Source organism: Schistosoma mansoni, chromosome 3 (assembly GCF_000237925.1).
Source record: "Schistosoma mansoni strain Puerto Rico chromosome 3, complete genome".
NCBI lineage: Eukaryota > Metazoa > Platyhelminthes > Trematoda > Strigeidida > Schistosomatidae > Schistosoma > Schistosoma mansoni.
In genome coordinates, this window is record NC_031497.1 from 16,192,779 (window position 1) to 16,257,962 (window position 65,184).

Consider the following 65,184-nt stretch of genomic DNA (forward strand, 5'->3'; position numbering starts at 1 on the left):
TAATCGCAAATGCATACATGTCAGTATGCTGCATCCACACAAGTATGATGGGGGAAATCAAAAGAAATATTACTTGCAAGACTCTTCCGCATCCCCATACGGTCAGTTATCAACAAGGTTGAGAATGAAAATGTATTGATTTCCACTCACCTAACGGGTTTTGTGAGCAAATCACATCCAGGGTTATCAGGAAAATGACAAACAGATATTGGATCTGAAATGAAATGTGAATAGGGATAGGTTCTGTGAGAAATGTGGAAAGAAGATGAATTGTAATAGTGATGGATGGTGTAGTAATTTGTATATCTCCATAGTGAGATATTATTATGATGATGAAGTGACTTCGGGTGACAAGTGAATGAAATGGAAAATCTACAGACAGCATTTACAAGTATGAGAAGAAGAAGAAGAAGATTGTAAAGAAGTACATTCAAATCGTGTCAGTTATCAAGTTAGTTCCTCATTTCTACATACACATCACTATATGTGGACTTACATGCATTGTGTTTGTTGACTGGAATCGAGTTCTGTTACGACATGAAATTCTTTCTCCTTATATAGTTTGAGTGATCACATTGTTAACACTTTCTCCGTGTTTGTTGTTCAATGACATTGAAGTGTCACAAATTAGTTTACTGAAATCGAAATGCGTCACCTTACTGATCGCTTTCACTTCCGGTGGTCGTGTATTGACGAAAATCACTTATGTGTAATTCATCTGTTTTACTGTTCAATGTGTAGACATGTGTTTGCTCTAGTTTTGCTCCTAATAATCATGATTAAGTAATCTAAGGAATGAGATGATAACATATTGAACTAAACTTCCTATGGATTAGTTTCATGTGCTACTGTAATTGTGTCACAATTACTGAGTTGACATTAATGTTTGTGCATTTCAGAAGTGACCACAAGAAGGCATTAAATTGCTGTTGTAAACAATATTGTGGTGTTTCCTTGTGATACGTTTTATTCTATTTGCATTAATGTGTGAAATTTCAACCGTTAACTATTATGCAAGTTGTTGAACGTGATTTGCTTTTACCTTACTTTCTTTATATACAAATTATGTTACGTTCGTTTAGTATGGCAATTGTTTATATTTTCAACGAAAGTTTAAGATTTTCAGGGGTATATTATAATTGATATTTACAAATAGATAAATGATTCGGTTATCTCTGTTTTGACTTGATGATAGTTGCCAATGAATTCTTTTCCCTTATTCAAAATTAGGAATTTTAGTTTTAATTTGTAATGTGACACGCAGTCACTAGTACTTATCGTGAATCCGTATTTCTTAATGTTCTGCATCAAACTATAAATGCGTAGCACTGCATTTCTAATATCGACTCTAAATTCCTCACGATACACATAAACATTTCGATGACTTCGAAATATGTGTTTGAGTATTCATATTTATTCAAGAATGCATGTTAGCTTACCGACATGAACGAATTTATATGGTTATGCTTGTATCTTACAAAGTGAAAAACTTATAAAAGACGTCAACACTTTAATTTATGGACGAGCCAATCATATATAAGATAGCATGTTTTGAATTTCGGTGAGAAATTTATCCATTCATTTGGCTGAATAGCGTTTTGGCATTTTAGCTGATATTAGTTCTTGATGAAAACCCTAAATCTACGTTCTAACCGTAACCATCAACTTCAAGTCACAATTCTAATTCCCCGCACTGGCTTTTAACCCTCATTTAGTCCTAGTTAGTAGATGAACATTCTGAAGGTCACTTTAGCGTTGCTCAAAAGTGGTCCGTAAATTATAGTTTCATCTCTTCTTCTAGTTGATATTTATCGGATATTGATGTTTGGTTTCAACAGTTATTGTTTCACTGAGCCCATGCGATAACAGACAGACGACAAGATTCATTACATAAATATTACTGACAATCACATATCACACTGGTCGAATAAATAGTAAATTAGAACAACATAAATAAGTGAACAATATTGTTTTCGATTAGACCTTCATCAGGTTTTACTCTAATCGGAAACAATATTATTATGATGGAGTTTTGTTCTCTGAGCTGGAATAGGTGTTGCGCGAAACTTCGGAATATGTGTTTTGCACAAACAAACAAAATCCCTCCATTGAACCCTAGGCAAACCAAAGGATGAAATGACAAAAGAAGACAAACTAAACATCATCTACAAAATAAATTGTGCCAACTGAGAAAAACAATACATCGGACAAAGCGGACGCCCTCTTCATCTTCGCCTGCATGAACATCAATTAGCAGTCAAACGCCATGACATGTCTTCACTTATATCAATGCACGTGGACAACAGCGGACACACATTCGACTGAAAAAATGTGGAGATTTCGGATAGCGGCAATTCCAAAAACACCAGAAAATTTTTAGAAGCTTGGCACTCACGTCAATCAGCAAAAACAAGCACATTGAAATCAATCCAGCTTATCAACAAATCAGGAAAATTGTGCACAAACATAGGAACAAAGATCAAACCAGTGGGAGATACAACCAAAATAAAGAAATAAACAATGATAGATTTAAGGTCAACAAGAACCTATCAACATCAAGGTGTACAAGACAAGCTGTGAACCACATGTGGAAGAATTCGAACACTTCACTTCTACCCGGAGTTTACGCTGATGATGTCGTTCAGAAGAACGATGAAAACTCCACTACCAAACCATCCAGCACGGAAAATAAAACTCCATCGAAATCGTCCACCTGAATTACAAATCTTCACCATCTCAAAAACAATATCATTCGCTTACATATATGTTGTTCTAATTCACAATATGGGAATAGTTTTAGAATAAATAGTAGTTGCAGTTGCTCCAAGGCTAAGGTATTGAGCATAAAAATAAGTGTCAGTAGGATTAAACTGGAGGAGACAACTTTCATTCAATATTTTGTACGTAATCAATAAAGTTCTTCACACATTAACATAAATTAACGTGTTATTCATCTAAATGAAGTACGACTTTTCGTATAATTGAATAAACGAGCAAACAATTTCGTTATTAGCTTTAATTTGAAAATATTAAATAGGATCTAAGTGATTTTACTGATAGAATATCAGTATTTTATTGATCTTTCAACAGACATAAAAAAAAGTAGATTTTTGTTCTTTTCTAATCGTTCTAAAGTATAACTTTCTTTTTTATCTGAATGAAGTGACATAACTTCTGTTTTGGCCATTTGAAATTCGTGCGTACGTTTAACATTTGCCACTTCATTTCTATCATCTGACTGAAATAAACTTTCTACAAAATATTTTTTTATTTAAACAAGAAAAATAGATAAACTATATAGAATACTCATAAATGTTCATTAGTTTTCATGAAGATCATGGAAGATTTTCAAAGACTCGACGATTTATAGACTATTTTACTTGTTTCGAAATTATTAAACGAGAAGACTCTGAGTTGTTTAAGAAATCTTGGTTCGGTCAATAGTTTAGACGCAGATGATGGTGGAGATAGAGCTAGTGCATACCGTTCACTTCTCAGCAATTAGTGGGTGGTTGTTAAGATGTGTTGAAATTTTATTTGAAGTGTGAGAACGTAAAGATAAAATGTACCTAAGTAGATGTCAGCAACACAATTACATTTCGACAGCGGAGAAATGGATATGTGTTGCAATCCATGGTTCATTTATCTAGTTCATTTTTCTGTTCTCTATTGGTCTGAGACATTGAGTGTGATGATAGTAATTTATAATTAAGCTACCAACAAGACTCTTGTGTATTTTTATTTACTCCTCGATCACCAACGTTGATAATTAAATAACACTCGTTGTTACTCACCTAATGAGCTTTCTGAGTAAACCATATTCATCGATATTAGGAACAAGGCAGGCAGAAGTTTGATCTTAAATAAAATTTGTTTAACAATACGAATAATAATCAGATCATCGATATTTGATACAACAAATTGATAATTTCATTTATCGAACTGTATTATACTGGTAATGCGATTTTCACTAATCAGGGGTGAAATTCCTCGATAGATAAATAGCATGAAAAAGACTGGTAAATAGGGTTGAAGATTCCTATATAAACATCATCGGTTTTACCACATCAAAAGGCAGGGTGGCTGAGACCAATGTAAAAATGTGTTGTTTTTCTTAAAGTTGTAAAATATTTCCATCATGCGGTTATATGTATGATAAGTTATGAACTTATATTCATTTTAACTTTCAACGAAAACCTTATTCTGTTAATACTTGGAATTTATTCTGTTTATTTAATCGAGGAAATTGAGTTTCTAACATTTCTCTCTCGTTTGGTTATTCAGTGACATAATAGTCTTATAAGTAACTTTGTTGAAATAAAAAATAATGTTCTTAAATTTAAATCTTTCATTCCTACAGTCTATTTAATCAGGGCAATATTTTTAAAGAAATACATTTCATTTCCGTTTCATTTGCATTATACATAAATGTATAGATGATTGTTTACACTACTTTTTCTCCGTATTCTATGTTCATAAAAATGTTTACCAAAAACAAAGTCTATTTAAAGACTATACACTTTGTTCAATTACACCTATGTGAACTTCAATTACAAATACATGTAATCAATATCCATAAAAAACTGTCTCACTATCACCTTTAATTTAACTTTTTTTTAAAAAAATAATAAACTGCCAAACATGAAACCTTATCATATGGACGGCAATTCTTAATCAAAAGCCTTTAACAAATCAAATTTCAACTATTTCATGCAACCTAACTGGTTTCAAATTATCTGTGAAAATCGACAATTAGAGATCTTTGCTGTATACTCACATGTAAAGAGATTTGAAGTAATTAATTGTTTTTGATAACCTAATCTTCTTGTTCTATAGTTACAGATCAAACATTAAGTGTTGTGATATATAGTGTATAGATTGTACGTAGAAATTTTGATCAAATCTTCAAGATTCATTGATAAATATAAATGGATCTGAAGTTTCCAAGGAGTACAAATAGTAAATTTCATGTTGAACATGTTTTGAAATACCACGAAATAAGTCATTGTTCTATTTTCTGATTAACTCATAAAACACTGTAAACTTTTATTTTTAATTTACCGTGTTGTATTCAAAATAATTCATTCACGGGTATTAAGGGGCTGTTTATTCGGTTTCACTTTTCGGTTCATTTATAGTCACTAGAGTACACTTTGAACAGATCTAATAGCAACTATCACATTTATCCTGTTGGATCAGTGAAATGTCACTGAGCCCTAAACAAATCAACTAGCTGGCATTTTTCTAGATATCAAACGGTTTACCTGGCCTCACCAGGGTGATGAACAGCCAACGTGGATTAATCAATTGAACGCCATGAAATGGCACATGCTGCAGTTGTTCCGCCTTTTACATTCATTAGCTGGTAATGCTAATATATAGTGTTGCTTATTGATGGTATTTCTTCTAGCAAGTCCTCTGGTTTTCACGACAGCATAAATCAGGGTAAGTGTTAGCCACGAAGTGTGGTTTTGATGGGAGCTAGGACGTCACACCATTCATGTTCAACTCGAGTAGCCCCTCAATCATCGACACAGGTTGCCTACGTTGGTGGTATGCGATCCCATGTAATACATGCAGTCATTTTAGTAATCAGTTGAAATATAAGGTTATATACTTGAAAGCGTAAAGTTTGTGAATGCATATGCAAGCATATTTTTTATTGTCCGATGGCTTTCGTCATAATGGGTTGAGCTTATATTGGTCTCCACAGACGTGAAAATGATAATTAGAATTTTTTCACCTGTATCAAACTTTAAATGTTGAGGCTCATATGGTTAGCTGTCCGAAGCTTCCTAAAAAAGCACCTTTTAATATCCTATTATATACTGATTATGCAAAAAGTTTCAAAATTTATACAGTATTTTTAACTATTCGTACAGTTTTATTTACAATGGTTTTTCTTATAGAATAAATGACCATTTCTTCAGTTCCATTGACTACCAAAATATTTTTGCTGATATTAGACATTTATGCGTTGGTAGGATGAATTCAGTGCCGTCGAATTAACTTATATCACAGTTCCGTTGTTAAAATAATCGGTGTAACAATTAATAACACCATATTTCTAATCTGAACCTAATCGTGGGACAATTTAGTTCAAGTTTATTTGAGAGTATATGAACTAATATGTTTTCGTCGTATATTCGAAAGCATCAGCCTTGTATAGATAACCAAAGTTGATAGTTGAAATTATAAAGGAAATATAAGCAAAGATGGATAGTGGCTAGAAGTGGAATCCAGGCCGCGCATTTCGTCCCGATTAGGACGAAAGTAAGACGTGAACTAGGAGGTCACACCATGTCTATCCAATTGAAATAGACTTCATCATCTACATTAGTGATCTAAAGTTTTCTTTGTTAATGATGGGCGCACATACACTCAAATTAATTAGTCTAAAAAAGTCTTACTTCATCTAACAGTTAATCTAGGACCAATACTAGATATATTATATATATATATATATATATATATATATATATATATAGGTGCTTTCTAGCTATTACTTTCGGTTGTAATATCTCAAAACTATGTGGTATCTTGCAATAACTTTTTCATTCCCTTATTCAATAGAGCGAATTAAGCAGATAAATATCAATGGACGTAAGTGATATATATTAGATTAAGACCATCATGATCGGATCATAATGGATTCAGAAAATAGACATTAAAAATGGTTAGCCCACATTCAAAATCAACATAATCTGAGAAACTACACTGACAAAGAATCTTCAAAACTCCATGCATTAGATAAAAGAATGCAGCTCAGCTAACGCAGTTGATGATCATTGGAATCGACGCAGCCTTTCTAACCCCATACAAACAGTAAAGCCAGTGAAGCTAGAACAAATACATTCACAAACTGTGCCGTCCAAAGTATATTTTGCCTGTGTATCGACTGTTCTCATCCCTTTTTTCGTAGATTAACCAACTATGATTACTATTGCTGTTATGTTATCACTATAATAATGTGATCACATCACTCCCTTATGTTGCAGAATTATTATTATTTATACCGACATTATATTGTGACGTTTATGAATCAACATTACTCACTCATCCAATTACAGTATTATTTGCATCTTATTAATAATAAATTATCATTATAATGTTCATGTTAAAATAGTCACAACCAACTTAAGTTATTATTATTCAGTAACAAGAAATTTTACCATCGCATAGTGAGTTTTTCCGTTTTTTTGTATCATTTATTGTCAGATTATTGTACTCCCCCCATGCAGCCGACGCCATTTTTGTGTTACCAATACCATATACAAAGCATTTTTGTAGCACATATTTGTGCACGCCTCTACTTTCAATAAACCTACAGTTTTATTATGTTTTGAATCAGCTATCATCGCAATCGCTATGTGAGACTCTAACTATGCGTTATCATCCATTTTTTGACTATTGGTTTATCGTATATCAGATATTTTGAAGCAACCGTTTAATTTCCTTCAGTACATCCAAATCTTCATGTACAGACTTAGCCAAACAGGCGACTATGGGAACCTCAACCTGAGCTCATACACCAATAAAATTACCAACTGTCGTTAATAACTCAGTATCTATTAACTGTAAAGAGTAATGGATGAGTTTTGGAAAGGGAATCGGTAACAGGATAACTTTTGAAACGTTAAAAATCAGAGACAAGGACGTTATATAAAACTCTATGATTTTGTTTAAAGTTCCCGTGTCAGCGAGCAACATACTCAAAAGTAGGGCAGCATTTGATAAAAGAAAATTCTTCAGCCAAGCTATGACACCTGTATAAGGGCCAAAATATAACGAGAGTAACTTTAGATTCAGCACACATACAGAAGAGATCTCACTAATATCCCAGGGACAATCGGTTAAGCGATCTCTCCCAACCCCCATAGTAAGAATCCATAAGCGCCTTGCTACAGCCACTAAAAGTTTGGGAGCGACTGAACATTGGTGTGACGCCACGAGATGGGATAAGAATGAAAAACCCTCAAAATTAGGTCAGTTTCTGACGAATGACTAGCTTTTAGTTAAGGATGTCCATGTCCACTCACAAATTGAGGTAGCAACCATGGTACAGTCTTCAGATACTTTAGAGAGATAAGGGTTCTCCCTACCTTGAATACACCAACAGAGACTACACGACGATGAGGGAACATCTTCAACTCGCCCCTTCGCCACAAGAGTAGTGAAGACTAACAGTGGATGACTACCGGAAGATATCATTCAGACTGCCATACAATGTATACGTCTGGGAATAGAAGGTCCTGGGTTGAACAAGACAGAACGCTGGCTACAGACAAAAGGGAGAGCTTCAGATAAGTGAAAAGTCTCTGAAGGTTTCTAACCGTGACTCCTATTTGGCATCAAGAAATAGTTCCAACGCGAAAGTTTGAAGCGATAGATGTTTTCAGATCAACCAAGCAGCCGGAATGCAACTTAATTACTTACATCTGTTACTCCTCATGGAGGAGCATAGGCCACCCACTAGCATTCTCCATCCACCTTTGTCCTGGGCAATCCTTTCCAGTTGTTTCTGGTTACTATTCAACCTTTTCATGTTTGATCCCATTTCTCGGAGCATTGTGTTCTCTAGCCTTCCTCTTATTTGTCTCCCTTCATGATTTCAAGTTAGGGATCACCTGGTGATATGGTTTGATGACATCCTCAATATGTGTCCTATCCACTTCCAGCGTCTTTTCCTCATTTCCTCTTCAAATGGTAGCTGGTTTTTTCTCTCTTACAACAGGTTTTTACTGATGGTATCCGATCAACGCATGTTGAGAATCTTGTTTAGACAATTGTACCCTTTTCATGATGGTTGTGGTTGTTCTCGAAGTTTCAGATGCGTATAGTAGAGCTACCGTGACGTTCGTATTGAAGATCCTCACTTTGATATTGGTTGACATTTGTTTTGAGTTCCGTATGTTCTCCAAGTGTGGAGCGCTGTCCTCGATCTATCAATCCTTGTTTTTACGTCTGCATTGGATCCTTCTTGTTTATCGACGATGCTGCTACCAAGGTACGTGAAAGTTTTCACCTCTCCCAGAGTTTCTCCGTCGAGTGCGATTGACTTGGTCTTCTCTATATTGTATTTGTGTATGTTGAAGCCTACTCATGCAGAGGCTTTTGCTACGCTAGTTTTCTTGACCTGTATGTGTTCACGTGTATGGGATAGAAGGGCCAGGTCATCTGAAAAGTCCAAATCGTCCAGTTGCATCCAACCTATTCATTGTATTCTGTGCTTCCCCTCAGATGTCGAAGTCTTCATAATCCAGTCAATCACCAGAGGAAAGAGAAAGGGGGAGAGTAGACAGCCTTGTCTGACGCCGGTCCTTACTGTGAATGCATCTGTCAGCTGCCATCTATGCACCACTTTGCACTGTAGTCCGTCGTATGAGTTCCGGATAATGTTGACAATCTTCTGAGGGATTCCATAGTGTCGAAGAAGTTTCCATAATGTTCTCGGGTCCAAACTGTCAAACGCCTTCTCATCGTCGATGAAGTTGATGTATTGTGACGAATTCCACTCAACTGATTGTTCGACGACGGTGCATAGTGTGGCGATTTGGTCTGTGCACAAACTTTCTTTGCGGAATCCAGCCTGTTGATCTCGAGGTTGGGCGTCTAATGCGTCCTTCTTCCGATTTAACAGCACTCTGTTGAAAACGTTTCCTGCTACTGACAACAAACGGATGCCTATGTAATTCTCACACTTGCGCAGATCTCCTTTCTTTGGTATCTTGATGGGATATCCTGCTTTTCAGTCTGTCAGTACTTGTTCCTCTCAACAAATCTTTCTAAATAGAACGTGGAGTATGTTTGCAGTTATTTCTATGTATGACCTTCGTGCTTCAGCTGGTATATTTTCAAGTTCTGCTGCTTTTCCACTCTTGATGTGTCCGATGGCCATCTCTATATCCTCCGTTGTTGGTGGAGTGACATTGGTAGGAAGGCTTGTATGTGCTGCTTCGATATCCGATGCATTCAATAGAGCTGGTCCATTCAAGACTTCCTCGAAGTGTTCTACTCATCTGTTCCACGGTTATTGAATTTTAGTGATTTCATTGCCTTCTTTGTCCTTGACCGGTCTCTCGGATTTACTATATTTCCCTGTCACTTTCTTCGTCGTGTCATATAGTTGTTTCACATTATCTCCCCTTGCAGCTTTTTTTGCCGTCGTTGCTAGATCTTCGACCTACCTCTTCCTGTCGACTCAAAGCTCTATCTCACTTTCTTATTGCTTCTGTGTATTCATCTTGTGTCTTGACTTTCTCTGTTCGTGTTCGACTCATGTTAATTGCTGTCTTCTTTTGTTTCCTTTCTTCAATCTTGTCCAGGGTTCCCATAGAGATTCACTCCTTATGATGATGCTTCTTGCCACCCAGAACCTCCTGGCACGCTGAAGTCAGTGCCTCTTTGATCCCTTCCCAGTTGTCTTTCATTGTAGTTTCTTGTTCTTTCAGTAGATCCTGTAAAGCTTGGAACCTGTTGTTGAGAGTTTAGTTTAGTTTGTTAGTATCTCTAAGGAAGGCTGCATTGAACCTTTGTAATGCTGTTTGTCCAGTTGCCCAATGTTTCTTTAGCTTGAGTTTCATCTTGGCCGCAACCAGGTGATGATCTGAAGTTATGTCAGCTCCTCTCCTGGTTCTCCCGTCTTCCATTGTCCTTCTGAACTTTCTGGTGATACAATTAATTGTGACAATCATAGCATTATTCTTAATTGTAATTGCACACATGTTTATACTAATAGCCGGTTTCACTCTGTATGTTGTTACACAAATCTACACGTATTTATCCGAGTGCACTAAAGGATATTTTTTAAATTGTTGTTTTACTTCAGAGGTCTACATTCATCACACTATTATTATCATGGTTGGACCCTTTCACTAGATGTTCATTCCTTTTCTCTCTTTTTTCCTTCTAAATAAATATTATCCTTAAGATTAGGAAGTTTGTAATTAGGACAATAACTTGTGTTACGCTTAAATCAACTTATCAGACTCGTTTTATCTTCACTATGCATATACGACTCATATATATTGATTATCCTTTGCACTTAATTGAGACTTTCACAGCATCACACCAAACTATGACTGCACAAACACTTATTCTAATGTTATATCTTACCGCAATAATAAGTTGTTTACTTATTGGTTTATTTTGTTTTAATTTTATTACTCATTTAGCGATAAATACATAGTCGTTTATTCATGTTCTGTGTCCATAAACACGCTTATTAAACTATTTACGTATTTCGCGTCTTCCTTATTTCTATTTTCTTAGTTTCTTCCTTTCCTTCTTTAAAATTAATTCAGTATTCTTCTCAATTACACAGAACCTCATTTATTATTCGATTATCAGTATTTTCTTCCTTCTTTTCTCTTTTTCGAATATGGCAGAGACAATGCTAATATTATTAATACTTGTTTATTATTGTGTCTTTGAAGAGACCCGAAATGGTTTCTTCACAACACTTATGTACCCATAAGATGTTTGTGAATAATAATAATAATAAGTATGATCTATCTGGTTCTTTGTGGTGTAATCTGGTGAGATCCATGCAGCTTTGTGTATGCTTTTGTATGGAGATATTGTGCCACCTATAACCAGTTTGTTGAATGCACACAAAGTTACGGATCTCTCACCATTCTCGTTCTTTTCTCTCAGTCAGTCCATGTTGTACCATGATACTTATCATATCCGGTGATTTTCATCCCGACTTTGGCGTTTAGGTCTCACATCAGGATGGTCAGGTCGTTTCGTGAGCACTTTTCTACATCTACAGCAGCCTTTCATAAAACTGATTTTTGTCGTCTTCTTCGCTTTCATTAGTGGGTGCATAGCGGTGGATTCCATTTGTTATGATCCCCTGCTTCTTTGTCTTGAATGCTTCGATGATTCTGGATCTATGTGATTCTCCCTCAGTAATTCCGTTACGTACTTCTTTGGATAGCATCAGAGCAATTCCTCGAGTGTGTAGAACATTTTCCTCTTCGTGACCGGAGTACAGCAGCATCTCTCTCGAGTCTGTCTCGTTCTGTCCAGCTAGGGTACAATGGGTTTCACTTATTCCGAGCACTGCAAAGTTGTATGTCCTCATTTCCGTAGCTATATGATTGGTCCTCTCGGTCTCCCACATTGTCTTGACATCACATTTACCCAGAATAATCGTTGTTCTGGTTGTTAGAAGGCAAAGTGCAAGCTAACCCGAGATATCACTACAGATTGATGACTAAAAGAGAACGTGTGAACCAGGGAGTCTATGTTTTAAAGGACAAAATGGAAAAAGTCTAACCAACTTAGAAACGGTAGAGATCTTGGATGCCTGCTCCAATGACTGATTAAACTAGAGACCTACACATGCGAAATCCTTCATCAATGTAGCTCCAGTTGGTGGTATGGAAAATATCCATTTCCTGAGTTAGTTCTAGAAAAATTAAAATTCTTACGCTCACGAAAATCACCAGGGTGTGACAACAACGAAACTGTAGCAGCATACCGACATGTTACCTGTTCAAACAGTCACTAGATTCACACCAACTGTCCAGAGGACGGAAGCAGGCCATTTTCTCTCAAATCTTCAGACGAGAAGCTTTACTTCTAACTCTGTAGTAGACTATGGAAGAACAAGTAAATGAAAAAGATGGAATACACGGAACAATACACTCCGCGAAGCCTATCACGAGTCCAGGAAAGCCATGTCATGTGCATACAATCCTCTCATAACATTAGGAAGGTGAAAGGCTTGCTGTGACCATAGGATACTGGTTCATGTGTGATACCTTGATTTTGCACAAGCCTTTGACATAGTACTTCATGTATTTCTTATAGCAAAGGTTGCAACGGTGGATTTCACTGACCTACTTTTATCCTGAGTCCAAAACTACTCAGAGAATAAGATGTTTCGTACCAAGGTAAATAGAGTGCATGTTAGATGACGGGACTCAATATCAGGAGTTTCGCAAAGAGTTATCTTTGGTCCATCGCTGTTCCTGGCTTTTATTAATGGTTAGACAGAACTAATCTGTACAGACAGCTCAAAGATCTATATGTCCATAAAAGCTAAAAGGGCTCATTAGAGCTTTAAAAGGACCTTATAGCAATTGAGATGGGTACTAGACAAAGCTTTGAAACCTTACCTGTGGAAATCTCATTTCATGAGTGTTCTGCCTTACCATATATTATGCACTTACACCTTTCGTGAAAATTTCCCTATTAACTCCTTAGAGAGTCACGTCGAGCTAGTAACCATAGAGGGCAACACAAGTACACAACCAGTACATCACCACCATGCGCTTCGAAGCGACTGCCTAAAGATGGCACAGATAATGGCGAACATCCAGATACGCTCCCACTTCTCATCAGGATGTGCCTTCGTTGAGAGTACTCTCCTAACCAAAGTGACTGCAGCCCCATCACTGGATAGCTTTAAGTGAAGACTTGAAAAACACAAACTCATGGACTGATATCTTCCTTTTGGACCAGCTGTGTCTACTGAATATCTCATGATTTACCACGGTGATCATTACTGCATAACGGTAACTACTCCCCACCTCTCTTATTATTGTCTCCTTTTACCCTCCTATTCTCTCAATTATATCTCATACTGTGTGCAATACCAATTAATCACGTTTGAAACAACCATCTCCTATTGTGACTCAAATTACCACTCTCATTTTTCATATTGTAACCAATCAACGTTTTGCATGTCAATGTGACAGCTATTGCTATCCAGAAACCCTAACATTCTGAGACAAACGTACTCACTTAGATTCAAAAACATAGAAATCCACAACTAACCAACGAACTGTCTAGAGTTAGTGCAGTCAAGCGGCTAGAATAACATTCACCGGACATGACCAGATATTTTGCGCCATGCCGAACACCTTTATCAGCCTCCTGCAGATACTCCACCGAAAACAGATATGGCACGGGTGACTTCGTCCTACACCGTTATTAAAGCTTCCGATATTCTGGAGGGATATAAGTTCGAAAATTCTAAAAGCCCCCAACTTCGCATGTATCTATTCTCGAACATCAGTTGTATGTTGCAACGCTACCTCCATAAAGTGCGCCAAGTGTGATATTGGTATTGACATGTTTCTTATGAAATCCATTTACATTCATATCTTATGAAATATCAACCCAGCTGAGTAATTTTCAACAGTGAAAATTGTAACTTCTCTAACAATTTGATCTTGCCTGTAAACCGGCATGCCTCATGTAACAATCTGTTATTTGAGAATAAATTATTATTATTATTATTATTATTATTAACAAAAATGTCCATCGGTTTATACGGATTGGTAACTTGGATATGGAATATTGGATCCCGATCTTGTCATTTACGAGTAGAAGCACTGTCGGAAGACTCTAATATAGGCATCCTGATCATCTTAAAACGCACTCCACTTGAGACACTTCTCTTATTCACTGTAAACTTGAATTGTTGGGCTCACTCTTGACTACCTCTGACTTTGATCAAGACGGTTGTTCTCTTTGACCATCAACATATTCTTTCTTGTTCGCCATGCAGCAAAACGTTTTTATCTTTCTAATATAACAGTTCCAGATGCCTAACAGAAGGTAGTCATTTCTGACAATAACACTTATTGACTTGAGCATAGTCAAGTTAAGATAAAAAACCAAACGCCGACCGATAATTTCCATACCCTTTGTGTATAAAACAGACTAAATTTCTCACAAATGTTGGTGTTTGTTAGGTACTAACCCTTAAAGAGCTGCTAAAACGGGATTTATTGCAGAAAGCATAGAAATCGGAAGTATGGAATATAGCATAAGTTGGAGTCATGTTCCGGATACGTAACTTTGTTATTGTATTGCAATAAAGGTGTTTGAATATGCCCTTAAAATATAAAATACTTTTTGCTATACCCTTTTGATCCGTCTATATTCACTTGCTAAGCCTACCTTTCTGATATTATTAAATTAATAATCTACGTTACGTACTGTGCCTATGAGGATGGTTTACGTGCAAGTTGAGAGTTCATTTTTAGAACGGTCTTTCAAAGAGTTGACTAATGGCTCTGCTTTAATATGTTTGAGATCTTCGTAAGATTACTTTGCACATCGACTGCGCCAAGTAAATTTTTAGAAGCGCTCGAACTGGAGTATACTGTCATCCTATCTAGTGTCTTGGGGTCGTCTAGAACTTTACCTAATTCGTAAATAAAGTGGCCTGTGTGTCTGTTTCACGTAATCCAACTAAAATCCTATTCAAAAGGATAATATACTTTCTCGGCCTCAGAAACAAACTTTCCAAGCCCGTTGTTAATCGAAGAATAAAGATCAGAAATAGTCGCTCTTGTCCAAACTGCAAACGATAGCTGTGAGTTTCATTTCACGTCTTATGGAAACCTCATCTTATATAATTGTACGTGTTGCTGGTATGTAATGCTTATTCCCAGGAGGATACAGCGATCATACTGCACTGCACTTGAGGTTTCGAAAACAACTCACGATAAAACTGTTTCATCCAGTTAAGAGAAATGATATGGATATACCCTGGCGCTTTAGAGTCTTATACTGGCAGAGTACAAACCACTTGATTATCACACATTCAAATCCACATTGGTTGTTGTATTTTTCTAATTGGAGGAAAAAATAAATCCAGAAGTGACTAGATAGTAGGAAGTTATTTTGTTAATTGATCCTTACAGTCGATCGTAAAACACTCACATCCAAGTGCTGGGGCTTCATGAATAGATGTAAAATGATCATCTTAGGTTTCCATTTGGTAAAGATAATACAGTATAGTGATCGTGCCTAACCCAAAGAACAGTTTCCTAGTGTTAGGAGAAGTATTGGACGAAGTAGCTTGATTTCTCAGCTATTGTCAAGGTATGGCTTGGACCGAGCCAAACCAGGGAAACACGGACTATCATTATGAAATTATGAAGGGACCTATCAAATTTGGGATGTCATCGAAAACCTGGAAGAAATGGAGTGCCATCTCGTCTTCCTGTGAAACTCCTGAGTAGTGTAAATCGACAACTGATAATTGAACCTTAGGAGTTAGTCTCGCGAGAGAGCTTTTAACCTTTAAACCACCGAGTCGAGATCCATCGGTGTATAAATCTAGCATCGACAAGTCCACAATATTGAACAACCATCCCCCATTGTCTTCAATTGGTACCTTCTCTACACCCTACACGGCCGAGCCTCAGAGGACATGATTTCCAAATAGGAGTTCAGAGCTTTCAGCCCATTTACGAGGTCATGGATGGATACTGCTGAGGAGTCTCATGCTAAGACAAAATAGGTTTCCAGTGCTCCTAGGTTTTCTAAATTTGGTTCATGATTTAATAAGACTCAGATAACTGTGAAGACACTGCTTCCATGTCATACGGTCGTACTTATTGTATATCGTATGTGAATTTATTGTATTTCACAATGCGGTGTCTTTTGGTGAACTGACAACCCTAAGTACGGTTGGTTATCGGGACCTATCATGGAATGGTTTTGATTATTGACATCCCTCACTTATATCATTGCCGGAACACCCATATATCCCTTTTTTATACAAACCCAACCGTCCTTACTGTGTTAGTGGGTTTGTACTGTCTAGTACGATGTCGAGCTGACATGAATCATTCCAGCTTCTGATCAAACTAATCAATTTATTCTCGAGTCACATTTTGACCTTATCAGTCATTCACTTACGGCCTTAACTATTTTTATATGAGCGCATGTGTGTCCATCCCTTACCCTACTTATCATATGACTTCAGATTACTTTTGTCTGGTTATAAATATTTAGTCTTTCTATGTTAAATTGAGTTGGTACACCTATCTTCTTCACTTCCCTTCTATTAACCTCTTCCTATCTTTATTGCTTATTTGGGTAAACGAGTCCTTGGAATAAATTAGCTCAACATAACCGGTGATAAGTTTCTTACAACCACAGTCACGCAAGCGATGTCAGCCTGGGTAATATACTAAGTTATGTGGAAGATTAACGGCCAATAAAATGTTATGAAATTCCAAAGGCTGTTCACATAACACTCACTGACACTGACCCATTAGAGGCTCCTGTTGATCTAGTTGTAAGACGGCTTGAGAATTAATGTTGAGAATACAATTTCAACACAATTTAGTGATAGATAAAGATCCTGTCAAGATTTGGCTGGTACAAGTTTAGAAGCAAAAACAATTACAGGTGAACTGTAAGATTTGAACCGGCAGTGGAGGCGAACTATCAAGTGATAGCTGATGAAGTTACATGTAATAAACTAAGTCAGTAGATCTTTCATGAAGGACATTTTTTTCAGCTTTTTAATCCGCCTATATGAGACGTGGTTTAGAAAACTTAAACGAAGCATACATTTCATGTACCGTTGAAGACGGTCAGGATATCCAAGCTGTAGATACCATGTTAGTGTAAGGACAATCTAACAACACATCTATGGAGTTATAGAAACCCTCAAACCGACCTTCTTCATCGTTAAACAAAATTTTACAGCTTCCAGTTGTCCTTATTTTGAACAGTAAAATAAGTGTTAACATAGCTTGTCTCTTTGTTCGCTCTAGAGATAATCATATTCGAGTTCATGGCGAAAAACCTCAGGTTGTCTCCGTTTTTCCTTGTGGTCGACTACAAGAGCTCTTTTAGATCAATCTGAACTATTCAATATGGGTAAAAGTATTCTAAGAGGAACTTGATCCTTAGGGAAATGCTTACAGTGAGAATAAACATGGATTAACCGAGTCAGAATTATTATTGCTGAGGCTACTAAAGGAGTAGTGCATGTAAACAAAACACTACCAGTAGAATGAAACCTAGTGATATTATTGAATAAACAATCGACAGTTGTCATAAGTGAAAATCAAAGAAGTTTACAACCATTGTCATTTTGAGGTTGTGGTATTGGGCTGTTGTTTGAGTGACCTAGCACGGTGCTCACAATTTCAAAAACGATGTCGCGTGACGGAAAGTAGGTGTTGTTTTTTTCCTTATCATGTACTCAGAACGGCAGTTCGGCTGATGCGACCAGGTGTCGTTGTCTTAGTTTTGGCCGGACGTTACGCAGGCAGAAAAGCAATCGTTATTAAGAGCTATGATGAGGGTTCAGGAGAAAAACCTTATGGGCACGCTCTGGTTGTTGGGATTGATAGATACCCGCGACGCATCCTCAGAAGAATGGGAAAGAAACGGATGGAAAGCCGATCTAAAATCAAACCTTTTGTGAAAGTTGTAAATTACAACCACCTGATGCCTACAAGGCATTCAGTGAATATTGTTTTCGACACCAAGATTATCAATAAGAATGCAATGAAAGACAAGTCCTTACGAAAGAAGGCGAAATTAGAGGCCAAGCTGAAACTGCAGCAGAGGTAACTCGTATTTCGTTTCGTTCATTTTCTATAGGTACAAATCAAATGAAAACCCTTGGTTTTTCCACAAACTACGTTTCTAATATAAGGATTATTATGAAAATAACTCTAATAAAAGAAGGGTAATCGCACAATTGTTTTGGTATATTGTTTACCGGGTGGTTCCATCAGTGAATGACTATTTAGCATTACAAGGATTTGTTCACGACTCCTATGGCTGCAGTGACTTGCTTAATGTGTGATTGTTCTCAAACCAAATAATTTTTTAGTCTGTTCTCACAATTAGTCTAAGCAATATGTCGATGAAATTTTGATTATAGTCATCATTAGCACAACACATCGTGCCAGTTGATCGCAACGGTTAATATTCCCTGTGTAAACGGGACTCGGCTATTTTATGCGACTACTGTTAAGGATAGTCTTAACGTTCTGGCGCCTAGAAACCTAAATACTCATGAACAATAATTATTTGTCACTGTTCATTATAAACGTTCGAAAAGTTGTTTTCACACTATTATGATGTTTTTTTTCATAGTTTATAGTTTTTACCCTGGATTCACGTCTGAAGGCGTAGAGACTTCTGACTCCACAATTATCCTTAAGCATCTTACTCTAATTGATGTTGATCGCAACACAATTCGATGTTACTTCAGTTGCATTATGAATAAACCATCGAATATTGCCTGTCCCGTCAGAATGTGCTACGTATGATTTTTCAATGTAAACATAGTGCTTCATTTTCGGCCATTGTTTAAAAAGTTTATTTGGTTATCCTGTTGATTAAGGGATATTGTCGCATCTTACACAGTTATCTAACACGGCTGGCCATGTATTACGCAGTTATAGTTTGGTTCATACCTTGAATATTTGGACCTAGTGTGTCAGCGTAGACGCACATAAGTGTTCGTTGACTGTTGATAGTCTTAAACTTACTTTTCCGGCCGTTAGCGTTTCTTAATTTATCTTCCTCATAGTGTAATGTAAAGGCGTTGAACCAAAACTTACATACATTCCAACTAGCTTGTATAATTTAAGGAAAGCCACTTTCTTCGAGCTAAGTATCTTAAACAATATTTATCAGGAATGACATTGAATATTTTGCATTCCGTAGTAGTGTCGTGGAATTTATACTTAAATTCATTTAAGTTCAGTTTCTAGGGTCATGTCTTCATCAATAAACATCGGCTTTGTCGGATTGTAAGCATTTCGAGTATCTAGTCTCAGTGCCTTCAATCCAGGTTATACAGAGACAGTAGGAATTAGGGTTAAGACCAATGACTAAGAATGCATACAGCAGATATACACATCTTGATTTAAGTTAATTTAATGTTTGGGTTTCCCGATTGTTGTTCGTAAGTAATTACTATTCGATGCTTCACCACCCGTCAAATCCTATCTTGGAGATGTCTTATTTTCCTTAGTTATTACTAAATAAGATATGTGGGTGACGATCCTGTCATGATCTTCATAAAGCCAATATAATGTACCATTAGACTGGATGGTACTCATGGTTGTTTCTACTTGACTTAATAGTATAATACTTCTTGTTTTTGTCCAGCCTTTACAAACCTTAAATTGTTTCCGACACCAAATAGATCTGTAATTACTAAATGAATATACTGCCACCTATCGGATTTGCAAAGATTACACATGTAAGAGAAAAATTATATAGGAGATGCTTTTCATTATAAATAGCACGTATATTTGGGGATGTTTACATTTTTATTCAACTTAAGTATAAATCTTATTGTAGAGATGGCTGTTTTGACTTCTACTTTCACAGTTTTACTTGCAGAAACGCATGAATTAGGTCTACAAACGCTTATTGTTTTATATTCGCAACGTTAGACGTAATTTTTCCTGGTTATAGCATAGTTCTTCAATCATGTAATCTACTATTAAACTCCTGACACTTTTAGGTCGACATCACGAGTTTGTTGGGTAAATTTATTACGTAGTATGAAGGCGCCTGCTCAGTAATATTGTTCATTTTATATCGTATACAAAGATAATATTTACAGCATACGATGAATTCACTGCATTAGTTTTTTTAGCATGTACTGGCTATCAAGTTTTTCTTTTTGCAATTTTAACATGAATAAATTGTTCATCATAGAATCGTATGTTATTTGAAAGAAAACGTTCTAGTAGTGACAGATAAGTTGTTTTACGTGGCATTTATAGATTACTATAACGTTACCTGACGAATATTGCAGATTATTTAATGAAGCCTATCCTAAATGAAAATATTCAATATACCACAGAAACATGCAGTTATATAAGTAAATTTATGTATCGCCTCTTATTATTTTGAAGTGAAGGCTTACAGAATAGTTTAGTGGTAAACGCTTTTGACTGGAACCATGCATGTTGGAAAAATAGTCAGTCTCCTACCTCACCAAAATCACACCCACTCTTCAGTATTATGCCTCTATTTTCAGCTACTCAATTGCTTTGACTTACGCAGGACATGCTTTGCAAGCCCATTTACTCAACATTCGTCAGGTCTAGCACTTTTTTCTAAATTTTGCAGCCTTTCGTCCGATGTCTGCAGACCAGTGATACTTTGTGCTACGATCTCACTAATTTTCAGTCCTTTAACAGTACTAAATGTAAATCGATTATGTCATGTTAACCGGACCAGTCGCAAGTTTATTATCGCACACCGAGAAAGTTGGAGAAGCGAACATGGTAATGTTCTAAATATTTGTTTACTTTAATTGTCAACGTGGTGATGGGTCAGTCAGTCAGCTACAACGTAGGAACAGGCACATTTATGCATCGGTCCAAGTTGCCATACCTCATTAGCACTACAAGACGAACACCAGATTCAAAGAAGTAGTTAATTTAGTGGTGGTAGCTTATAAAGGATAGGTTGTACATAAGGACATAGTATAGGAAGGAAGATATGAAGCAATTTTAAGGTAAGACAGGGTGTTTGCACCTACGCCGTTGTGATCGCTTCTGAGCCACGTCACCCAGAGTCTCCAACCATTGGTTACGATAGTCGCGTGGATCCCAACCGAGTGGTCTGCATCTACCAACATGGCTCAGACTAGAAGTTAGTGACTTCAAGTACTGATGCCATGATTTGTTTTGGCCGCCCCTTTGAACCATCCCCTACATTAATCAGCAGAGCGCGTCGTGGTAATCGGTGTTCAGGCAAACGTAACACGTGACCTAACCATCTCAGTCGATGAAGATTCATGACCTCATCAACTGATTTACCATCATTCCCTAATACCCTGTGTCTAACCTCACTATTACTTACCCGGTTATCACAGCAGATGCGAGCAATGTTTCTAAGGCACCTGTGGTCAAATACTAGTAACTTACGAATATCTTTTCTTAATGGCCATGTTTTACAGTCGCAAAGTAGAACAGAATGCACTGCTGCAGAGTATACTCACCTCTTTATTGATAGACGGATATCTGGAATTCGCCATAGGTGATGTAAGTTGGCAAAAGCCAAACGAGCTTTTTGAATCTGTGCAGAGCTTTCGTCAGACACCAACCCATTAGGGCTGATTAGACTTCCAAGATGAGTGAAGTTGTCGACGCGTTGGACTATTTCGCTCCCTCTCCTTAGTTCAGGTGTCGACGCAGGCCAGTCCTGGAGTATCAATTTACATTGGATGGGGAGAAACACATCCCAAACACCCTGGCATTATTAATCAGTTTTAACAGAAGACTGCATTTTGTCAACGTCCTCAAACAGGACCATGTCATCTGCGTATTCTAAGTCGATTAGTGAGCCCCTGGTAGGAGATCGATTCCTGAAACTTCAGTCGAAGAGAATGTTATTTTCAGCAATAGGTCTATAATGAAGTTAAAAATGGGGATAGTGGACAACCTTGTCGGACACCACTTGAGGTTGTAAAATCAGATGACAGTTCTCCATAAGCTCTGACTCGACTGGTAGTGTTCGAGTAAATAGCCTTCACAAGGTTTATGTACGGACGCCGATAAACATGTTTGTGCTTTAAGACCGGGGGAATAGTGAATATGCGGTCGATGCAGCCACGACCAAGTCTCAAGCCAGCCTGATTTTCTCGTGTTTGGAGTTCACGAGTCTTAGTTAGGCACCGGATAATTATTGAGGCAAGTATTATAGATGCTATGTTGGTCAGAGTGATCCCTCTTCGGTTATCAAAGGATGATTTAGGCCCCTTCTTATATATTGGGACAATAAGTGATTGTGACCAGTCGAATGGGATTACGTCCAACTCCCAGATTTTAGCAAGAATATGAGTCAACCCAGTCGCTAAAGTTGGGGCACCATATTTAAAGACCTCTGGAGCCAATCCATCTGGACCAGCTGCTTTTCCTCGTTTCAGATTACTTTATAGCCTTTTGAACTTCAAGTAGGGTTGGGGGGCCTACTTCAATGCTCCATTCAGACTGTCTGGAAATAGTGGGTAGTTGTACAGTAACTGAAGGCCAGCTAAACTGCTCCTTAAAGTGTTCTGCCCATCGTTCTAAACGTCTGTGCTGAGAGCGGATATGGATTCCGTCTTTTTCCGGTTGTTGACCTTTGTAGGACGCTCCGCTTCCATTGTTGCTAAACGTGGATATTTCAAATTGTAATACCCTATCCAGGCTACGAGAAGTTTGATCAAACAAGGTGTGTATAAAGAACTTTCGTACTTTTCAGATTAGTCAGCGAGTTCAGAAGTACTGATCGCAAGTAAACTTGCCAGAGACAACTTTAAGACGAACACAAATTCATGGTTTGAGGTATTATTATTCTAATCCAAACAATGCTATGTATAGTCTCAGTGACATTTCACTGGTCCTACATATGCGTCGACATTTGGTTTACCCAGTGCTAAATTTCTGGTGATTCTTTCTTCAATCTTCTGATTTTAGGGTCCCTCTGGTCCTATGAAAATTCGTAGTACTTCCTAAAGTTTAGAGAAATATCGGGAAGACCTAGAATGTTTCGGACATCCTTTGGAAATTTAAAAATATTTGGAGGAATTTCCCCAGACATAGTTAAGTCTTAGGGTCTTGTGCCATTTACCCCAAATTTTCTATTATGATCCCCAAAGTTGGGGGATTGATCCTCGCAGCACTTACTGGTTTTTGCTATGTTGACCAGTAGTTTATGTAACGTGACACGTGGGTGCGCACATTTCAATCTCTTGTCTTTAAAGAGAAGTGCAACCTAAGACCGGGAAATGTCCTTGGTTTGGGGTCTTCTTCATCGAAATGTCGACTTGTTTTGAGAAAAAACATAAATTAGAGAGAAAGACGAACATTTTCGTTCAGAAGAGACGACATTTTTTCGCCATTCGAAAACTCACGCTTCTAGAAAGCTAGTCACAGCCTAAATACTGGGGATGTCGGTTACATTTTATAAATGCTTGTGATACTGAAGATATCACTATTATTATTCACAAACACATTATGGGTACATAAGTGCTGTGAAGAAACCATTTCGGGTTTCTTCAAAAAATGCAATAATATACAATTCTCAATAATGTTGACATTACATATGCCATGTTTAAGAAAGGAAGGAGCAGGAGAATAAAATAAAGATTGAATAGTAATAACAAATCAGGTTCTGCATAAATTGCAAGAATTTTGAAGGAGGGAAGGAAGAAACTAAGGAAATAGAAATAAAGGAGACGCGGAATACGTAAATTTCTTAACGCAGAACAAGAATAAACAATTATGTGTGCATATCAAAAATGAGTAATAAAATAAAACAGAATAAATTAATAAGTAAATAACTTATTATTACGGTAAGATATGTCGTTAGAATAAATGTTTGTGCGTGTACAGTCATAGTTTTGGGTGATGCTATGAAAGTCTCAATTAAGTGCAAAAGATAATCTATATGTATGAGGTGTATATACATAGTGAAGATAAAACGGGTCTGATAAGTTGAATTCAGCGTAACTCAAGTTATTGTCTTCATCCAAAGCTTCGTAATCTTAAGAATAATATTTATTTAGTTTGACCAGCAACACCTGTAATCGAATAGCGCCCACCCAGTTAAGGTCAGAAGCGAGGAGGTTGGAAGATTTATTTGATGGGTTATCAATAAATCGAGAAGTGACTGATCGTAGGAGATACTTACCACGCCGTTATGTAACGTGATCTGGTACGGATGCATGACCGAGTATCTTCAGCTAGACGAGTCCACTAAAACTGATGTGGTCAGCATCCAATGTCGAACACTTACAGAGCTGTTGATTTTGAAGAATTATTTACATCTACAATACATTTGTTTGGCGGTCAACGTTACACAATGGTGAAAGCCGATTTTCGTAGCCTTATGTTTGGGTTAGTTTTACACCGAAAAGCGGGATAATCGCCATAAAAGGTGGCAAGGGTAAGGCGGGTTCTGAAGTCAAACCTATTTTCCGTTTTCCGAGTTTGAAGCGTTATACTGACTGTAGCGTTTTATCCTAGATAAATTTGCGTCTATTTAAGGGTTCTTTGTGTTATGCGGAGGTGTGTTAACAATCTGAATGGAAGAGAAATCTGAGCAAGAACATAGATGGCTCATGCAATAAACTTGCACCCGAGGAAAAACAGTAGACAATAGCTGGAGTATTTAATAGCCGCATGTCACAAAACCTCAAAATATAATTGGTCGGCCTGTTTTTTTACGGTTAGTCTGCAAAAGTTGATATTCCCATTATATTGATTGTCCAGTACTGATGTCATTGTTTGCTGATATCGAAGAACTATGTGTTTCTTAGCATTTCACAAACTACTATTGCAAAATCTTGCAAATCAGTTAGTTAATCTCTCTCCAATACCTGTTACATGTTATGTTAGAATACTTTATAATCACACCATTCATTCTCAGCTTCGAAAACTGTCAGATTGTTAGTAGATAAAATATTTTCCTGTTTACGACCTGGATTTATTAAGATCTGTGTACATGTACATTGGCAACTGACATACAATTTCGCAGGACAGCAATTGTTCTCACATGAGTTGCCTGTTTTTACCGTAATGAAGGCACTACCCTGCAAGTTCAACAGTACGAGGGAATTTGGGGAGGAAGGTTTTCTAAGACTGTCGAAGACCTTGCTTAAACCGGAGCAATACCTCTTCTTCTGGTTATATGATGAAAAATGCCATATGTGACGTGGAGAAGGAGCGTTTAATGATAAACTCGTATTAAGAAGGGTTTATAAGGCTTATCTATAGCAGAAATGATAATAACCTTTCCCATGATTCTTGATGGCACGGAGGTCACGTTCATGGGTCTACAGTTGGAAATGTTGCTGCATGAATTCTTTTTCAACTCAATGGTACTATATGGTGTTCTCCATACAAGTGGATAAGCACCGTAGTCCTTGTATGGTTTGAATAGTTTTAAACAGAATATCGGGAATTCTCAACTACCTTGACTGCGAGTTCTGATGCCGATAATATCCCATTACTTCAACATAAAATATATGGACCAAACATACAAACATTATTACTTGGGATATTCACATTCTACTTGCGGGCAGTTACATGCCCCGAAACCTGGAAGGTATAGCATGTTGTTCCTGACCAAAAATTAGGACCGAAAAACCTGATCAAAAACTGCAAGCCTATAAGTATCACCTCAGTTGTATCACACATAATGGAAAGAGTGATACAAGACCAATTATCTGATCACCTATTTAAGGAAGATTTAATCGACCCGTCGCAATACAGCTTCACTAGAACAAGGTTCATCAGTATATGACTGATAGACTACTTTAACGAGATTACTCGCATATGTGACCAAAAGAAACTAGTGATATCAAGAAAGCTCTTGATAAGGTACCTCATGACCTAATCAACAGACTCCAGTCAGTTGGAAATACTAACCACCTATAGCAACGGATTAATTCTTTCATGACGAATAGATATTGAATGACTAAAATTGACTCTACAATATCTACACCTCCACCAATAACCAGTAGTGCTGTGAAGGGTATTGTCAGGGGTCCATTGATTTTTATGATCTACATCGATAATATATGAAGGTGCTTTAACACAGTTAGGACATACCTTTCCGAAGTGTAATTTTTTAAAATGTAACATGGTAAGTATGCTCGTTTATACTGACTTTTTGCGCCACTTGGTTGGTTACATAAGTACAAGTGTATTTCGAGTTAAACTCACACTTTTAATTTGTTTCATTCCCTGGATGACTGGAAAGAGTATAAAACCGAAGACAGAAGATAAATCAGACTTTTTTATCCTACATGTTTTCTATGAATATTTTGCACCCCATAGCCTTTTCAATTAGTAAAAGACGGTCAGATGCGATTGTCTTTGAATTTCTGGCTACCCGTGTCGTGGGTTATTCACCACCCTATTATTAAGGAGTGAGTTATGCCAGCGAAAATATCCCTGGGAGAAGTATAGCTATAAACCCGTAACATTAACTCTAACCTCCTGAATTTTATTAGACACGTCAATGCTGAACGCTTTCGATCACATGTCCACATCAGATCACGAGTGGATATGCCGCGCTAATCATCTCTCACAACAACTACTGAGATTTGGTCACAAACTTATCGACCTATAGAATACTTTTCAAAGATATTTTCGAGTCCCTTCACACCTTGATTATTACGTCTCCAATGACTCAACTTCAGTAGTCATGAACACTGTCTGCTCAGGAAGCACCTAGAAGCTGCAATAACAAGGTTTCTAGAGGGAAACAACCTGAATTTCCAAGTCGTCGATAACGCTCCGGAATCATACAGTTTGTATGACGCAACTGTGGTTACTACTTCAACCAACGTTGACAAATGGGCACAGGTTGTAAGCAAGAAACGACATAACTATATAAGAGGAAATCATGCCCCCATAAAAGTAGTCGAGAACTTGAAGACTGATCACAGTGACAGGTCTTTTATTTTTCATAGAATCAAGGAGGGTGAAAACTATGAACCAAAAACTCGTTTTGAGCATGAGAATGTGCTGACAAAACATCTACTTAATCAACTTATGCCTCAAAATATCTTCGAAGTCACCTTGCAAAAAGTGTGTAGACTGTGTAGTCTAGCGAACTCGAAGCCTAATAAATCCAGACTGCCTAAAGTAGTGTTCGAAACTCCTAATGAACGCGACTTAATTTTAAAGGATGGACATGAATTAAAGGGTTCAAGAGTTTTTGTCGCTGGCAGACCGTGTAAAAAGACGGGAAACCGAAAAGGAACTACAACTTTGGACGCTGGCGAAAGGGACTGAAAGATTTTGGGTTGTGAGACTTCTCCAGAGAATGATGCTGAAGCCACTCTGGATGAAGCAAGAAGCAGTGTATTCCATGAGAGTGGGACGTGTGAATTAATTGGTTGCTACTTGCAATGAAAGGGACAAGAGCTGCTGATTGGTTTGGTCCGATCGCAGTCCAAGCTGTGTGGTAAATGAGGCCCTGCTAAGCAGTCCCAATACTTGGTCAAAAAGTAGTCGATTTCTAATCCTAGAGGACTTTAATGCACCTATGGTACACTGGGAAAATTTGCCAACTGAATCGTCAGATAATTCCTTCGAGCAGGAACTAGTTGATGCGGTTATCACATGTGCCCTAGTGCAACATGTGAAACAAGAGGGTAGGTACAACCCGGATTCTGAATCATGATTCAGAATCCGGGTTTTGTACCTAAAGATACATCTTTACTAGATCTTCTTTTGACTCACTATAAGGATGAAATTGCCAACCTCGATTATATGCAACCCCCAGTTAAAAGTGATCATGCAATTTTGACCTTTGACTCCCACATAACTCTCAATCACAAGCACGCATCAGCCCAATTCAGACCTAGCATCTGGAATGCAAACATACAAGATGTCATGCCCTCAGCATCGTCAGTGGATCGGACAATAGACTCAGAGTCCTCAATGGAAACAGCTTGTGATACGTTTCGATGTCTATACTTAAGTTGCACTGTGCATCACATCCTTTGAACTATACTAAGGGGGCCGAGAAACTCTCCATCATAGTTCAGTAGGGAGGTTCGCATCCTTCTCCGTAAGAGAAGAAAAATATGGGATAGATTTAGGTTGCTGGGAACTGACGAGAAAAAGTCTCAGTACCGAAAAGCTCGGAATACCTGTGGCTCAACCCTCCATATGTCTAGAAAGTTGTACAAAGAGAAAATCGTTAAGGAATCCACAGAATATCCTAAACGCTTGTATTCGTATATAAACCAAAGGACAAAAAAAGAGGTAATATTCTTGCACTATGTGGAGACAGTATTATTATTATTATTATTCACAAACACCTTATGGGTACATAAGTGCTGTGAAGAAACTATTTCGGGTTTCTTCAAAAATGCAATAATACACAATTTTCAATAATGTTAACATTACATATGCCATGTTTGAGAAAGGAAGGAAAAGGAAAATAAAATATTAATAATAGAATAGTAATAATAAATCAGGTTCTGAGTAATTAGCAAGAATTTTGAATTGATTTTGAAGAAGGAAAGGAAGAAACTAAGGAAATAGAAATAAAGGAGACGCGGAATATGTAAATATCTTAACGCAGAACAAGAATAAACAACTATGTATGTATAGCAAAATGAGTAGTAAAAATAAAATAAAACGGAATAAATTAATAAGTAAATAACTTATTATTACGGTAAGATATGTCGTTAGAATAAATGTTTGTGCGTGTACAGTCATAGTTTTGGGTGATGCTATGAAAGTCTCAATTAAGTGCAAAAGATAATCTATATGTATGAGGTGTATATACATAGTGAAGATAAAACGGGTCTGATAAGTTGAATTCAGCGTAACTCAAGTTATTGTCTTCATCCAAAGCTTCGTAATCTTAAGAATAATATTTATTTAGAAGGAAAAAAAAGGAGAGAGAAAAGAAACGAACACATGGTGAAAGGGTCCAACCATGATCATAATAGTGTAATGGGTATAGACTTTTGAGATGAACGAATAATTTTAAAATAATAATAACAACAATAATAAACCCTTACGGATAAATACGTGTAGATTCATGTAACAGTATACAGAGTGAAACCGGGTATTAGTATAAACATTAGAGCAATAATAATAATTTAGAATGATGCTATCATAGTCATAATTAATTGCAAAGAATGATTAAATATAAATTTCTATATGTTATATATATGTTGTGAATATTTAAAAAAAAATTATTTGTTTAAGTGGAACATAGGGTTTTTTGTTTTTAATTGTAGACTTTGGATGTTTAGGAGTAAAACATGTTTAGAAGGACAAGAAGAGATGAAAAGAATATCTAATGTGTCGAAAGACCAATAATAACAGTAATAATTATAAATACGAACATAAGCAGACTTTATATATTAAGATGAATAAAAGTGAAATAGAATAGACATGAAAAGTTTCAAAGGTTTCACTTTGCTTTTCAGTCAGTTAGATAGATGACGGACCTTTTTTGTATAAATCATTGTTAAGCACGTTAATATTCAATAGGTGACACAATCCACTTTCGGAAAGAAAATCATCAAGAAGACTTCTGAACCGGATTATAGTTTCACTGCATCGGAGGTTCATTGGCAGTCTATTCCACATGGTTGAGTAGCGAATAACGAAAAAATTTTGGCGTAAATTTGTGTGGGTTTTTGGAATCGCTAGAATATTTTCCTTATTGCGTAGATTGTGGGACGGTATCATAGAGTATGAAGGGGTAGATAGCGAAGAGTAAGAAATACCGTTAAGAAGCCGGTAGAGAAAGATAAGGTTTAATTTGATACGCCTGATCCAGAGAGGTTCTAGTTTGAGTTGTTGACATCTTTGGTGATAGTCTTTGTCGTCAGAATACCCCAAAACAGCTTTGGTGAACCTTCTTTGAACACCTTCAATTTTAATCAGGTCATTATGCCTGCAATTACTGAAAACCAAAATACCATATTCAAGAATTGGTAAGATACATTTTCTGTATAATAATAATCTCGATTCGGTATTATTGAAATTATTCATTATAAATCCGATGAGCTTTCTAGCTTTGGATACTTGAGATGCAATGTGTTCAGAAAAGTTCAAACTGTCGCTATATCTTAAACCCAAGTCACGAACAGCGTTGAGAGGTTTCAGTGTATGTTTTTGTATAGCCAGATTTCAGTTAAGGCAACGGCCGATGTTAATAAATCCACTTTTGTCAACATTAAGTGGCAAATTCCACGAAATAGTCCATTCGTACAACTTGTTTATTTCTTCTTGGATTACCGTTGAAATATAGCTTTCTTTTGTGGGAGATGAGAATGAATAAACCACTTTTAGATCATCGGCAAAAAGAAAAGGTTTACCATATTGAAAGAGGGAGCAAACGTCATTGATAAAAAGGAGAAATAGTAATGGACCAATTACACTTCCGTGTATAACCCCACTGGTTACATTCACAGGTTTGGAGTAGCAAGATCCAAAGCGGACAATTTGGCTACGTTCTTCTAAAAATGAATTGAGCCAAGATAAAAGGGGATTCTGTATTCCATATGAAGAGAGTTTTGGAAGAAGAAGTTTGTGTGAGACGCTGTCGAAGGCCTTACTAAAGTCAAAGTACAGAATTATCACAGACTGACCAACATCTCTTCTCTGGGTAATTTGATTGAAAAATTCCAGGTGCGATGTGAAGCAGGAGCGTTTGGTCATAAACCCGTGTTGGGATGGGCTGGTTAGATTAGCCGAAAGCAAAAATGATAATAGCTGTTTGTGAATGATTTTTTCCATAGTTCTTGACAGCACGGATGTCAAATTAATTGGTCTGTAGTTAACAATATCACTGTGTGATCCGGTTTTGAATCTGGGGGTGATAAGAGATGTTTTCCATACAGATGGATAGGCCCCATATTCCATAGATAGGTTGAAAAGTTTTAAACAAAATAATGGGAATTCTCTACTACCATATTTCACAAATGATGAGGGAATCCCGTCAGGTCCACCGTCATAGGACTTTTTCAAGGCAGTTATGGCCTGCTTGATGTTGGAGGGTACGAAATCAATTTTCGACAGGTGTCTGCACGTCAGCATTGGAAATGTATTGATACAGCTTTCAGTTCTAATGTTATAGCACTGCGAGAAATGCTGACTGAATTGTTCGCAAATAATGTCGGGGTCATCAATAATTCTTCCGTTAACTATGAAGAATTTGGTCACGCCAAGAGAATTTGACTTCACAAGCGATTTAAAAAGCCGAAGTATTGATAATTCTGGGTTCTTATTACCTAGGGCTTTATTTTCTATATTCATAAAATACTTGCGTTTAGATGAAGCACTCTTGTCAATTAACTTAAGTATACTCTGTAGTGTATACAAGTCATTATGCTTGTGGTAACGGTGTTTTAATTTCCTCAGTTTTCTTTTAAAAGTTTTAAAATTATTCTGGCCCCTATTGGCGTTATAAGCCACATGGCTAATAATTGGAGCAGTGCAGTCGAGGCAGTGTATCAAGTTGTAGTATAGATCAGAGATCGCAATGACAATATTATTTGTGGTAAAATAAGTTTCCCATGGTAAACAACGAATAAGACTTTCAGTCCGTTTCCAGGTTTGTTGGTCAAAATGTCTACTCTTGTACATCATTCCAGCTTTAGAATTCAATTGTATGGCGTCGAAAGAATGAATGATACACAATATTACTCTGTGATCACTCTTAAAAAACTCTTGACCAATATGCACTGAGATAGAATCTACGTTGATTGTAAATAGTAAATCAAGTATATTATTCCTTCTAGTCGGTTGTCGAACCTGTTGGACCCATCCATAAAGTTCTAGTGTTTCAACTAACTTGTCATGTCGACCTGAAACCGGAGTCAAATCCCATGTGATGTTTGGCGGATTAAAATCACCTCCGATGATTTTAAAAGTATGCGGTTGGTGTGAAGCAATGGAAAAGATGTTTGTTAGTAATCTGTCAAACCTAGAGTCTGCATGTGGTGGTCTGTATATGCATCCCACCAGTAGATGATTCCGAGATCCACAGTTTACAGTAACCCAGGTGGAGTCGTCTATAGCATCAAGGGATTTATCCTCAAATTTGCAGGCCTGAATATCTGAACGGATATAAATAAGTGTACCGCCCCCTAATCCATTACATCTATCGGTTCTAAAGAAAACATAGTTATCTATATGCAGGGAGTGATCGGATATATATGAATTGCACCACGTTTCCGTAATAAGTACAATAGTTGGATTTACAAGCAATAAAAGGGTCTTGAGGTGAGTAATTTTATTGGGCAGAGAGCGGGCATTGAACTAAAGAATAAGAAATTGAGAATCACCATGGTGAATCAGGTTAGAGTATAAATCACAATCGGTATTTACATGAATACTCGTAGGATTGGCTAAGGTGAGAGTTGTGTTGCGATCGGAAATAGATTCAACAACTTTGTCATCATTTGAAGTATGTGTATTGTTGCCGGCAGAAAAGCCGGGGGAAGTACAAAAAAAGTCTTCTCACTATTATTGGATATAACATTTGGTAAAGGAATAGTATTCATATTGGGAGCCGGACCAAGAAGGCTATCAGGTCTATGTGTGCGAACAAGTGGCTGTTTACAATTTAGATTGCCATTTATACCTGACGTATAGGGAACATGTTCTAAACGCTTATTTCCAAAGTTTGTGGTTGATTTTGGCTTTTTCGTAATTTGAGGAGGGTCGTGTGTTGTTAAAGATGCTTGAGATGGTTTGCTAGGTTCGAGTATATCGACGTTAAGCGTGTGGTCAGGCAGATAATTTTTATGACCAGTTTTCCCATTATCCGTTGCACAGTCACTGTAACTGGTTGTTGCACTAACAGCGACTTGGACTGTGTTATCCCATTCGAGATCAATACAACTATTTAGGGTTGAATCTAAGTCAACATTTTTAAAAGGATGGGCATCACCTACATTGGGACTACTTTCTTTTGGGCTTTGAACTTTAGGAGATTCAGGAGAGTTTTTCGGTGGTTGCATATTCGTAAAGTTAGGTGTCCGCTTAGGATCGGACTTAATTTTATGACCTTTAGGATTATGATACGCTTGGGTGTTTGATGCTGGTAGTCTGTGGTTATCTCGGCCTGCTTTTCGTTGGCATGGTGTTCGATCTGGTAGAATCGCAATATCTTTGAAAATCTGTTTCCGTTTCAATGAATTTGAGGAGTTTAAAAACTCACTAGCGTCTACAGATGAGTTGAATTTGAACAAGATCGGTGAGTGCATATCAGGGTGACTTCTTTTTAATCTTGTGCATACACATGGTATGTGTGTCATATTGCTGGCTCTAAGCAGACTAGTTTTGATATTTTTAAGGGCATATGAGTCCGGCATATTAAACACAATTGCATTGCTAGATCGCCTTATTCTTTCAAATACCTCTGATGCAACACGATCTAAGAAGTTATTGATGTCATTCATTTGATCTGGAGTCTCTGTGAGGTTAGGGTTGATGAGATACTTGAGGGGATTGAGAATGTTCATGTCAACTTGCAGTCTTTTTATATCATTCGTATGGTTGCAGTTGTGATTATCATCATTGTTTACCAACAGAGTCTTCAACACGTCTGGAATGGAGATAACTGGTAAAAGCTTGTCTGCTTCCGGATGAACGGAGTAGCTCGTCTCATTGAACCTGTCAGTAGCAATTTTAGATTGCGTAGTTTTCCTACGCTTGGCTGGACGCCTACAAGCAGGGGCCTTTATTTTCTTTTGTTGCATGATAAAAAAGTGACGTATAACAGATGGATTGAACAAAATATTGGGAATAGAGATGAAAGAAAGAAAAAATCAATGCCGAGGACTGAAGTCTAGTAATCAAAACCTATGCTTAACACAAGGGTGGATGTATCGAGAGGATCGGTGAAAGTGTAGAAAAACAATGGATAAGAATAGCAGGAAGGTATTAGTGGTGACAAAATATACTGTCATAAAAAATAAATAAATAAACCTATGACAGACTCACCAAATTGGACAGGTGATTCCGGAAATTAAGTGAGTTGTATTATCCAAATACGATTTTAATGAAAGTATATGGAATAGTGAGTACAGTGCTTTGTCATACACGATTATATATATTTCTAGATATTAGGTAGAGATCCGAATAGATCCTGTAAATACATGAAGTACGTGTGTTGAAGCATTCAAACACGATATAATGAATAGAATACAAATATGAAATTATATTCCTCGCCGAATATGATTATATACGGTTTTTGGAATGACAGAGGACGGTTATATCGTATAGCCAAAATGAATATACAATTATTTGATCATGAGTTATTGTATGAATATGATCATATATACCATCAATAAGTTAAAATTAAGATCTTATCGTATAGCATAAAATTTGCAGCTTAGACGTGAACAGATTAGAATTGAGTTGTCTTCCGTAATTCCAAGAAAAGATAATCCATCCAGCTCAGTGAGAATCCTAGAAAAAAGAAAAATGAAGACCACGGCTAAAAAGTCTGCCTCATCTGCCTCATCATTAGTGGAGGACGACTTCGGTAAGAGTCAAGTATTCTCGAACTACTTCAGCAATGTACATACCATAGAAACACCCTTTCCGCCAGTCCACGTGAATCTTCCCACAGAGTAACTGGACAGCGTGACCATTAAAGAAATCGATGTATTTGGTCAACTAAATAGGCTGGACATAGGTAATTCCACAGCGCCCGATAAATTAAATCCTAGGCCACTAAAGGAATTTTCTAACTTCGTTGCAAACCCTTTAAGTTTATGCTATAATCTATCCGAAAGCCAGCGTCGTTTACCAAAAGACTGGAAGAACGTCGTAGTAAGTAGTGTCTTCAGAACAGGTACGGAACATTAACGTGGGAATTATCGACCTGTTAGCCTAACTAGCGTGGTTGTTAAAATCTTAGTAAAGAGTATTCAGAAGGAGTTGATTAAGTATCTCGACGAAAACCGGATCCCCTCGGAGAAGCAGCATGGTTTTAGAATTGGTTGTTCTTGACTTACTAACTTATTAGTCGCTCGTGAAAGCTAGTGTACTCTTAAGGATCAAAAGTTACCTGTAGACGCAGCCTACATCGACTTCAGCAAAGCTTTCGACAAAGTCCGCACAATTGGCTGTTATTTAAGTCAAGAAATGTCGGGATTGGAGGCAATCTATTGATGTGGATAAAAGACTTACTAGTTGGGCAACAACAAAATGTATGGGTGAAATGGAAGTTATCTAGCTGGAAAAAGTGCTTAGCAGAGAACCTCAGGGTACAGTTTATAGGCCAGTGTCAGTCTTCTTATATGTAAATGACCTTCCTTCCTTTTACTATCATCACCGGTCTTGCCATATGCTGACAATGCCAAGATATGGAGAGCGATACGAAAGGTGAAAGCTTAGAGTTCCAGCTGATCTGCCTTCATTTTTCTTGTTTTCCGAAACAGAAAAGTTATGAGGACACTAAAAGAGTTCATAAGCCCAGGACAAATTACTTGTCAGCTGATTATCGACTTTTCCATCGAATCATCAACGAGTGGAATTAATTATCTCAGCACGTGATTGAGGCTCTATCCGTCGACTCTTCCAAAAGAAAGTTAGATCAACTGACGGACCGTCATTGTCAGGACTAACACAGACCATTTGGCCTCCTGTCTTTTCCGAAGTGAAACTGAATTCTTGACTTCAGGTTTAACTGGGTTGCTATTCTACAACTATTTGCCGTTACAGCCAAAAGTTCAAAATGGTCCAAATGGTTGAGTACGGAATAGAATAGTGTTGTCAGACCCTGAATATCTGAGATATCTTCAAGCACGTAACAGCTTATTTACTATGGGAGGTACTTCTTTCCATATGTCACTGTTTAAAAATTTATGGATTTGCGATACCGCTTTACACTGTGGAATTATGAATGTCAGGGTCGTTGTGCAATTACAAGGTCGCTGTGTTCATAGCTAAGAAGGAAAGATTACATTTAAAACATCCAAAATAGTAGTTTTTCTTTTGTGAAAGAGTCAGCATCCTAATAAGCGTATGTATTCATCCTTTATGTCGGTTGTCTGTCACTGGTAATTTAAGAACGTAGTGTGTTCGTGGTTTCCAGCTAAGCTAAAGTATATTGCTGAAAACCTCAAAGTTTGGTATTGAACTTCAAGTTCACACGCTGACTCCCTAATTACTATCACTATTGAAACATTTCTCCAAACAGATAAGACGAGAATGATCAGGTAATATCATTCATCTCTCTACATTTTAGCTGGTCTGGAAGTATTTTTATGTGTATTTAAAACGTCAATAGTGTATGATAGTGCAGTCAGTTTCGTCCTAATGAGAACTGGTATTAGACAGAAAACTAGGAGAAGTTCCTCGTTTTTATAACGAAGTATACTTCTTGACAGACCACCCAAGGATCGCAGTAAGTCATTACTTGTGGACCGTGGCTCACTGGCGTTTGGTATTCGCTAAGGGTCATAGGCTGGCTTGCGGGTTTGAGAAAAATTCTCGAAACGAGCAAAGGCATGTCATTACTTTATTCAACCCATAATGGGCAAGCCTTTGCTTAGAAGATTACTCAGATCTTTTAGATGTGGTCTAGAGGAGCTGTACCATTGTAATTCCAGAGACTTTCCTCACACTATGGGTTTCTGAAAACCAAGTCTTCTTACATCACTATACATCCGACTAGGAAGCGATGTAGTTATGATGTGCATACTAAAAAGTGATTTTTCACCTGAAGTACCTCCGTTTTCTTCCGACTAGGTTCATAAAACCGAGGAGCCAATGACTGATCCGGAAGCCAAGAACGAACAAAATTCTTGAGGTAGGCAAGTTTCCTTGCCGAATAATTTGCTCTTAGAACTAACTTCCAGGATAAATTGTTCATGGGCTTTTAATTTACTCATTCAAGAGAAGAATAAAGACACGGGATCGTACTAGGAGAGGACTGACACAGACACCTAATCTTTTGTCCTCAAAGTATAGGGCACAATCGTTGGAGCTGTAGTATTGGTTTAGTCTGATGTGTATCTAGAAAATTCACATTCTTTTGACATATGGTATCTTTAGTTTTTCATATCTTTACTCCATATAACTAGTTCTTTCACTTGCTTTTGTATACTAGTACATCTGATTCCTTCTTGTTTCAGAGGTTACTTAACTGAAGTACAATAAACTTCTTTTTGCTAGTGTATAACATATCGATGTTTGCAGATTGGTCTAATATCAAATGCGTCTGTTTGGACGTAGACTCTACGGTTTGTGAAGATGAAGGACTAGATGAAATAGCCAGTTACATTGGAGTTACTGACAGAGTCAAAAAAATGTAGACAATAAATTTCGTCTATATTTCAAAGTTTCATTAGAACAGATGAGGCTATGAATGGAGAATTGGACATTAATAAGGCATTAGAAGCCCGCTTATCAATAATGAATTTAAATGTAAAGAAGCTCACTGACTTTTTAGACAACCATCCAGTTAGATTAACACCGGGTGTTGAGTAAGTTCACCTCACTAAATCTCCTAGTTTTACAATTATAGTGTGCTTGCGTCGATTATCATTGTGTAAATGACTTTCTTATTTTTTCCATTCATTTAATAAACCAGTTTTAAAAATCATAATCAATTTCCGTTTTGTCAGATTTTGAAATATATGCCATTCATTCCTATAAAACTTGACCTTTTTAAAGAAATACTACCGTTAATGTAAATGTCACTATGGTCAGGTCTGTAATAGATAGTTTATTCCCAAAACCTCATAATGGACGAGTGTTATGAAACTAAGAACATGAGCCAAGTCGCTGTTACACTATGACACAAATAGAATTTTGGTTGTAAGAGTTAATGGTTTTAAGATAAGAATTACACGTTAATTTAACTAAATAAATTATTGAACTGTGTAGTGAAGTAATATACCTAGCGGTATGTTTTCATTCACACAGAGTTAGTAATTATACAAAATACGAATAATTTAACTCATTCACCAGTTAGTTGGATATGAGCCACATTTTAAGTTTAAATGCTAATGATAACACCCTGTTGCCCATACTGAAATAGGTGCAGCGGAGTTCGAACCTGGGGCTCAGTCACTGAAAAGCATACAGATTCACCACTAAACTGCTTCTCCAAGCAGACTGCACAGACACTGCTATGTTCAGACTTTCACGTCCACTATATATAAATACTAATTCTACTGGGTAAATTTGACAGAAATTTGTTAAATTTTTTCAAATGAAACATCTATATTGAATGGCTGGAATATTTTGGGACATACCAAAATGGAAGTGATTAATCTATACTCTGCTCTATCAAGTCATACTGTAAAGTTACTTTTAATATAGTTTTAGAACAGCACTAAAAAGCGGCCGATAGGTGTTGGTATTCTAACTTATGTGCATAGAGTTGGTCAATGAATGTCCTCGTTTATGTTTCGTTTTTATTTAAATCTGTTATGACATCCTTTCAATCTCTGTTGTAACATTTGATCAGTCAGTTTAGTTAAATAAGATTATCACCCGTTCTCCCAAAAATTGCTATGGATAACATTTTGAGTAATTCTTAGCGAAAAACGAGGACTTCGAATAGACTTTACTCAATATCACTGTATGGCATCTTAAATATTGTAAATGAACTTAGTCCCGTGATCTTTTCATAAAGTTTATAGTGTTTCACATTCTTTGACATAATTCGCTTCTGTAGAAGCAACTAGTATTTCTTACCTAAACGATGGGTTTTGGGATGGTTCATCTGTTGTTTTTATTCAAAAGTGTAGTTTATTTTGTATAGCCTGCCTCTTAAATTTATCATATCTGACTACCACAAACTGAGTATTTTCGGCTGCTGTGTTTTGTAACCAGTGTTTTTGTAATTGTAGTCTCACTTGATAACAATAGTTTGTTAGCGATACTGAAGTCTAACATCTTTTTTTGCAGGGTGGCAGACAATTCATCATATTAGCCTTTAGTGTACTGAATGTTTTCCTTTATTCGTAAAAATATGATCTGTGTTGTTCACTACATGCTTTATTTAAATGGTAACTATATGGAATATATGGATAGATATCCGTCTACCAATCAATGGGGGAGGGTATATTACGCATCATTTAGCACCTATATTACTCTGTAGCTGTGACCTTTAAAATGACTCGTAAAGTAGAGCATATGTGTAGGCTACAAACATTTGGTCATAAGTGCCTTTGAGGCATTGTCGGTGTATAGTGGAACGATTGAGTTAACACTGACATGGCTAGGTGTCTGGTAATGGGGAATTGTAACAAGTCGATTAGTGGGACTGCGAATCTTCATTCCCTGAGGTGACTAGGTCACGTTTTAAGCCTAAGCGTTTCCTCCCTCAACGCACAATGTTGGCTGGGGTTGAAATAGTTTAGACGAAAGCTAGGGTTATACCAAAATATGGCATCGGTCATTAATTGTTGAACTAAGCACTGTTGTTAGGTATAGATTTCCTCGTTGGAATTCACTTTATTGGTTCATGCTGTGTGAGACTGACTGAAAACCGGTTGCTTTGGCCTTTGTTGCATTCACTCTTTATCGTCACCTAAGTTTTACGCTTCAGTATTATCTTACACTTTTTTTCTTTAATTCACTTTTAACAAGTAGTATGCTTCAATTTATAATCTTTCTTATTATCATCAGAACCATTATTACTTCCAATCCATTGCTACTCATCTTTTTAATTTCATCTTGCTTTGTCAGTGCAGTATGACAACTTGAACTGATTCGCATTTGTGTCAGGGTTTGAGTTGACTATAACTAACGGTTACTGTTCTTCATTCTACACCTGCTTCTTTGAAATTTAATGCAAACTTTTAAAATTCGCTGTTATGTACTGCCTAACTGATAATTTCCAGTTGCCTAGTCCAACAATAGCTAAAGCAACTATTTTCCATCTTAATAGTGTTAATAACTCAGTTGACTTGAAAAAAAGTTTTCCTTTGAGGTTTAAACTTATCTACTAAACCAACTTGATGAAAGTATGATATAGCCTAATAATCATACTCGTCTCGATAATTATTAAAGTATACATTCTTTATGCTTTGGATAGAAATCTTGTTAATCAGTTCAAAGAAAATGGGATTGACGTTTATTTAGTAAGCGGCGGATCATATCCGTTAGTCAGTCGCGTAGCCGAATTGCTCAATATTCCTGAAGAAAATGTTTACGCGAACAAGCTGATTTTTAATAACGAAGGTAATGCTGATTGTTGAAGTTTTTTCTCTTTTGCTTTGATACAAAATTGTGCACGATGTAACCTCTTAATAACTGCAGTTAGAGAAAATTCTCTTGTATGTTAGCCTGTCTGTGAAAACAAACCATCTCCATTCAAAATAACTTTATCATTGAATCCGTATGCATAAATGTAATATTGATTTTCACAGAAATATCCAGATGTCAACAATTATCCCATCAACAACCAAATGTTTCTTGTATTCAGCTTTCGGTCTTCAGATATAAGGACCAACGTTAATTCTGGTTATTTGCAGTACTGTCGAGAAAGGCATCGGCATCGTGATTCCTGAAGCATCGTGGCTTTCACTATGAGGCGTCATAATTTTTCTGAGTGACGCTCCTCTGAATCCCAGTTCAGAGTTTAAGTGGTTTAAATTGTTTATCCTGGTTGGCGTTTTTCTAGAAAGGTTGTTTCCTACGGGGTGGGGTTGCTGACTACATGCCTAATCCTCTTCCTTTATCCGGGCTTTGGATCGGGAGTAACCCTAGAAGGGTTACAGGCTGAGCTGCGACTTCTACAGAATGTATGTAAGTATAGAAGGGGGGATTTCAATAAATTATAACGTGAATGGAGTAGGATTATTGAAATAATATTTTCGTCCTACGAATTAGACTATAACGTTCAATGGTCATGCTACGCGGAAGAAGTGGAAGTAAAAAAATGAAGAAAAGCACCAAATAGTTCAAGAAAAGGAGACATTTCTGAATGCAAATATCTATTAACTGAGGTGTATAATAATATGTTAAGGTTACTATGATGACGAAGATAGGATTTGTTTTTTATAAATAACTCAGATATAAGCTTTAACTACTCTAGAGAGTTTAAGACAAAAAAATATCTTGGTAGATTTGGATTCCATAAACAATCCTGAAATAAGAATATAAGTTATTTAAGTAATCAACATTACTCTGATTAGCTCTGTTATTTAGTATAGGACTAAGTCTCAGAGAGAAGCTTGGGTGGTCAGACCAATCTGTAAAATCATAAATTATTAATCTGAGCCTGGTTTATTGAAATTGTCACTCATATAGATCAGTATCTTCTACATATTGCATATTTACCAAGCTTCCAAAAGCCATTGTATTCAGTAGCTATGCTAGTTTATTTGAAACGTAAGTAAGCTTACCGATTCCATTTAAAGAAATATGATACTACACAAATCTTGGCCATTTAAGGTAGGATCAAAGTTTTACTTGCTAAGTTTTATGACAAAATTAGGATAAATATTTGTTTGGAATGCGTCTCCAGGTTTTACTATCAACGTTTGTTTTGTGAAAGAAGCTCTTGAGACCACAAGCTAATTTGCCCAACATTCTCATGATGTTTTCTAAATGTAACCAGTGCTCATCTACAACTTTCATTAAGTTGACGGCTACACTTCGTACTAGCTCGGTTCAAAATTTGGTTACAATTGTAGGTAAAACCAATTCCTTTACATCAGTTTATTCAATACAATGAAATGGTTTACCACCGAAGCTCAAGATTACTGAAGCATTATCCAAATTCGTGTAGCTGCTCTGAAATGAGCGGCAGAATTGCATTGTATTCAATTCGAGTTTAGGGTTGAGCTACAGAGATATGAATTCATGCAGTACATTTATTGTGATGCCTGCATAGTTTTCAGTTAAGTACCACAAATACGTTTTTAATCTACCGGTTGAAAAATTTGCTCTATGTACACTTATTTGGAAACCCGATGTCATTCGTATTGCAGACACTCATAGTACGTACATACTCATGGTACACTAATGCGTAACCAGCACTAGTTGACTGAAACCTCTAATGGTTGTTTACGTAGTGTTAAGCCAGAAGGGATATTTGTAGGCTATCACCATCCAATCATAACTGTCTATAGAGCATCGCTCGTGTATTTTTGGGCAAGTGAGTGGGTGGTGCCAAAGTTAGGTATATGGTACTAGGTAGATATGGCAGATTAGTTGATTAGGTAGTGAATATTCATTAGTTGAGGTGATTAGGACATGTGTTACCTAGTCACCGACTACTTTGATGCGAGGAGTTGTATGGAGTAGGAATATTTCGGAAGAAAACTAACGGGTACCAAATACATACGTGGCACCAGTCCACAAAGTTATTGACATCTGGACTGGTGTAGACCAGCTGGTTAGAATCCATATAACTAGAGACTGAAGGAAGTCAATCAGAATCGGTCGCAATAGCGCGGAAAGATTCACTCTATATCTTTCTGTTTCTAAATCCTGAAATCTTATACCTTTTCGTTTATTTTTTTTCTACACCTAATCCTTTTCACTACTACTGTTACTTTATTACTTCTACTATTCTAGGATTTGTCTTGATGACTTTATCTCGCTGTGTAATTGTGGTATGTCAACCTAAATTAATCCACGTATGTGCCATGTTCCGAATCGCGTGTCACTCACTGAAAAATATTTAAAATAACTGTGAGTGTGGGGGATGTTCAGTGATGAAATAATAATTTGCTTCTTATTGAAGAATTCCTGTAATGAAAATAACTAATAAGTACTAAGTCACTACAAACTGATTTCATTTTTATTATAACTTAACTGTGATAATTTTTTCCAAATATCCGTCATAATGATATCGTCGTTTTGTTACAATTAGCAATTGTCTGGGGTTATTGTTGTTCCTTAGGAACATATTCGATAACCTAATAGGAAATGTGTCCGTAATATGTAAACGGGGAATATATTCTGCAAGCAGCTAGAAGCACAAGCGATCACAACAGGCACAAATTAAATATATATATATACAATATAAAACTGTCTTTGGGAAGCTTTACAGAATAGCATACTAAAGGACACAACGAACCAATAGCGTTTACAATTTTCCCAAGTGGGAAATACTACATGCAGGTGGGAAGAGCGCTTATGGCGCGAAAACAAAGAAATTCAAAATAAAATTACAAAAATAAGGTATTTACCAAGTGGGTTCTGGGGATCTAACACCCCAAACACCTAGTCAAATGGAAAGTGTGTTATTCGCTGCCACAGTAGGTTATCTTTGGTATTGTTTGGCCAATAGATATGGAGTATCCTGAATAAACATCTGTTTATAAATACATGTGCTTTTTTGATGGTGGTTGTGGTAACTCCGAGTTTTGGCATAGGATAATAAAAATTTTAACGTTGTATTGAAAGTTATGACTTTGGTGTTGGCTGGCGGTTGTTCTGAGTTCCAAATGTTCTTCAGTTGTGGGGATACTGGCCTCTTTATGCCAATCCGTGCCAGGACATCTGAATTAGATCATTCTTGCTTATTTATGATGCTTCCCAGGTACTTGAATTTTTCACCTTTTCCAGAGCTCTATTAAGTGTAACTTGGTTGATGCTCGGTGTTTTGCAGAATGTCGCTTCTTCCTTTGTGTATGTTGAGGCCTACTACCGCAGAGGCTGCTTCTACATCGGCTGCCTTCGCCTGGATTTGTTGCTGTGTATGGGATAGAGTAGCTAGGTCATCTGCAAAGTCTGAATCGCCTGGCTTCATTCAAGCTTTTCACTGTAAACACAGGTCTATGTGTACTGCTTGGATATCTGGTGGGTTCAGTAGGACTGCTTTATTCGAGAGTTCTTCAAAGTGTTCTACCTATCTGTTCCACTTCTCTTGAACCCCACTGACTGATGCGCCTTCTTTGTTTTTACTGATTAGTCTGATTTGTTTCTCTGCTAGTTTCTTAGTTGTATTATATAGATCTCTCATATTTTCTTATCTTGCAGCTTATTCTGCAGTCGTTTCTAGGTATTCTACATATTTTCATTTGTCAACTGTAATGCTTTTCTTCAATTTATTGTTTCCACTTTTATATTCAGCGTGTATTCTGGCTTTCTATGCTCTCATTTGGATGTTGTTGCAAACTGTTTTCTTGTTTTCCCTATCTTGAATCTTTCCCAGGGTAGGTCTCCCATCCGGATGGTCAGGTCTGTTCCTGGGCGTTTCTCTACGGTCTATTGGTGCCTCCCATAAAACTGGTCGTTATAATCTTTGCTGCTATCATTGTTAGCAGCGTAGCACTGGGTGACATCCATTATAACCCCTTCTCTCTTTTTTTAGAAAGATACTTTGATTATCTTTTTAGCGTAATTTCGAAGCACTCGTTGTAGTCCTGGGCTACATCAGCAATTACAACAGTAAAAGTCACCTCCATTATTTCGATCTCATAACCAACTGTTAATTTGAGGAGTACCACTTAAAATACTGGTTACATTGCAACATGATCGACAGAGTTCGATTAACATAAAGCATACTAAATGCCTAGTAACATGAATATACTCAGTTCAACTGTTTCTAAAATGCTAGTGTTTTTGTTCAGTGAGGTTTTCATAGTCTGAGATTTCAACTGTTCGAAAGAAACGTTTATACATGAAACTACAATTCAACGGGGATGTGGCTAGCGATACTCTGAAAGAAAGGTTCACGAAAATAACTACCAGGACATTCTACGCAGACAATCTTGCGTTGACTTTCTCGAGTCGACCAGAGATGTCTTCTCAAAAGGAAAAGTTACCTGAGTTGGCCTCCTCTATGTGTATTTACAAGTTGAGCTGCTCCTGGAGAGATGGCTATATTGTGCATACTACCAGGCAACTTAACCAACGAATGAGTGAACATCTACCAGCATGGTTTGGGAAGGGCCAGATAAAGACTATGCGCAGTTCTGTCTAGGCACATCTAATTGATAATGGTCATAATGTAGATAAATCGAAATCATTTCGAGTGATCTATCGTATACCTCTATTATTTCCCAACGGAGTTCGTTCCCGTCTCTTTCATATAGCTGAATCCATAGGAATTCGTACATTTCACCCCAATTTATGTGTACAGAAAAAATTTGTAACCTCCCTATCCCTTCAATGGCCGGATATAATAAACGACATTATTATTATTATTATTATTATTATTATCATTAGCATTATTCTCACATTCGTTATTCGATTGTAATTTTCCGTCTCTTTCCGTTTGTGTTCTTCACTATCTAATTATTTACACACTTCAAGTGTTTGTTTGGGCTTATCCATGTCTTTTAGGAAAACGTTAAAGTGCACCTCAATCAACAAATGAAAAACATAAATGTTGTGGAAGTTAGGGCTTATAGTGAGATCACTAATGGAAATTACACTCCTAAATACAGTATTCTTCCACTAAATGAAACAAAAATGCAGGAAATAATACAGCTATTGAACATCGTAAACCTCTTGATTAACCACAGATTTACACATGATGGATCTTTCGTAACACATTTTCCAAACACTAAGCAAACTTAATAAAATCCTTCCAATTTAGTTTAAATGCATTCATCCATTGATTTAGTGTATGCAGTTTATTGATAAATTCAGCAGATTGCTCAAAAACAATTGGTTGAATAAGAAAAGTCGTTATTCTAATGCACAGAGTAAGAAACTTCTTAAATGTAAGTTATGTAAAAGTTACACGTATTACAGAATTTTAAAAAATGACCGATATGTTAACCTAAAAATAGCAATCTAACAAAATCTCAGTTGTTTAGTTCAGGTCCAGGAGATTTCAATCTTATAATTGTCAGTGCTTGTTAAATAAGGATGAGATGATCCTAATGAAAGTAAATTTCTGTTGATTCCTTAATAATTCAGAAGGGGTTTTGTGGAGATTTCAGTATTTTCATAGTTGAAATCATGAGTCAATTGAAGCTAGACCAGCATGGAAAACCTGGAAGCAGCGGACCGCCGTTTCGTCCTATTATGGGACTCCTCAGCAGTGCGCACCCACGATCCCGCCTGGCGAGATTCGAACCCAGGAATTACCAGTCTCGCGCAAGAGCACTCAACCGATAGACCACTGAGCAGTGCTTCCAATGGTGTTAATGTCTAACTTCAACCAATCCACAAAGTTTTGAGCAACCGTTCACCAATTGTCTTAAATGAGTTACTATCTCTACAACAGACGTTGTTGAACTCCACTGGTCATTTCTTCTTTAATAATTGCTTGTTTTCAAAGTATATTTTACTCTAAGTCGGGTGATTTTGTAAACGATTCAACTCTGTTACTAAACAAGTATTCATAATATATATATATACTTAAAGGAGCTCAAAATGAAAAATACACTTCAGATGTCCAAATAATGATACAGTTCATTTACATAACAATATATAAAACATATGTCTATCCTTTCAATATCTAGAATATTTGTCTATATATCATGAACTGTGTAAAAAAAGACCCCTAAGAATTATTGACTATGTAATCACCATGAATTGTAGACTAACCTTATTCATAAACAAATGTATTTATATGCCTATATCAATTTTTTTTGTACCTTACAAGTTTATATATATTTATTGTTTTTATGAATATACAGCTCATGAATAGAGATAGTTGGTTTGTATACTGAACTAGTGGCTTAATCGAATTTGTATTAACAATAAGATTTAATAATAAACGTGTGTGAACTCGGTTAAATACATCATTATCTATTTGTTAATATTCCACCTACTATAGTAGTGTATTATTAGATCACATAATCAACCATAGTAAAGTTTACTTATTAATTGTTTAAATAATGATAGATAAATTCAACCCACACACGAATTATCATTAGTCAATGTAGGATAGATTGGTGATTATACTGAATGCGGATGTGATTACTCATAATTTTAAGCTAATTTTCAAGGTATAAGTATAACTAACTGAACTATTTTTATTTATTTATAAATACATAAGGTACACGGAGAAGTTTCTATTTGAATTTAGTTTACACCAAGATTTGGTATCATAACTGATGAATTATTGAAAATCAAGAAGCAACTGACAACTAATACTTTGAGATTTCACAGCAATGTACAACTTCATAATTTTACATGGGATAGATTTTCAAGTTTTATGACGAACACGATGTATTTAGAGTGACTTTTGAGCTGATGAAAAATAACTTCATATTCAACAACTCACATGGCTGCCTCTATTTCAAGCGATAATCATTAGTGATTAGCTTCAAGACAGACTCTAGTAGAGTTTAATTATATTAAAAATAATGAAACTAGAGGATTTTAAGGAATTTTAAAGAATTCACCCAATAAAAATTGTACATTGGTTCAAGTTGTTGTTTCCATAAAATGTTTTCAGTTTATTAGACATTGATTTATGGTTACTAGATCTGCAATCGGATGAAACTAAGTATAAACCGATTTGTCATCTTTAAAACTGTCTAACCATCACACTTGGAAAAATATCAGCTACAAACGAAGGTGTTTTTTCAGTGTGATAAAAGAAGGGATCATTTGTTAATCAGTTGACTCTAGCATAAATCATAGTAATAAATTAATGGGGAAGAGATGGATCATTTTGTTAACAGATATCAATAGATAAACAGAAGCCAGTTTAAATTTGAACTTATTTAATGAACCTCGCAGTAGCTTTATTTTATACACCTTGAGAATTTATTTAACTCATACATGCTGTAAATTTTTGGGTTTCTTCTGTTTTTAGTACGGATATACCGGAACTTTTCTACTCACTTGAAGTTTTGTATTTCGCCTGCTTCTATGATGTGTTTGAAATATAATCCTCCCAAAATGTTTTATTGTTGACCTTCCAGCGTACCGCTGCTAGTCTTTTAACTGTCATGAATAATTAGAGTCAAAATGTTCTCAAGCAAATTTCCTATTAAGATCTTGAACATGTAATCATGTCCAAGTATTTCTTTCTCCCATCAATATGGAACTAGGATAAAATCCTTTATAGATATGTTAAACTATTGTCCATAAAAACGTATTATCTTTCCATAGGAAACTATAGAAAACAAGAAATCCCAAGGACAAAACTTATTTACTTGTGTGATCTCTAGGCTTCTTGTCAGATAATTTTTAGAAGTCAACTGAAAGGCGAAAAATAATTATCAATGAAGCTGGATGTTAATGATAAATTTTGGTAGCTTAGTTGATGACGTTTATGTGCCGTAGTTCAATTGTTATAGGGCTTTATGAAGATCGGTAGGATTTGCATTTATCTCAGTTTTGATACCCATACTTAGGCTTAAACATAGTACCCATCGTTTTCAATGTCAACATACTCTCCGCTAAGTTACTGAGTCTAGATATCTACTAGTATAAAAGTGACAGGTATAGGGTTCAGAACTCATTACCAATATCAACACTCGGATAAAGAAACACATACCTGATGAAATGAGCTTCCTGAATTTCTCTTCAGACCACAATCCAAAAATTTATAATTAATTTATAACATCAGGCAATAATCAAAACATCTTATTAAGGAGTTCATATACCGATAGAGATTGACTAAATATATAATATATACATAACTGAATGTTTCGTAAACTGATGTCACTTTGTAATAAAAAATTACCTGAACACAAAAGCTAAAGCCACATCCATAACAACGCTCCCCACCTAAAATGTATGATTCAATAGTTATCCAACATTCAATCCTCACGTTGTTTGTTATAATAAGCCTGAATTATTAAACATTACCTACATAAGTATTGATATGATTTTTACCAACCTCCTTTGAAATCAATTTATTCGTTTACTTTACCAATAATGCATCTTAACATTCGTACTCCCATCTACTTTTGTTATTGATAGTTTAGATCTATTCTGACCAGTGTTATCTTCACCTAAGATCGATTAAACAGACATGGAACATTCGAGTTCGACGTATTGAAAACCTAGTATGAGAGTTATAAGATTTGAAGTCATTTTGATAACTGACTCAGTAAACTGAACCAAACTTGTATTCATCTTCATTTCGACTACTTTTTTGACTTAAAGTCATTCCTTTCAAAACACCTTGTATAGTTTTACTGATTGGTCTCATACAAAACAAAGACCTGTAAGTATATATATATATATATATATATATATATATATATATATATAAACTCAAGAATAAGCTATCATTGTTTGTAACACTACATAACATGTTGATAATGATAAGTGTTAAACAACTTTCGCTAGAGTTCCAGCCGGTCACTGAAAGCTAGTTAATTAGTTATTTAGAATGGATTTAGTAAACTAAACTAGGGAAGAGTCTACTATTGTAATAATGATTATGAAAACAATTTTATCCTTTTCTTCTTCATAAAATATAACCTTACAGTTTATAATAAGATTGTTAAATTTAACTTATTTATTCTCCTATCAGTAATGTTATTTAGTATATTGAATCAAACGCATTTGTTCAGTGATTTGGAGTTTGAAAATGGTCCACCAACCTAACTGATACTTCTCTTAATAAACTTTTTTTTCAATTTTGCTGAAATGAAGCAATGTATCTAGTTTAAAGTTTTATTTTATCAATTAGACTATTATGATCAGAATATAAAGTGTTAAGTGTGTCACTTAAACTTTATTTTATAGTTGATAGGAAATATTGATAAATGAACAACATCTTTGTTGAATCTACTTGGTTAGTTTTAATTATTTTCAATTAACATTAAGAAATTGTTCTACCTATTATTAGTTCGCTTAACACTTTCAGTGTAAACTATCATTATATAACTAAAAATTACAAACTATATTTCTGAAAATAATATCCTGGATTCAACTGCTAGCCACTATTCATTTTTGCTTATAATGCTTGTGAATTAAGGCAATATCGAGGTAATACGCTCAGTATGCACATATACCAATAAGAGACTGACCGGTTGCAGTCCTAAGCATCATTGGGAAGATTCAAACAAACAATACTAAGTGAATGTATAAAACAGTTTTAAAAAATGTATGTTCAAATGTTTGTAAAATGGTATCAACATTTTATTTCTCAGAAATGTTATTTTTTTAATGAAATTTTCCAGTGAATCATTCACTATTACAGTTGAAGATACTGAAAGGGAACACCTAACGCTATAGTTTGATCATCTATTGAAATGTTTCATTATAATAACAAGATATTTCTTAAATGGTAACCAATGTCATGCAGTTTCTAGTTGCTCAACAAAATTTGTCAGTCGTAAGATAACTTAGTAGTAATGTTTAAAATTCTATATTTGAATAACAGATGGGTAACATGTTGTTTTTAGATAGACGTTAAATCCTGCGTCAGCAAATAATGATAAGTTTTGAACATTTGGTATCAAAGGTGCTCAGTTCAAATATTGAATAATACTTCTTTATTGATCATAGAACATTCTGTGTTTATGAATAATTGGTTCTTAGAAGTATTTCTTTTGACAGTTAAGATAAATTAACTTTATAAGTTTACGGTACTAAGGTAGAGCTAGATTATTCTCCGGTTTAAGTTTAAAACGATAATGAATTACCTTTTGTTAATCAATAGTATTTAACATGAATTTTGTGTTAGATATCTCCTATCGATAGACAGTAGATAATGGGTAATGCATGTTTCTCCCGTTAAATTATTGTTCACCATCAAGTCTCTTTTGGAATAAATAAATAGGTTATAATCGTTGATAATGAAACTAAGAATAGGATCTAAATGCTAAAATGAATATTTTCGTGTTTATTTCGTCACAAAGATTATTTTTATGATGGACTGGGATAATCTGAACTAGATATCTGTTTCGTTACGGTTAAAAACTTTTAAAAATTTGGATCTCCAATTCACACTGGATCAAAATTAAAACGTTTTTGGCGAACATTGCACCTTTGATTAAGTGAACGGGCATTCAGCAGTTTATATGCCAAGTTTCCGTCACTTCCTGAAATTTTGTGAAAATCATTTAGTGTGATTTGTGACAGCTGTCTCACTGTCAACATATCCAAACTCGGCTGGTTGTGACTTTACATTAGAGCTTTTAAGATCCTAATGCTTTATTTTAGTTCTACTAATTATCACATAAACCTATAGTTGTAACAGTTGCAGTAACGTTTTTCTAAGCATATAATGTTCAAACATTTATTGATTGTTCATCAAGCTTTGTGGTAAACTTTGTGAGAAAATTTAGTTCATATATCGTGTTACAATTCCTAGTTCTTAAATATAACAAGACACTAATGACTGAGAAAATTAACTGGACAGTTATGTTTACATTTCATTGTATACTTATTCTGTATTTATTCTTTTAAAGCTTTAGATAATGCTTACCTTCATGATCCCACTCTGAATGATTAGATCAAGTGAAATTCGCATCTAAGTTTTTAAATCTTGTTTAATATGAAAATAGGAACTCAGATTTTACATCAAAGTAATCATAATCACTAATAGTTAATATATAAAGACATACTACTGTTGATTGTAAGTAGTAATTTATTGGGTGTTAAGTTGATCAATATAAACGTCATGATTAAAAAATATTATAACTGATTAAAAATGTATGTTTGGTATAACATCATTACTTTGCATTCAGTATTTATGAGAACTTTAGAAAGGGAAAGTGTCATATCGTGAATACCATGTATTACGCGTAGGTTTATGATACGGTTTTCTTGGACGTTGGTGAAAAGAATCGTCTCTTCCAAGCCAAGAATAGATTGGGTGGAAATCATAATCATCTGCAGGCATATAATCATCTTCATCATGGCTATTGGATTCCATGTGATCATTTCCATCAATATCACCGTGTATTGTATATGTGAATACTGTCCCTCCATAGCTACACGGTGATTGGTCATCTGAATCATCCACTATTGGTTCTTCATTATCCTCTTTGTCTGATTCAGTTATCGGTCTTTGTGTTGTCGTTGCCATTGACGGAGTCGTCTTAGTAGGTTGTCGATCGTTAATGGAGCCTTCTTGAAAAATTCGTTTTAGTTCATCATAATCAGAATATTGATCATCCTTATTAATATCAAGAAGTTCGTCTCCACTTTCAGAAGTTTCACTTTTTAAGTGAACTGGCTTAGCATCTAGAGTTATCCAGTTTACACAAACAATAGAGATAGTAATTAGTACATAAATAGATTTGTTCATTTTGCTTGTTCAAAATGTTTAATGTTCAAATATAAAACTTTAATTAAATTTCCACTTTACTCGTTATATTATTGTTATGCCTATTTATAGTGGTCGGAAGTTACATATAACACTGGATTGAAATCAGTGTTTATTTCAACAAAAGTTCACGTGAATGCGTAGACAAATATATATATATATATATATATATATATATATATATATATCGTGTCGACTAATGAATCAATAATAAAGTCCATTAACATTTTTCATGGTCAATCGGAACTAAAACGTAATACAAACAAAAATGTATTAGTTTATCAAATTGTAGTTTTACTGAATCACTGGAACAAAGCCGAACTTAACAAATTTGTATGGCTATTTTAGTAAGTTGCACAGCCATATCATTAAAATGTAACATGACTTAGAAATGAGGTATCAAAAATACTATAAAGAGAGTTGAGGTGATAGTTATATCGTGAGAACCTGTTTCTCAAATTTTGAAGTATATCAGATGGGGAAAAAAGATAGTTCAGTTCTAAAATTTATGTTGGTTGGCTAGCCTATTCTCAAAAGCGGGAGGGAATTTCGGTTTGTTCGACAATGTATCTGTAGTAATGTTTTTTGATTTTGAAACCCAATGACATTATATTGAATGTTACGGTGAAAATCAGTTGTCTCAGTACTGTAGAAACACCTAGTTGGCAAATACCAACTGAAATGAAGTCGTAGTCTAGGATTTAATTCCGATTAGACCTATCAATAGAATGAATTACTGTTCAGTAGTTTGCAGCTTACGATTTCCCATTTTTAAGCAAAGATGGATCAGTTACAGTCCGAAGCATGAAGGAAAAGATTCAAGATAACCAATACTTATGAACTTTCCATTTCGTTGTGGCGTTCCAGTCACCTGAAGTTGGTAAAGCCTCACTCGGTGTAGCCAATTTTCTTATCTGGACTAAAATCTGCTTTCCGAGGCCCAGAAATACTGCGTCAATGGATTTCTAGGGGAAATTGTTGGGACCTCCGGGTCTTGGAGCGTTGCACCAAGGGCTAGCGTAGTCAACATGAATATCGGTAACATATAAGTTTCCACCCATGCATCCCTCGGCATACACATAGGTATATTAACCCTGTGAGCAAATATACGTTAAATGCACACTGGTAAGAGACAAGTTTTCATTTATGCGTCCCATAGCATTTATACAGGTATATTCACCCACTTGGAAGGGTAGATGGTTATCGCTCCCCACGAGTATATTTGCTACAGTTAACTGTCTCTTACACATTATATGCTTACCATTGGTACAAAGACTTTCGTTCATGCACTTCATGACACATACATTAGCATAAGCATTCCCTCAGGGAAGGCTGATAGTCACCTCTTCCTAATATCTGCTACCATATATTTTTATTATATTTTAGACCTGATGGTTCAGACTGCTGATTTCATTCGACATAAGGCAGACTTTTTCTCAGCTTATGTTCCTTGTGCGAATTCACACGCGTACCCTCCGGACATGCCTACAAAAATAAACTATACAAGCCGAGAATCATGAGATTCATATACATAAGCATACATATAGGGCTGCCCGTCAAGACTGTTGAAGCATTGAAAAGTGAACTCCACCCAATCCAAGTTCAGCATAAAAGTGGCGGATCTTTGCCAACTGCCCGAATTAACTTTCAGGATTGCCTTCACTACTCAGCAGCTCCACGTGTAGGCTTTGAGTCGGATTCTTCTATCAAAGTGAAGGAGGTTATTATTATTACTATTGTCATCACTTCTAAAACTTATAAATTATCCGGAATATTTACTTCCCATATTTTTGATATGTCTTGTAGATTGAACACAACTTGCTATATTTGGTCGTCGTTGATTGTTATGTCAGAATCGCTTATCACTTATACTTGTAAAGCGAGGAATCCCTGCAATTCCCACGACGCGAAAGTAAGAACACAAATACTGGTATAAGGGAAGATTTATTAACCCCAAAACACAACGACAACCCCAGCCAAAAGTACACTCACTTATATATTGAGTGTACATCCATTTTGATCAATAATTTGGATAAAATTACATATATGACATGCACAGTTATAACAAATCATATGCTGAGTATAGTTCATGTTAACTTAATACATGAATAATGTATGTTATACAGAATAAAATATCATACGGAAAAACAAAGCAAATACTACATTGAGTAATCATCATCATATCACCTGCCCTTCTTTTTTTTTGAAGACTCAAATACTCGAAGCCGTGTTCTGCCTATTAACGATTACATTCCACCTCCAGCAATTTACAACGACCAGGAGTTCCTTTCCTTGAAGTGAATTCCCAAAAGAAAATGGAAACAGACTGTTGGATTAATGATATTCTTCCTTGTCAACCTTTGTTTCCTCGAAGGCTTTTAGTCAAAGTCTCTACTTACTCATACTCATCAATTTTACATTAGAAAGAATATATCTGACAATAGGAAATTCACAATTATAACTGTTTGTTTGATAATTTCATGGGTAGGGACAAACTTTAATGTATTTATAAATAGATTATAAGATTGCTAATAATACAAACGGGATGATTATTTATATGAAGAATGAATTACAACTATCATAGTGTTCGACTGTAATGCGTTTAACTATACAATTGTAACAAATACAATTATAAGTCCTCCAAACATTTATAGCTGAAATATATGAACTAAGTATACTCAATTTTTATATGATTTAGTCAACGTCAGATTACCATTTAAATACTTTCATTAGTTCCAAAGTTCAATAAAAAAATATACATTAAATATTTCTATTCAAAGATTTAAAGTCGAACATTAAGTGACTAAATGTTTCTAACTAGCTAATCAATAAAAACTTACATTTAGATAAATGTTTTACAACGAACAGTTAGGACCATATCTAACAAGGTAAATAATATTATTGATAAATTCTAATTTGTCCAGGAATATAACCTTAGGTGCTTCAGGTTTCGGAACAAGTTCTTAACCTTTAAACCACAGAATCATCACTCAATAATTTACACATTTAACTTGAATGATTCATAATGTAAACCTTTAAATTCAGCAATATTACCAAATATCTTACACTGAAAAATTGTATGTCGTATAAATAGTATTACTTTTGAATCATGAGCGTAACACTGAACAAGTCATTTCGTTGATCATCAGATCTTCAACATATAGAAATTGAAATTATTTAATAGAATTTCTTTAAGGCAAAACACTTTTGTTACATCCTTCAATGCACAATACAATGTACAATTGTTTTTTATTCCAATTTACAAGAGTTATCATTGTTATTCACTCGTCAATTTATCTGTTTATTACTTGAAATACATGACAGTTTTATCGAATTATCTAATCTTCAGTATGACAACAAAAAAGAACGAAAAAAGATACTATAAATTTGAAGAGATCCTATTTCTCTTTACATTTACTCTTATTTGTTTTTACCATGGTTCACTAGTGAGGAGTAGATAAGTAAATAAAAGGATGCTCTTCTAACAACAGAAACAATGAGAAAAGAGGAAAGGAAAAAGGATAACAGTTATGACATGATTATGGAATTAAAAGAGAATAATAAGTTGAATAGAGATACAATGGAGATAAGGGTGGGGCAAATAGAAAAGAACAAGTGAATGAAAGAACAAGGAAGAAAAACGATAAAAAAGGTCAGATAATGACAACAAACGGAAGCTGATCGAATAATTTTGAAAGAAAAGGTCATAAAGTATCCGACGAACTATATATATATGGTATGCAAATAAAATTTACCCTTGTAGAATAGAAGCTATTGTTATTTCTTTTTCTTCTTATTTTAGTTATCAAAGAGTGAATTTTGAGAGACAAACATGAAACATAAATTGTTTCCACACAAATCTACCACCATTGTAATTCAATTATATTATAGTTGCCTATAACTAATCATGATAGCTCTCGTACTACATAAAAAAATTAGTACTATGTTTATACTGAACTAACTGGAAGTGAGCTATTTACAGTTAACTTACTCAGATTTCAATTATATACAAACAAGGTTTACATTGACAAATAATATTATTCGGTACATAGCTTATAAATATTAAATTACTCCAAAAAAGGAATAAAGGTGTAATGTCGTTACATGTTAGTTACTGTTTTTGTATATTTCTAATTATTGAATTCAAATAGGGACTAGGAACAAGAATATTCAAACACTGAACACAATTCATGAATAAGAAGGGTTCAAAGGGGATCTGACAAATCCTAGCTCCGGATCATTCATGTGCAGTAAATCAAGGACTTAAAAAAAGGTAGATAAGGTGTTTAAGTCATTATCTTGAGTGTTACTTTGTTGCTACATGGAATAAGCTGTGAAATAAGTTATAGTGCCTTGGATAATCTCTTGAAATCCACCGTTCACCGAGCGTTTGTTCAAACAAATGAATGATGCTAAGTTATTGAAGTTATACAAAACTATATACGGAATAGACGAAGAAAGAAAAGAGTAAACATTTACAGGAATAGTGCTGTGCGATTTCTCTGTTAAACAATTAGTTTATGGTATTTCTACATTATTTGAATAGACGGTTTTTACTTTTATCGTCAACTGTCACAGTATGTTGTGCCGTTTATAAATCATAGTTAGCTAATAACATGTCCTTCATCTTCTTATCAGAATTATCTTAGTTCTTTTTTCTCTTAAAACTGATCCTCAACGGTGAGTTATAGTCTTAAATTGTATGGATATAACTAAGTGAGAGTTAGAGTTAAGAAGAACATAAAGAACATAGGGTGTTTAGCCGGATTTTGTGGTATTCGGATTTGTGGTTTGGGAAAGAATGATTTACGGGCAGGTTATCGACTGTTTAAGTTGTCTAGTAACTAAGTTAGTGAGCTCATTATTGGTCACCAGTCTGAACATTATAACACTGATTAACGATCTCCTTCAGAATCTAAATTATTTGTTTATGAAAGATGCATAAGAAGTACGGAAAAAACAAGGGCAAACAAGAAAAGAATCTAATTAACCAGGGGAATAAATAAACAAGTAATTGAGACTGCTTATCTTGACTATCAGAACCTATATGTGCTTCATTTTTCCACTTTCAGGTCAGAAAGAACTCGAAAAGACGTATTATCACTAGGTCTAAAGCTTTTTGGCATACCTGGAGTTGGGAACAGATGTTCATTTTGAGAACCTAGTTTGGGAGATATGAGATTTGATAGGTTCATCAAGGTGTAAACTAGGAAGATTTAAGACTAAACTGACTGACTCTAGTAACTAGTTTGGAACCAACAGGCATCACACAAAAAGCATACTGATTAGTAAGCTATATGAAACCACTAAAAAACTGAAATCTGAAAAAGACCTAAGAATCACCAGACTGAAAAAAGATTTGGATGTTGTAATCCTAAACAAGAATAAATACATAGATAAGAAAAACATCCTACTGGATAAACAAATTAAATTCCAAGTTTATATATAGCAGACTTAGAGATGTCACGGATATTCCGTGTTTGACAACTCCTTTTGAATCAAGGATTTCAAACCCAGTCAAACCAGAAGTCAGGAATGAAGGAGTTTGAAGATTTATTTGAAAAATGCTCAATATGTCCAGAAGTATGTGATGTAAGCTGATTAATTATTGTAGGAGATGCGCAACACAATTTACCAAGTCATGATTTGGTGTAAGTGAATGACTGAGAACATTCAGCGAAGAGTGTATTCAGCAAACCTCATGAGGATAGTATCGATGTCGAAGGCTTACAGAACCACTTATTTTGAGGATTCATTTACCAACAAAAATAGAATGTCGCTAGCAGTGAAAACCAGGGCATGCTTATTGTCCTACTTGGAACTCGTCAGCTGACTTGATCAAATCTCATTCAGTACAATGACAACGGAATAATCCAAACCAGTGGAAATTAAATTCCAAAATTTCGGTGCATCTCGAGGCGGACAGAAAAAGACAGAACATCAACTAACTAGACCATGAAGTTGTCAAAGTATAATAACACACCTCATCGACTATATACGATATGATTAAACTATGTAATAACCAAGATCATCAATTTTATAGTTTATTAAAAATTTACAAACTGTGGATACCATTACACTCAATCCTCGGCAAGTTAAACTCACTGTACCATTCAACAATGTGATGGCTAATGAAATCGCCAGAATGATTGCAGTGAAGTTAAGTTAAATACAGTGTAAATGATGTATTAGAGACCACAGATACTAAATAGGCGTAGGCCTATCAGATAAAATAATTTTCTTGATGAACATGGAATCCTTATTTGCAAATAGTTCACCAATAGAAATTATCGATGACACATGCCTGCAATTAGTAGAAAGGGAAATAGGTGTACCGATACCTATAGGTAACATGAAAGAAACACTATCGAAATATTCATTTTACTATTAACAATGAAATGTATAGACTGATAGAGGGTTGTCTTTTAGGTTTAATACTAGGTGATATCATTTTCCTTAAATTAGAAAACGGACTATTACATGTTAAACTGAGTAAGCTTGAATACTTTAGTCAGTACATTGATAATATATTAATTGTTCACTACATTGGTTTCAGTAAACAAGAGCTGTTGAAGAACTTTAATAGGGTTCACTCTTCCATTAAATTTATTTGAGAAGGGGAACACAAAAGCAGTCTACATTTCTTGAGTGTCTTATTCAGAAAGACAGACAGATCTATAAAAATGAACTCACTACCACACTTTTACACCTCTCTAGTACAAAATAAATCTAATCAAAAATTGCAGTCACAAGATCAGACTATCATGTTCTGAGGGTTTTGTAAATGAAATGAACAAATGAGAGTATATACCACTGAACAATTATTATCTAGCAAATTTCTCTGAAAATTATTCGTCTGAACCGAAAAATCGACATAAACGGACATTGTAAGTTAGTAGAGCTTTGATCCAATATTTGAGTTTAAATGGACTATAATGAGTAATATGTTAATATGTCTTATTGTAAGATTAATTGAAAGAACTTTTCACGCTGCTCAAATAAACTAGTACTTGCACAAATAACCAAGGTTAGAATATCGATGTAGAGATAATTGAGTTGTGCTCACCGACTTCAATGATCACATGGAGCTACCTACTTAAGGCATACTCAGAGGGCCTTAACCTTAAGTCCTCATGAATATTTACTGGAATGAGTGGAAAAAAGTGCTGTTCAATCTACAAAAACTTCTTTCTTTCTAATTTGCACAAGTAAACCCAACATTAAAACAGACGAAGCATTCTTAATTTTATATCAAGTCCTGAAAAACCTACCTAAGAGAGTAAGATTATGGGTCATCTACATAGATGAAGCCAACGAGATCAAATTCAGTTAGAGGCATATTCATCCTTTATGTTTACATTGGTTCTTTGTTGGGTCACTCCAATGATAAAGTGCTTACTGTATATCCTCGCCTCACTCCCCAATTCTTTATAATGTTTATCTCTATCCTGCTCCATTCTTGGTGTGCACATTCACCTAAATCGATTCAAGTAAGTGTTTCTTATCATAATTAGCCTGACAACGTTTTTGTGTAAATTATATTTGAAATGAACACAGTGATTGAGATTTAAATAATTCCAACGTTTCGTTCAGGAATTTTATATTGCTTCGATCTTTTTGATTATTACACTGAAGAAGCCCAGATAAGGTTGCTGGACGAAACTTTAGAATTATTTAAATTTCTGTCTCTGAGATTATTTCAATTATGATTTTTAAAAATCTCGTCTTCTCTATACTCAGTGCCTAATTCCTGTCAAACTAATCGTTCAAATGTTGACGAATGTTCGCAAACATGACATCATTTTACTTTTATCATATTCACGCGACTTTATTATTACTAGATATCTTCCATTTAACCCAACATTTCTCCTACCGCATTGAACGAAGACATGGAGGGGAATTCCAAAATCATATAGTGCCTTCGTAAAATATGAGAATCGTACATTGGGTACATTATTTGCACATTTTCCTTGGCTTGACCTTAGCATATTCCATCATTCTTTAAAATTTGTTGTTACTACGATTGCCCTATGTTTTGTTTCCTCTTGTTTTTATTTCAATCTTCTGTTGGTAAGCATCCTACTTCTAATTCCTGCTACATACTACTTAAATCTGTCCTCATTAGCAGCGCACACCACACTATCATGGATTTTATTCACATTATTTACTTTATGAAATTATTTGTAACTCGGCTACTTATAATGAATTTTTCTCTCGATTCACAGGATGAACTTTCAAATTCACAAATGAAACACATTGAACTTATTCGGACAGTGATTGATGTGGACGTAAACTATTTTAACATGAAACAATGTCTAGTTTATTTATCTATGTTTACCTTAATTTGACCATTAAAATACAATAATTATGGATTTTTAACTGTAGAGTTTGATGATGAAGTTACTAAAATAACTTATCTCGAATATTCTTTGTTTTTGAATACTGTCTAACGATCTCTAAAACAATAAAATTAAGAGCTGTTAAAATATCAGTACATCTACGATGAAGGGATAAATAAATCATGAAATCAAGGATGATATTATAGACATAGTTCTTATAAAACATTATTCTATGGTACTGTGAAAACGGTTCTGTATGAATTTTCTGCCATCATCCTACACTTAAACTTGTCTAGGACACTTCTGTGTGAAGGAAAGATCCTACTGATTGGTCAATTGAACATGAACCTACTTGTTTACCTAGTCCTTTAGATCTACTAATACTCCGCCTGTAGCTCCTTTGGGGGCTACTGCCGGTCCCAAGCCCGTATAAAGGAGGAGGGTCGGGCATGGGGTTAGCGACCCCATCCCATAGAAAACCAACTCGCTAAAAAAACGCTAAACCGAAAAAAATTATTAAAATCATTTAAACTCTGCCCTGGGAGTTAAAGGACCATATCTGCATCAAAAAAAGGTTCAGGAGGACGATGGAGGATGGGAGAACCAGGAGAGGAGCTGATGTAGCATCGGATCATCATTTGCTGGTCGCCAAGATGAAATTAAAACTTAAGAAGCACTGGACAACGGGGTGGACAACATCACAAAAGTTTTATATGGCTTTTCTTAGGGATACTGACTAACTCAACAAATTCAAGATAGCCTTCAGCAGTAGGTTCCAGGCCTTTCACGATCTACTCACTGGAGAGGGAACTACTATGGAGAGCAATTGGAAGGGGATAAAAGAGGCAATCACTTCAACATGTCAGGAGGTTCTGGGCCACAAGAAGCACCATCACAAGGAATGGATCAATGTTGGTACACTGAATCAGATTGAAGGAATGGACGAACAAGAAGGCAACAGAAGAAGCCAAGGCACTAGCCGAATACATAGAAGTAAACAAACAAGTGAAGAGGAGCATCAGAACCGACAGACGTAAATATGTGAAAGATTTAGCAATGACAGTGGAAAAGGCTGGAAGAGAAGGAAAAATGAGACAATTGTATGATACAACAAAGAAACTCACTGGAAATTAACGTAAACCAGAACGACCAGTGAAAAGCAAGGAAGGCAAGGTAATCACCAGCATTGAAGAACAACGGAACAGGTGGGTAGAACACCTCAAAGAACCCTTGAATCTACGCAAGATACTTCGGATCCGTTGGCCAGACACTATCAGCAACAACTTACTGTGGGAGAGAACAAACTAGATTCCATCCAGCGGAGGAAGAAATCAGGAAGAAGAGCTGGAAGTGGATAGAACACACATTGAGGAAATCACACAACTGCGTCACAAGGTAAGCCCTTAAATGGAATCCGAAAGGCCAAAGGAAAAGAGGAAGACCAAAGAACAAATTACGCCAAGAAATGGAGACAGACATGAGAAGAATGAACAGAAATTGGATAGAACTAGAAAGGAAGTCCCAGGACAGAGTGTGTTGGAAGATGCTGGTTGGCGGCCTATGCTCCATTGGGAGTAACAGACGTAAGTAAGTAAGCAAGTTAGATCTACTAAGACTAGTCACTTATTGACGATCATTTTCTAGGTTGCGGAAATATTTCAAGACCAAGAATCAATAAATGGTAGTTTAGAGCTTTAACACTATCAATTTTGCAACATACAGTTGAGTATAATCATGTTTTTTTAAGAAAATACAAGCCTCATGAGAAAAATGTGACTACCAATAATGTTTATCTACATACCGGAAAATGACTAAGAAGAGCCTTTGGCTTTATACATATTAAGTAAAATGTTTCGAATATCTATTGATGGTAATAAACTATAGAAACTAATCATACGTTAAATTACATGTGATAATCTTGATATCTCGAAAGAATTCCACATTCTTCTGGATAGATTTATCCCCAATAATGGAGGTAATATAAAATAATTTCATCTTTTCCTGAAGAATTTCTATTGTTAAAAATCCTGAAAAAGAAACATGAATTTTTGTTGAATTTCAAAAGAAAGATTTTTCAATGGAAAACAATGATAAAAACGTTTTAAAACTAGATACATGCCCTACCCTGTTATATTATTATTATTATTATTATTACTACTACTACTACTAATACTAATACTCCTGAAAAGGATCAAAGTTTTAATAACTAACTTTGCTCAAATTCTCATGGTTATGTAAATGTGAATATATGTTGTATATATTACCGGAAACATAACAAAAAAAAACACAAATACATGTCATAAACTCTAGTTTGTGAGTTGAGTATTTCTTTTTTCTTTTCTTGATGTACACCTGAAAACATGATTATAAATATATTCAATAGGATGTTTTGCAACAGTTTGAACGAATCAAATTTCAAGTGATCTAAAATTTTTAGGATTTATATATAGAAACAGAAAGAAAGATATTTATTTCAATGAGGTGCTTTCCATTACCGAAATACCTCGAAACAAATATAATCAAATAGATTACAATCATAACGAGGTACCTATCCAACAATTATTTCAACATTGTACCATACATAAGTAATGTGGTTAAAATTCTCTTGAAGTTTGTAAGATATTTGTTATAATCATTCATTCGATCCATATGAATTCTGTAATTGGCATACAGTACATTCAAAATATTTTTACACTAATGAAATCTATCAAAATATGACAGATTCAATTTATAAAATTATACAAATTACACAGGATAAAGAAGTTATGGCAGAAGAATCAAACAAGAACAATATGACCGCCCATTTAAACAAAATAAATACTTACAAGAATAATCTCATAATTAGTAATAACAGTATTAATAATAATAATAATAGTATTAATAATAATAATGATATCATAGACAATGATCATGTTACTAATGATAAAATAAGTAATCATAATTCTTTAAATGAAGACCAATTGATTCAGCAAACATTATCACTTACCAAAAAGACAAATAAATCTAAATTAACAGATTCTAAACAATTTAAACAAAATGATCAGTACAATAATAAACATAATTGTCATATGTATCAATTTGATAAGGAGGATATGAGTAATGATAATATTGAGATAATTACAGATAAAATACGGGATAAATGGAATAAGAAGATGGATTTCTTATTATCTATTATTGGGTTTGCTGTGGATTTGGCAAATGTTTGGAGATTTCCATATTTATGCTATAAAAATGGTGGTGGTAAGTAGAATATGCTGTTATACAAGTTCTTTTGTACTAACTAATTCGTGGATGCGCACTGCTGAGGAGTCCTACAATAGGACGAAACGGCCATCCAGCGCTTCCAGGTTTTCCATGGTGGTCTAGCTTCAATTGGCTAATGATTTCAACTATATATAAAAAATTAAATTTTTGTTAATTTTACTTCGGTTATTTATTTATTCTCAAGAAGTGACTCTTATTAAGTCACAGAATGTCAGAAATACAATTTTCTACACCATTTAATTGAAACTATCAAATTTAATCTTGGCATTGATACGTACATAAATGTTATGTTTGTCATTATTAGCGCTATCTTCATTCGTATAACAGATCAACAATTTAGAAAGGTGTATATACGCGCAACTAACATGATGTGGAGGAACTTACTGGTTTTGTTGAAATCCCTATTTTTTTCTAAGCACGATTTTTGTGAGATGAACTACAGTAATCGATTAAGGCAGAAACATTAAAATAACAGTGTATTTTAGTAGTCTATTTCATTATAAGCAAACATTTTTGAAACCCAACGGCGATCTAAAAGGCTCTGAAAAGATACTTCACTCTTGATCATATTGTTTCGATCATAGGTTGTAGGACCATTAGGATTAAAATTGGAGTATATTATTCTATGAGCAGGCGATACATATTTCATTTGAAGGCATAAATCTGTACATATATTATTTTAGTTAAATTCATCCAAAGTACCTATCTGATTCTTAAAAGTAGGATTTATTACCACAATCTTTATTCTTTCACCAATAAGTGAGGGTGAAGTGTTATTTCTTGATGATTTTTACTAGTGATTAAAAACGGTAACAGAATCCAATTTTAGAATTTTGATTAGTGAGCGCAAAGACTATAGATCATCATTAGTTTATATGTATTATAATTCTTTAAGTATTCAGTCCTCTGTTGAATGAATCAATGGGAAACGCGAAATTCCATTTCCTGATATTATTCTGTCAGTTTATTATTTAGCTATCAAATATTTACTTTTAAACTTACCTCATGTATCCTATATATATATATATATATATATATATATATATATATATCGTGTTAACAGGAGTCTGCCTGGTTCTGTCGGTCTGGGAGTCCTGCGGTCGGCTGTGGTGGTTGCTGTTGGGATCGGGGGCTCCGTGCTTTGCTTCCGAAAGAAATCTGTCCTGCCGTTCCTTTTACCCTGGCCTTTGTAAGGGTCAACTTGTTAATAATCAATTTTGTAATATGGTGACAT

General features: G+C 35.5%; 4 protein-coding genes across 4 annotated transcripts in view; 3 read left to right on the top strand and 1 right to left on the bottom strand.

The window, feature by feature from the left end:
* The first annotated feature begins 17,908 nt into the window (after positions 1-17,908).
* Positions 17,909-18,475, top strand: Smp_063350 (putative 60s ribosomal protein L27e). The gene is made up of 3 exons (XM_018799407.1): positions 17,909-17,941; positions 17,976-18,341; positions 18,376-18,475. The coding sequence occupies exons 1-3, from the start codon at positions 17,925-17,927 to the stop codon at positions 18,422-18,424; spliced, it is 432 nt and encodes a 143-aa protein (XP_018651199.1). The 5' UTR covers positions 17,909-17,924; the 3' UTR covers positions 18,425-18,475.
* Positions 18,476-37,601: 19,126 nt separating this feature from the next.
* Smp_063340 (putative phosphoserine phosphatase) lies at positions 37,602-42,886 on the top strand (the record flags this gene model as incomplete). Its single annotated transcript, XM_018799408.1, has 3 exons — positions 37,602-37,723; positions 40,288-40,433; positions 42,777-42,886. 3 exons carry the CDS (start codon positions 37,602-37,604, stop codon positions 42,884-42,886), a joined length of 378 nt encoding a protein of 125 aa, XP_018651200.1.
* Positions 42,887-51,548: 8,662 nt separating this feature from the next.
* Positions 51,549-52,474, bottom strand: Smp_063330 (hypothetical protein). The gene has a single exon (XM_018799410.1). It carries the CDS (start codon positions 52,327-52,329, stop codon positions 51,781-51,783), a length of 549 nt encoding a protein of 182 aa, XP_018651201.1. The 5' UTR covers positions 52,330-52,474; the 3' UTR covers positions 51,549-51,780.
* A 10,181-nt stretch (positions 52,475-62,655) lies between these two features.
* Smp_156320 (putative norepinephrine/norepinephrine transporter) overlaps positions 62,656-65,184 on the top strand; it is a gene marked incomplete at its 5' end in the record, with an annotated part of 16,227 nt that continues 13,698 nt past the window's right edge. Inside the window, 2 exons of the mRNA XM_018799411.1 lie at positions 62,656-62,661; positions 63,440-63,926. Coding sequence (XP_018651202.1) covers positions 62,656-62,661; positions 63,440-63,926 — 493 coding nt within the window. The remainder of the gene's footprint in view (positions 62,662-63,439; positions 63,927-65,184) is intronic.

Excerpts from the sequence above, each read along its gene's own strand:
- Smp_063350 (XM_018799407.1), top strand. Across the intron at positions 18,342-18,375 it reads AAGCTGAAACTGCAGCAGAG|GTACAAATCAAATGAAAACC; the intron begins GTAACTCGTATT and ends CATTTTCTATAG.
- Smp_063330 (XM_018799410.1), bottom strand. The coding sequence starts at position 52,329 with ATGAACAAATCTATTTATGTACTAATTACTATCTCTATTGTTTGTGTA.